This window comes from Nerophis ophidion, linkage group LG19, assembly GCF_033978795.1.
Source record: "Nerophis ophidion isolate RoL-2023_Sa linkage group LG19, RoL_Noph_v1.0, whole genome shotgun sequence".
Taxonomy (NCBI): Eukaryota; Metazoa; Chordata; class Actinopteri; order Syngnathiformes; family Syngnathidae; genus Nerophis; species Nerophis ophidion.
This window is the reverse complement of record NC_084629.1, coordinates 20,315,317-20,387,405: the sequence shown is the minus strand read 5'-3', so window position 1 is coordinate 20,387,405 and position 72,089 is coordinate 20,315,317. Positions and strand designations below refer to the sequence as shown.

Here is a 72,089-nt window from a genome sequence, read left to right as displayed (position 1 = left end):
GCAAATGCACCAAATCATTGAGTTTCAATCTTTTTTACATCAATAAATAAAGGGGTTGAGCATTCCCAAATTCAACAGAATGTATTGTTTTGATTAGTAAGTAGTTAAATACATTTGATTTGTAAAACACTTTTCACGGATAAAATTCACAGAATACTGTACAAAACATAGGTGAGTTAATCAAATAATTACAAATCCCAAAACCAGCGAAGTTGGGACGTTGTGTAAATGGTAAATAAAAATGGAATACAATGATTTGCAAATCCTTTTCAACTTATATTCAAATGAATAGACTGCAAAGACAAGATACTTAATGTTCAAACTGGTAAACTTTGTTTTGTTTTGGGTTTTTTTAGCAAATATTAGCTCATTTGAAATTTGATGCCTGCAACACATTTCAAAAAAGCTGGCACAAGTGGCAAAAAGACTGAAAAAGTGGAAAAATGCTCATCAAAGACTTATTTGGAAAATCCCACAAGTGAACAGCCTAATTGGGAACAGGTGGGTGCCATGATTGGGTATAAAAGCAGCTTCCATGAAATTCTGTCATTCACAAACAAGGATGGGGCGAGGGTCACCACTTTGTGAACAAATTTGTGAGCAAATTGTCAAAACAGTTTAAGAACAACGTTTCTCAACCAGCTCTTGCAAGGAATTTAGGGATTTCACCATCTACGGTCCGTAATATTATCAAAAGGTTTGGAGAATCTGGAGAAATCATTGCACGTAAGCGGGAAGGCCCTTGACCTTAGATCCCTCAGGCGATACTGCATCAAAAAGCGACATCAGTGTGTAAAGGATATCACCACATGGGCTCAGGAACACATCAGAAAACCACTGTCAGTCGGTCGCTACTTCTGTAAATGCAAGTTAAAACTCTACGATGCAAAGCCAAAGCCATTTACCTACAACACCCAGAAACGCCGCCAGCTTGGCTGGCCCCGAGCTCATCTAAGATGGACTGATGCAAAGTGGAAAAGTGTTCTGTGGTCTGACGAGTCCATATTTCAATTTGTTTTTGGAAACAGTGGAGGTCGTGTCCTCCAAAACAAAGAGGAAAGGAACAATTTGGACTGTTGTAGGTGAAACGTTCAAAAGCCAGCATCTGTGATGGTATGGGGGTGTATTTGTGCCCAAGGCATGGGTAACTTACACATTTGTGAAGGCACCATTAATGCTTAGAGGTACACACAGGTTTTGGAACAACATATTTTGCCATCCAAGCATCGTCTTATTCATGGACGCCCCGGCTTATTTCAGCAAGACAATGCCAAGCCACGTGTTACAACAGCGTGGCTTCATACTAAAAGAGTGCAGGTACCACATTGGCCTGCATGTAGTCAAGACCTGTCTTCCATTGAAAATGTGTGGCGCATTATGAAGCGTAAAACACCACAACGGAAACCCCAGACTGTTGAACAACTTAAACTGCACATCAAGCAAAAATGGGAAATAATTCCACCTGAAAAGCTTAAAAAATAGGTCTCCTCAGTTCCCAAACGTTTACTGAGTGTTGTTAAAGGGAAAGGCCATGTAACGCAGTGTTAAAAAATGCCCCTCTGCCAACTTTTTTGCAATTTGTTGCTGCCATTAAATTCTAAGTTAATGATTATTTTAAAAAAAAAGTTTAGTTTCTCAGTTTGAACATTTAATATCTTGTCTTTGCATTCTATTCAATTGAATATAAGTTTAAAGGGATTTGCAAATCATTCAATTCTGTATTTATTTATGATTTACACAACGTTTCAACTTCACTGGTTTGGGATTTTTTATAACCATTTTGAAGAGCCCCCACTTCTAGAGTCCCCTCCAAGGTTTCTCATTGTCATCCCGTTGGGTTGAGTTTTTTCTTGCCCTGATGTGGGATTTGAGTCGAGGATGTTGTTGTGGCTTGTGCCACTACAGCCCTTTGAGACACTCATGATTTAGGGCTATATAAGTAAACTTTGATTGATTGATTGATTGATTGATTGATTGATGTTGCAACAAGTTGTATATGAATTTTATTTTTTACACACACACGCTCACATCAACTACAATTGTAGTCCAAACCATTACAAAAAAGCTACTATGTCAGAAGTTAGTCAAAACTTACTCAATACCTTAGTATTTTTTTCGCTGAATACTCACTGTGGAGAGACGGAGCCGACGAGCCGACAGCGGGACAGGGCAAATGGTTGTCCTGACCAAGATGGCGGCCAGGAGGCGGGGCATGCAGCAGAGCGGAGAGGCGGGGCATGCAGCAGAGCGGAGAGGCGGGGCACGCCTGGAGCGACCTTGCAGCCATCAGCGTCAGGTGCGTACCCAACACACCTGCGCTAAATCATTACATCTTCTGCTGCAGCATAAAAGGGGTGAAGGAGGAACACTTGTGGCAGAAGTAGGAGAAGAAACACACGACACCAACGACCACGAGCACAACGAGCGAGACACAGATCCAGATGAGCCCCTGCAACAGATGCAGGCCCCGGACACCGAAAGGTGTGCCGCGACAAGCAGGAAGAGCCAGCGATCCAGAAATTGGCGCGACAGACTGGCAAGGCATGATGATTATTGAAAGAATAAACATGAGTCAAACCTGCTTTGATGCGTCGTATGTCGATCGGCACTGCAACCCACACGATCCGGGTAGGAAACCCGTCACACTCACTTTTACTCAAGTAATTATTTTGATGACTACTTTTTACTTTTGTCATGTTATTCTAAATTAACTGTACTCTTACTGGAGTACAATTTTGGGGTACACTGCCTGCCTCTGTACATTATGCATGTATAAATGCCACTAATCTACCTGTTGTTCTGAATTATTATGCTGATCCCCAGTAGCAAATATCTGTGTACTAGAAAATGTTTTTGGTATTTCAGCAATAGTCTTTGTATTTGTATCTTATCGTATTCCTGTACTACTGTACTTGTCCTTATGAGTATTTTAGTATTTTTAACAATAGCTTTATTTAATGTGTAATTATTCAGTATTTGTTGGCTTTTTCTGTTTTCATAATTCGTGTTTACAGCTCCAAAACGTCCATTTGCTTTTTGCTGTTTTATTTGCTGCTCTACGTGCCTCGAATTGCCCCATGGAGACAAATAAAATCCTTTGAATTGAACTGACTATCTGCATGATGACTATTGACATGATGGGGGGAACCGACAGAGAATGAAAAACAACAACAACAACAGAGGTCTTGTTGATCTGGGTTACGTTGTCACTTTAAGAACTAAGAGCAATGCATGTCAATGTGTCTTATGTGTTGACAAGTGAAGGGAGGAGAACTTTTTTTCTCCGACGTGTGTTCGTTCAATCTCTAATAAGTCGTTATCAATTTTTAAATTCACCATCTTAGATTTATTTTACAGTGTGATCGTTTGAAGCAAAGCAATACAATTCCCTCATGGCCACAAGCAGGTATAGAGAGACACGCTGCCACCAGGTGTAAGTGTATGTTAAAGACGGGCTGTCATAGAAAGTTTGAGTGACAGTAGGCCCTGAAGACTTGGAGGTGCTTGTTGACATGACAGCAACTCTTTGTGGATCACGTAATGAGATCCATGGAGGGCGAACAAGTCTTATAAAAGATGTGATCGTACTCCGACACGTCACTTTGTGCATTGTGGAGATGAAGAGGAAAACCAGCTCCCTGCACATGAATCAATGTCATTTTCATTTTAGGACTCTTGTTTGCTTTGTTTTGCTTGCATTTTTCTGGGACTAACTTCATGGCTGCTGAATTCAATGGAACATATATAACTTTTGGTGGCTATGTAAACGTGGACAAATATGGATATATTTATTTTGTCATCTTTTTGACACTTTATATTCTCATCCTCTGCGCTAACTGCACCATTATATGTCTAATCTGGATTCACAGGGATCTTCATGAGCCTATGTACATTTTCATTGCTGCTTTGTCACTCAACTCTGTTTTGTTTAGCAGTGGAATCTACCCTAAACTTTGCATTGACGTCTTATCTCAAAAACAGACCATTTCTCTTTCTGCTTGTATGTTTCAATATTTTGTTGTTCATTCATTAGGTGCATCAGACTTCTTACTGTTGTCAGCCATGTCTTATGACAGGTATGTGTCTATCTGCCAACCTCTGCAGTATCCAACTATCATGAGAAAAAGAACTGTCATTGTCCTCTTGACTTTGGCCTGGTTTCTACCTGTAAGCCAGCTCACAGTTGGAGTTGTAATGAATTCTAAACAAAAAATGTGCACTTTTACTACAGGTGGAGTCTGGTGTAACACTTCCGTCCACAAACTTCACTGTGTAAAATCAACATTTCATAATGTGTTTGTTTTGTTTGTCATAATAACTACTGGTATTGCTCCTGTGATGTTCATTATTTTTACGTACATAAAAATATTTATGGTAGCTTATCACAGTTGTAGGGACGTTCGAAAAAAAGCTACAGAGACATGTTTACCCCACCTAATAGTTTTATTCTGCTCCACTTGTTTAATTGTTTTTGATGTTATCAACGATCGAATCCAGTCAGACCTTCCAAAAACAGTAAGTTTAGCATTGACTTTACAAGTGGTTGTGTATGGTCCTCTGTTAAATCCAATCATATATGGAGTGAAAATGAAAGAAATATCAAAACACATAAAGAAATTGTTTTTTCAGGACAAACAAAGGAAATAATATTTGTAAAATAGTTTTTGAATAGTAATGTTTTATTACTGATGGTAATACATGTTTAAAAAGAATAAGAAACCAAGCATTTATAAAAAAAAAAAATGTTTCATGTCTGATTGTTGTGTCATGTTAAAAATAAACAAGGTAATCTGGATAATGTTTATGGTTTTTTCTTCTGAAAATATCTCACCTCATGAGGTTTTTAAAGGGTCGTGTATTTCTTTCAGGCTAAAATGGAAACAATGAGTTCTCTCTGCTGTGTTAAAAGAGATGCAGCTGTGTTTTGGACCAGCTCTACACGAGCGGGAGAAGACTGGTTGACCGCAAAATAAGAAGATTTGCAATAATCCAGCCGAGACGTGTGTATGGTTATTGTGTTAGTATCTTTAAAACATGCATACAATTATATTTCCTATTCCTCATCAAAGCATGTCCGAAAAGGACTAGAAAAAAGCAGTGATTATACAATCATTACCTTGTGTTTGTACTTCATCTGTAACACAAGAAGGGATGAATACATGAGTTGTTACATCGACAAATGTTTAAGTAAATACATATTAAATACATAAAGTTATCTTTAATACATACTTAAGTAAGTTTTGATTCACATAATGAGATACATTAAATTATCTCATTATTAAACAAGGTTCAAGATGTTTATCAAGATTCTTCTTTTTTGTACGTTGTAAACAATTTGAGTGAGTTTCTCGACGAGATCATATTAGTACATTGTTTATTAATCCAATCCCTAATTGAATTCCATATACTGATTTGCTAAAGGTCATGAGTGTTGTACATGCATTTAAATGATTTCATTTAAAATATTCCCTAAGATTATAATGGTCCTGTTTTGTTGAGAAGAGATGTTGTACATTCTTTGGGATCAAGTTCAAGTTTGCTTTCTGCATTATTTTAGCTGTTTGCAAATGCACCAAATCATTGAGTTTCAATCTTTTTTACATCAATAAATAAAGGGGTCGAGCATTCCCAAATTCAACAGAATGTATTGTTTTGATTAGTAAGTAGGTAAATACATTTGATTTGTAAAACACTTTTCACGGATAAAATTCACAGAATACTGTACAAAACATAGGTGAGTTAATCAAATAATTACAAATCCCAAAACCAGCGAAGTTGAGACGTTGTGTAAATGGTAAATAAAAATGGAATACAATAATTTGCAAATCCTTTTCAACTTATATTCAAATGAATAGACTGCAAAGACAAGATACTTAATGTTCAAACTGGTAAACTTTGTTTTTTTTTGGGTTTTTTTAGCAAATATTAGCTCATTTGAAATTTGATGCCTGCAACACATTTCAAAAAAGCTGGCACAAGTGGCAAAAAGACTGAAAAAGTGGAAGAATGCTCATCAAAGACTTATTTGGAAAATCCCACAAGTGAACAGCCTAATTGGGAACAGGTGGGTGCCATGATTGGGTATAAAAGCAGCTTCCATGAAATTCTCAGTCATTCACAAACAAGGATGGGGCGAGGGTCACCACTTTGTGAACAAATTTGTGAGCAAATTTTCAAAACAGTTTAAGAACAACGTTTCTCAACCAGCTCTTGCAAGGAATTTAGGGATTTCACCATCTACGGTCCGTAATATTATCAAAAGGTTTGGAGAATCTGGAGAAATCATTGCACGTAAGCGGGAAGGCCCTTGACCTTAGATCCCTCAGGCGATACTGCATCAAAAAGCGACATCAGTGTGTAAAGGATATCACCACATGGGCTCAGGAACACATCAGAAAACCACTGTCAGTCGGTCGCTACTTCTGTAAATGCAAGTTAAAACTCTACGATGCAAAGCCAAAGCCATTTACCTACAACACCCAGAAACGCCGCCAGCTTGGCTGGCCCCGAGCTCATCTAAGATGGACTGATGCAAAGTGGAAAAGTGTTCTGTGGTCTGACGAGTCCATATTTCAATTTGTTTTTGGAAACAGTGGAGGTCGTGTCCTCCAAAACAAAGAGGAAAGGAACAATTTGGACTGTTGTAGGTGAAACGTTCAAAAGCCAGCATCTGTGATGGTATGGGGGTGTATTTGTGCCCAAGGCATGGGTAACTTACACATTTGTGAAGGCACCATTAATGCTTAGAGGTACACACAGGTTTTGGAACAACATATTTTGCCATCCAAGCATCGTCTTATTCATGGACGCCCCGGCTTATTTCAGCAAGACAATGCCAAGCCACGTGTTACAACAGCGTGGCTTCATACTAAAAGAGTGCAGGTACCACATTGGCCTGCATGTAGTCAAGACCTGTTTCCCATTGAAAATGTGTGGCGCATTATGAAGCGTAAAACACCACAACGGAAACCCCAGACTGTTGAACAACTTAAACTGCACATCAAGCAAAAATGGGAAATAATTCCACCTGAAAAGATTAAAAAATAGGTCTCCTCAGTTCCCAAACGTTTACTGAGTGTTGTTAAAAGGAAAGGCCATGTAACGCAGTGTTAAAAAATGCCCCTCTGCCAACTTTTTTGCAATTTGTTGCTGCCATTAAATTCTAAGTTAATGATTATTTAAAAAAAAAAGTTTAGTTTCTCAGTTTGAACATTTAATATCTTGTCTTTGCATTCTATTCAATTGAATATAAGTTTAAAGGGATTTGCAAATCATTCAATTCTGTATTTATTTATGATTTACACAACGTTTCAACTTCACTGGTTTGGGGTTTTTTATAACCATTTTGAAGAGCCCCCACATCTAGAGTCCCCTCCAAGGTTTCTCATTGTCATCCCGTTGGGTTGAGTTTTTTCTTGCCCTGATGTGGGATTTGAGTCGAGGATGTTGTTGTGGCTTGTGCCACTACAGCCCTTTGAGACACTCATGATTTAGGGCTATATAAGTAAACTTTGATTGATTGATTGATTGATTGATTGATGTTGCAACAAGTTGTATATGAATTTTATTTTTTACACACACACGCTCACATCAACTACAATTGTAGTCCAAACCATTACAAAAAAGCTACTATGTCAGAAGTTAGTCAAAACTTACTCAATACCTTAGTATTTTTTTCGCTGAATACTCACTGTGGAGAGACGGAGCCGACGAGCCGACAGCGGGACAGGGCAAATGGTTGTCCTGACCAAGATGGCGGCCAGGAGGCGGGGCATGCAGCAGAGCGGAGAGGCGGGGCACGCCTGGAGCGACCTTGCAGCCATCAGCGTCAGGTGCGTACCCAACACACCTGCGCTAAATCATTACATCTTCTGCTGCAGCATAAAAGGGGTGAAGGAGGAACACTTGTGGCAGAAGTAGGAGAAGAAACACACGACACCAACGACCACGAGCACAACGAGCGAGACACAGATCCAGATGAGCCCCTGCAACAGATGCAGGCCCCGGACACCGAAAAGTGTGCCGCGACAAGCAGGAAGAGCCAGCGATCCAGAAATTGGCGCGACAGACTGGCAAGGCATGATGATTATTGAAAGAATAAACATGAGTCAAACCTGCTTTGATGCGTCGTATGTCGATCGGCACTGCAACCCACACGATCCGGGTAGGAAACCCGTCACACTCACTTTTACTCAAGTAATTATTTTGATGACTACTTTTTACTTTTGTCATGTTATTCTAAATTAACTGTACTCTTACTGGAGTACAATTTTGGGGTACACTGCCTGCCTCTGTACATTATGCATGTATAAATGCCACTAATCTACCTGTTGTTCTGAATTATTATGCTGATCCCCAGTAGCAAATATCTGTGTACTAGAAAATGTTTTTGGTATTTCAGCAATAGTCTTTGTATTTGTATCTTATCGTATTCCTGTACTACTGCACTTGTCCTTATGAGTATTTTAGTATTTTTAACAATAGCTTTATTTAATGTGTAATTATTCAGTATTTGTTGGCTTTTTCTGTTTTCATAATTCGTGTTTACAGCTCCAAAACGTCCATTTGCTTTTTGCTGTTTTATTTGCTGCTCTACGTGCCTCGAATTGCCCCATGGAGACAAATAAAATCCTTTGAATTGAACTGACTATCTGCATGATGACTATTGACATGATGGGGGGAACCGACAGAGAATGAAAAACAACAACAACAACAGAGGTCTTGTTGATCTGGGTTACGTTGTCACTTTAAGAACTAAGAGCAATGCATGTCAATGTGTCTTATGTGTTGACAAGTGAAGGGAGGAGAACTTTTTTTCTCCGACGTGTGTTCGTTCAATCTCTAATAAGTCGTTATCAATTTTTAAATTCACCATCTTAGATTTATTTTACAGTGTGATCGTTTGAAGCAAAGCAATACAATTCCCTCATGGCCACAAGCAGGTATAGAGAGACACGCTGCCACCAGGTGTAAGTGTATGTTAAAGACGGGCTGTCATAGAAAGTTTGAGTGACAGTAGGCCCTGAAGACTTGGAGGTGCTTGTTGACATGACAGCAACTCTTTGTGGATCACGTAATGAGATCCATGGAGGGCGAACAAGTCTTATAAAAGATGTGATCGTACTCCGACACTTCACTTTGTGCATTGTGGAGATGAAGAGGAAAACCAGCTCCCTGCACATGAATCAATGTCATTTTCATTTTAGGACTCTTGTTTGCTTTGTTTTGCTTGCATTTTTCTGGGACTAACTTCATGGCTGCTGAATTCAATGGAACATATATAACTTTTGGTGGCTATGTAGACAAAGACAAATATGGATATATTTATTTTGTCATCTTTTTGACACTTTATATTCTCATCCTCTGCGCTAACTGCACCATTATATGTCTAATCTGGATTCACAGGGATCTTCATGAGCCTATGTACATTTTCATTGCTGCTTTGTCACTCAACTCTGTTTTGTTTAGCAGTGGAATCTACCCTAAACTTTGCATTGACGTCTTATCTCAAAAACAGACCATTTCTCTTTCTGCTTGTATGTTTCAATATTTTGTTGTTCATTCATTAGGTGGATCAGACTTCTTACTGTTGTCAGCCATGTCTTATGACAGGTATGTGTCTATCTGCCAACCTCTGCAGTATCCAACTATCATGACAAAAAGAACTGTCATTGTCCTCTTGACTTTGGCCTGGTTTCTACCTGCAAGCCAGCTCACAGTTGGAGTTGTAATGAATTTTAAACAAAAAATGTGCACTTTTACTACAGGTGGAGTCTGGTGTAACACTTCCGTCCACAAACTTCACTGTGTAAAATCCGCATTTCATAATGTTTATGTTTTGTTTGTCATAATAACTTCTGGTATTGCTCCTGTGATGTTCATTCTTTTTACTTATATAAAGATATTTATAATAACTGTTCACAGATCTGGGGAAGTTAGGAAAAAAGCTACAGAGACATGTTTACCCCACCTGATAGTTTTATTCTGCTTCACTTGTTTACTTGTTTTTGATGTTCTGACAGAACGACTGCAGTCAGACCTTCCAAAAAGAGTAAGTTTAGCAATGACTTTACAAGTGGTTGTGTATAGTCCTCTGTTAAATCCAATCATCTATGGAGTGAAAATGAAAGAAATATCCAAACACATAAAGAAATTGTTTTTTCAGGTCAAACACCGGAAATAATATTTGTAAAATATTTTTTCAATAGTAATGTTTTATTACTGATGGTAATACATGTTTAAAAAAAAAAAAAGAAACCAAGCATTTATAAAAAAAGTTTCATGTCTGATTGTTGTGTCATGTCAAAAATAAACAAGGTGATCTGGATAATATTTATGGTTGATTCTTCTGAAAATATCTCACCTCATGCGGTTTTTAAAGGGCCGTGTATTTCTTTCAGGCTGAAATGGAAACAATGAGTTCTCTCTGCTAGATGCAGCTGTGTTTTGGACCAGCTCTACACGAGCGGGAGAAGAATCAGAATCAGAATCAGACATAGTTTATTAATCCCCGACGGGAAATTAAAATTTTCAGCACAATCCCATTCAATATCAGACAAACATTACAAGGAGACAGAACAGAATGGCTGACGGGTCTGCCAACTTCCGGCGCCCCATACAAAAAAGGTGAGATACAAGTAGACAAGTGGGGGGGAATCGGAGAAAAAATAAAAGATAAAAATGAAAAAATAAAAAATATAAAATTTAAAAAATCGGTCTAAGCCAGGGCCCCTGGAGAGGGGGTCCAGACTGAGGCCAAGGGAAAAAAACAACTCATAGCCGTAGTACACATCCCTCTTACATTTGTGTAAGAGGGAAACATCAAAGATTGTTTGACTGCAAAATAAGAAGCTTTGTAATAATCCAGCCGAGACGTAAATATGGTTATTGTAATAGTATCTTTAAAACATGCATACAATTATATTTCCTATTCCTCATCAAAGCATGTTCAAAAAGGACTCGAAAAAAGCAGTGATAATACAATCATATCCTTGTGTTTGTACTTCATCTGTAACACAAGAAGGGATGAATGAATGAGTTGATACATCGACAAATGTTTAAGTAAATACATATTAAATACATAAAGTTATCTTTAATACATACTTAAGTAAGTTTTGATTCACATAATGAGATATATAAGATTATCTCATTTTTAAACAAGGTTCAAGATGTTTATCAAGATTCTTCTTTTTTGTACGTTTTTAACACTTTGAGTGAGTTTCTCGACTAGATCATATTAGTACATTAATTATTAATCCAGTAATGTCATCAAAAGTTTTAGAGAATCTTAAGAAATCACTGCATGTAAGCGGCAAGGCCCGAAACCTTCGATCCCTCAGGCGATACTGCATCAAAAAGCGACATCAGTGTGTAGATGATATCACCACATGGGCTCAGGAACACTTCAGAAAACCACTGTCAGTCGGTCGCTACTTCTGTAAATGCAAGTTAAAACTCTACAATGCAAAGCGAAAGCCATATATCAAAATCACCCAGAAACGCCGCCTGCTTTGCTGGCCCCGAGCTCATCTAAGATAGACTGATGCAAAGTGGAAAAGTGTTCTGGGGTCTGACGAGTCCATATTTCAATTTGTTTTTGGAAACAGTGGAGGTCGTGTCCTCCGAAACAAAGAGGAAAGGAACTATTTGGACTGTTGTAAGTGAAAAGTTCAAAAGCCAGCATCTGTGATGGAATGGGGGTGTATTTGTGCCCAAGGCATGGGTAACTTACACATCTGTGAAGGCACCATTAATGCTTAAAGGTACTTACAGGTTTTGGAACAACATATTTTGCCATCCAAGCATCGTCTTATTCATGGACGCCCCGGTTTATTTCAGCAAGACAATGCCTAGCCACGTATTACAACAGCGTGGCTTCATACTAAAAGAGTGCAGGTATTACAGTACACTGGCCTGCATGTAGTTAAGACCTGTCTCCCATTGAAAATGTGTGGTGCATTATGAAGCGTAAAATACCACAACGGAGACCCCGGACTGTTGAACAACTTAAGCTGCACATCAAGCAAAAATGGGAAAGAATTCCACCTGAAAAGTTTCAAAAAATGGTCTCTTCTGTTCCCAAACGTTTACCAAGAGTTGTAAAAGGAAAGGCCATATAACACAGTAGTAAAAATGCTCCTCTGCCAACTTTTTTGCAATATGTTGCTGCCATTGAATTCTAAGTTAATGATTATTCACAAAAAAAAAAATTAAGTTTCTCAGTTTGAACATTTAATATCTTGTCCTTGCAGTCTATTCAATTGAATATAAGTTGAAAAGGATTTGCAAATCATTGGATTCTGTTCTTATTCATGATTTACACAACGTGCCAACTTCACTGGTTTTGGGTTTTGTATAACCAACTTTGAGAGCCCCCACATCTGCAGTCCCCTCCAAGGTTTCTCTTTGTCATCCCATTGGGTCGTGTTTTTTCTTGCCCTGATGTTGCCGAGGATGTTGTTGTAGCTTGTGCCACTAGAGCCCTTTGAGACACTCATGATTTAGGGCTATATAAGTAAACTTTGATTGATTGATTGATTGATTGATTGACTGATTTATTGATGTTGCAACAAGTTGTACAAACCACGTTTCCATACGAGGTGGGAAATTGTGCTGGATGTAAATATAAACGGAATACAATGATTCAATTCAATACACTACAAAGACAAGATATTTGGTGTTCAAACTCATAAACTTAGTTTTTTTTTTGCAAATAATAATTAACTTAGAAATTCATGGCTGCAACACATGCCAAGGTAGTTAGGAAAGGGCATGTTCACCACCGTGTTACATCACCTTTTCTTTTAACAACACTCAATAAACGTTTAGGTTCTGAGGAAACTAATTGTTGAAGCTTTGAAAGTGGAATTCTTTCCCATTCTTGTTTTATGTAGAGCTTCAATCGTTCAACAGTCCGGGGTTTCCGCTGTCATATTTTACGCTTCATAATGCGCCACACATTTTCGATGGGAGACAGGTCTGGACTGCAGGCGGGCCAGGAAAGTTCCTGCACTCTTTTTTTAACGAAGCCACGCTGTTGTAAAACGTGCTGAATGTGGCTTGGCATTGTCTTGCTGAAATAAGCAGGGGCATCCATGAAAAAGACGGTGCTTATATGGCAGCATATATTGTTCAAAAACCTGTATGTACCTTTAAGCATTAATGGTGCCTTTACATATGTGTAAGTTACCCATGCCTTGGGCACTAATGCACCCCCACACCATCACGGATGCTGGCTTTTGAACTTTGCATCGATAACAGTCTGGATGGTCCGCTTCCCCTTTGGTCCGGATGACACGATGTGGAGTATTTCCAAAAACAATTTGAAATGTTGACTCGTCAGACCACAGAACACTTTTCCACTTTGTATCGGTCCATCTTAGATGATTTCGGGCCCAGAGAAGCCGGCGGCATTTCTGGATGTTTCTGATAAATGGCTTTCGCTTTGCATAGTAGAGATTTAACTTGCACTTACAGATGTAGCGACAAATTGTATTTAATGACAGTGGTTTTCTGAAGTGTTCCTGAGCTCATGTGGTGATATCCTTTAGAGATTGATGTCAGGTTTTGATACAGTGCCGTCCGAGGGATCGAATGTCACGATCATTCAATGTTGGTTTCCGGCCATGCCGCTTACGTGGAGTGATTTCTCCAGATTCTCTGAACCTTTTGATGATATTATGGACCGTAGATGTTGAAATCCCTAAATTTCTTGCAATTGAACTTTGAGAAACCTTGTTCTTAAACTATTAGACTATTTGCTCACGCAGTTGTGGACAAACGGGTGTACCTCGCCCCATCCTTTCTTGTGAAAGACTGAGCATTTTTTGGGAAGCTGTTTTTATACCCAATCATGGCACCCACCTGTTTCTAATTGTGAACATGTGGGTGCCATGATTGGGTATATTAGCAGCTTCCATGAAATTCTCAGTCATTCACAAACAAGGATGGGGCGTGGGTCAACACTTTGTGAACAAATTTGTGAGCAAATTTTCAAAACAGTTTAAGAACAACGTTTCTCAACCAGCTCTTGCAAGGAATTTAGAGATTTCACCATCTACGGTCCGTAATATTATCAAAAGGTTTGGAGAATCTAGAGAAATCATTGCACGTAAGCGGCAAGGTCCGTGACCTTAGATCCCTCAGGCGATACTGCATCAAAAAGCGACATCAGTGTGTAAAGGATATCACCACACGGGCTCAGGAACACACCAGAAAACCACTGTCAGTCGGTCACTACTTCTGTAAATGCAAGTTAAAACTCTACGATGCAAAGCCAAAGCCATTTACCAACAACACCCAGAAACGCCGCCAGCTTGGCTGGCCCCGAGCTCATCTAAGATGGACTGATGCAAAGTGGAAAAGTGTTCTGTGGTCTGACGAGTCCATATTTCAATTTGTTTTTGGAAACAGTGGAGGTCGTGTCCTCCAAAACAAAGAGGAAAGGAACAATTTGGACTGTTGTAGGTGAAAAGTTCAAAAGCCAGCATCTGTTATGGTATGGGGGTGTATTTGTGCCTAAGGCATGGGTAACTTACACATTTGTGAAGGCACCATTAATGCTTAGAGGTACACACAGGTTTTGGAACAACATATTTTGCCATCCAAGCATCGTCTTATTCATGGACGCCCCGGCTTATTTCAGCAAGACAATTCCAAGCCACGTGTTACAACAGCGTGGCTTCATTCTAAAAGAGTGCAGGTACCACATTGGCCTGCATGTAGTCAATACCTGTCTCCCATTGAAAATGTGTGGCGCATTATGAAGCGTAAAACACCACAACGGAAACCCCAGACTGTTGAACAACTTAAACTGCACATCAAGCAAAAATGGGAAATAATTCCACCTGAAAAGCTTAAAAAATAAGTCTCCTCAGTTCCCAAACGTTTACTGAGTGTTGTTAAAAGGAAAGGCCATGTAACGCAGTGTTAAAAAATGCCCCTCTGCCAACTTTTTTGCAATGTGTTGCTGCCATTAAATTCTAAGTTAATGATTATTTTAAAAAAAAAGTTAAGTTTCTCAGTTTGAACATTTAATATCTTGTCTTTGCATTCTATTCAATTGAATATAAGTTTAAAGGGATTTGCAAATCATTCAATTCTGTATTTATTTATGATTTACACAACGTTTCAACTTCACTGGTTTGGGGTTTTGTATAACCATTTTGAAGAGCCCCCACATCGAGAGTCCCCTCCAAGGTTTCTCATTGTCATCCCGTTGGGTTGAGTTTTTTCTTGCCCTGATGTGGGATTTGAGTCGAGGATGTTGTTGTGGCTTGTGCCACTACAGCCCTTTGAGACACTCATGATTTAGGGCTATATAAGTAAACTTTGATTGATTGATTGATTGATTGATGTTGCAACAAGTTGTATATGAATTTTATGTTTTACACACACACGCTCACATCAACTACAATTGTAGTCCAAACCATTACAAAAAAGCTACTATGTCAGAAGTTAGTCAAAACTTACTCAATACCTTAGTATTTTTTTCGCTGAATACTCACTGTGGAGAGACGGAGCCGACGAGCCGACAGCGGGACAGGGCAAATGGTTGTCCTGACCAAGATGGCGGCCAGGAGGCGGGGCATGCAGCAGAGCGGAGAGGCGGGGCACGCCTGGAGCGACCTTGCAGCCATCAGCGTCAGGTGCGTACCCAACTCACCTGCGCTAAATCATTACATCTTCTGCTGCAGCATAAAAGGGGTGAAGGAGCAACACTTGTGGCAGAAGTAGGAGAAGAAACACACGACACCAACGCCTAGGAGCACAACGAGCGAGACACAGATCCAGATGATCCCAACATATGCAGGCCCCGGACACTGAAAGGTGTGCCGCGATAAGCAGGAAGAGCCAGCGATCCAGAAATTGGCGCGACAGACTGGCAAGGCATGATGATTACTGAAAGAATAAACATGAGTCAAACCTGCTTTGATGCGTCGTCACACTCACTTTTACTCAAGTAATTATTTTGATGACTACTTTTTACTTTTGTCATGTTATTCTAAATTAACTGTACTCTTACTGGAGTACAATCTAGGGGTACACTGCCTGCCTCTGTACATTATGCATGTATAAATGCCACTAATGTACCTGTTGTTCTGAATTATTATGCTGATCCCCAATAGCAAATATCTGTGTACTAGAAATGTTTTTGGTATTTCAGCAATTGGCTTTGTATTTGTATCTTATCGTATTCCTGTACTACTGTACTTGTCCTTATGAGTATTTTAGCATTTTTAACAATAGCTTTAGTTAATGTGTAATTATTCAGTATTTGTTGGCTTTTTCTGTTTTCATAATTCACGTTTACAGCTCCAAAATGTCCATTTGCTTTTTGCTGTTTTATTTGCTGCTCTACGTGCCTCGAATTGCCCCATGGAGACAAATAAAATCCTTTGGATTGAACTATCTGCATGATGACTATTGACATGATGGGGGGAACCGACAGAGAATGAAAAACAACAACAACAACAGAGGTCTTGTTGATCTGGGTTACGTTGTCACTTTAAGAACTAAGAGCAATGCATGTCAATCTGTCTTATGTGTTGACAAGTGAAGGGAGGAGAACATTTTTTCTCCGACGTGTTTTCGTTCAATCTCTAATAAGTCGTTATCAATTTTTAAATTCACCATCTTAGATTTATTTTACAGTGTGATCGTTTGAAGCAAAGCAATACAATTCCCTCATGGCCACAAGCAGGTATAGAGAGACACGCTGCCACCAGGTGTAAGTGTATGTTAAAGACGGGCTGTCATAGAAAGTTTGAGTGACAGTAGGCCCTGAAGACTTGGAGGTGCTTGTTGACATGACAGCAACTCCTTGTGGATCACGAAATGAGATCCATGGAGGGCGAACAAGTCTTATAAAAGATGTGATCGTACTCCGACACTTCACTTTGTGCATTGTGGAGATGAAGAGGAAAACCAGCTCCCTGCACATGAATCAATGTGATTTTCATTTTAGGACTCTTGTTTGCTTTGTTTTGCTTGCATTTTTCTGGGACTAACTTCATGGCTGCTGAATTCAATGGAACATATATAACTTTTGGTGGCTATGTAGACATGGACAAATATGGATATATTTATTTTGTCATATTTTTGACACTATATATTCTCATCCTCTGCTCTAACTGCACCATTATATGTCTAATCTGGATCCACAGGGACCTTCATGAGCCTATGTACATTTTCATTGCTGCTTTGTCACTCAACTCTGTTTTGTTTAGCAGTGGAATCTACCCTAAACTTTGCATTGACGTCTTATCTCAAAAACAGACCATTTCTCTTTCTGCTTGTATGTTTCAATATTTTGTTGTTCATTCATTAGGTGCATCAGACTTCTTACTGTTGTCAGCCATGTCTTATGACAGGTATGTGTCTATCTGCCAACCTCTGCAGTATCCAACTATCATGACAAAAAGAACTGTCATTGTCCTCTTGACTTTGGCCTGGTTTCTACCTGCAAGCCAGCTCACAGTTGGAGTTGTAATGAATTTTAAACAAAAAATGTGCACTTTTACTACAGGTGGAGTCTGGTGTAACACTTCCGTCCACAAACTTCACTGTGTAAAATCCACATTTCATAATGTTTTTGTTTTGTTTGTCATAATAACTTCTGTTATTGCTCCTGTGATGTTCATTCTTTTTACTTATATAAAGATATTTACAATAACTGTTCACAGTTCTGGGGAAGTTAGGAAAAAAGCTACAGAGACATGTTTACCCCACCTGATAGTTTTATTCTGCTTCACTTGTTTCACTGTTTTTGATGTTCTGACAGAACGACTGCAGTCAGACCTTCCAAAAAGAGTAAGTTTAGCAATGACTTTACAAGTGGTTGTGTATAGTCCTCTGTTAAATCCAATCATATATGGAGTGAAAATGAAAGAAATATCCAAACACATAAAGAAATTGTTTTGTCAGGTCAAACACCGGAAATAATATTTCTAAAATATGTTTTCAATAGTAATGATTTATTACTGATGGTAATACATGTTTAAAAAAAAAAAAAGAAACCAAGCATTTATAAAAAAAAAATATGTTTCATGTCTGATTGTTGTGTCATGTCAAAAATAAACAAGGTGATCTGGATAATATTTATGGTTGTTTCTTCTGAAAATATCTCACCTCATGAGGTTTTTAAAGGGCCATGTATTTCTTTCAGGCTAAAATGGAAACAATGAGTTCTCAATGAGGACCAGCTCTACACGAGCGGGAGAAGAATCAGAATCAGAATCAGACATAGTTTATTAATCCCCGACGGGAAATTAAAATGTTCAGCACAATCCCATTCAATATCAGACAAACATTACAAGGAGACAGAACAGAATGGCTGACGGGTCTGCCAACTTCCGGCACAGTTGGAGTTGTAATGAATACTAAACAAAAAATGTGCACTTTTACTACAGGTGGAGTCTGGTGTAACAGTTCCGTCCACAAACTTCACTGTGTAAAATCCGCATTTCATAATGTTTTTGTTTTGTTGGTCATAATAACTTCTGTTATTGCGCCTGTGATGTTCATTATTTTTACATACATAAAAATATTTATAGTAGCTTATCACAGTTGTGGGGAAATTCGAAAAAAAGCTACAGAGACATGTTTACCCCACCTGATAGTTTTATTCTGCTCCACATGTTTAATTGTTTTTGATGTTCTGACCTATCGACTGCAGTCAGACCTTCCAAATACAGTAAGTTTAGTTTTGACTTTACAAGTGGTTGTGTATAGTCCTCTGTTAAATCCAATCATATATGGAGTTAAAATGAAAGAAATATCAAAACACATAAAGAAATTGTTTTTTCAGGTCAAACACAGGAAATAAAATTTGTAGAATAGTTATGTAATAGAAATGTTTTATTACTGATTTTAATACATGTTTAAAAAAAAAAAAGAAACCAAGCATCTATAAAAAAAAAAAAAAATTCATGTCTGACTGTTGTGTCATGTCAAAAATAAACAAGGTAATCTGGATAATAATTATGGTTGTTTCTTCTGAAAATATCTCACCTCATGAAGTTTTTAAAGGGCCGTGTATTTCTTTCATGCTAAAATGGAAACAATGAGTTCTCTCTGCTGTGTTCAAAGAGATGCAGCTGTGTTTTGGACCAGCTCTACACGAGCGGGAGAAGAATCAGAATTAGAATCAGACATACATTATTAATCCCCGACGGGAATTTAAAATTTTCAGCACAATCCCATTCAATATCAGACAAACATTACAGGGAGACAGAACAGGATGGCTGACGGGTCTGCCAACTTCCGGTGCCCCTTACAAAAAAGGTGAGATACAAGTAGACAAGTAGGGGGGAATGGGAGAAAAAAATAAAAGTAAAACATTTTTTTTAAATAAAATACAATTTTAAAATCGGTCTAAGCCTGGGCACCTGGAGAGGGGGTCCAGACTGAGGCCAAAGGAAAAAAACAACTCAGTCATAGTACTGTTCTGCAGAACTGGGTGAACCACTTCAAAGGATCTTCAACCTCAGCCTGCAGCTGGGAAGAGTGCCCACCCTCTGGAAGACGTCATGCATCGTTCCAGTTCCCAAAAAGATCTGCCACAGTGAGCTGAACGACTACAGACCAGTGGCGCTCACCTCTCATCTAATTAAGACATTGGAGCGGCTCTTTCTCAGCCTCCTCAGACCACAGGTGCAACATGCCCAGGACAGCCTGCAGTTTGCGTACCAGGCAGGCGTTGGTGTGGAGGATGCTATCCTTTACCTGCTGCATCGAGCCCATTCACATCTGGATAAGGGAAATGGCACTGTGAGGATCCTGTTCCTGGACTTCTCGAGTGCCTTTAATACCATCCAGCCCCGCCTCCTTCAGGACAAGCTCTACAAAATGCGAGTGGACTCCTGCCTGGTTGCCTGGATTTTGAACTACCTCACCGACAGGCCACAGTACGTCAGACTGAAGGACATCACGTCTGACACTGTGATCAGCAGCACCGGAGCACCGCAGGGAACGGTGCTAGCTCCTCTTCTCTTCACCCTGTACACCGCTGACTTCTGCTACAACTCAGCTGTGTCACATCCAGAAGTACGCGGATGACACAGCCATCGTCGGGTGCATCAGGGACGGCAGAGAGGAGGAGTTTTGGAATCTGGTGAGGGACTTTGTTGTCTGGTGCCACACAAACCTCTTGCAGCTCAATCCATCAAAGACCAAGGAACTGGTCATTGACTTTGGGAGGTCGAGTCCACGGTCACAACCTATTGTGATCGAGGGAGTTGAGGTACAGACCGTGGACTCATTCAAGTACCTCGGGGTTTGGGTGGACAATAAGCTGGACTGGACTGTCAACACGGACCATCAGTACAAGAAAGGACAGAGCAGGCTGTACTTCCTCAGGAGACTGCACTCCTTCAACATCTGCAAAAAACTCCTGTGGATGTACTACCAGTCTGTGGTTGCCAGTGTTCTGTTCTACATGGTAGTGTGCTGGGGGGGGCAGTACATCTAAGGACAGCTCCAGACTTGATAAACTGATCAGGCGGGCCGGATCTACAATGGGAATGAAACTGGACTCACTGGTGACGGTGGCAGAGAAGAGGACTGTTGACAAACTAGTGAGCATCCTTGGATGATGCCAGTCACCCTCTGCATAGTGTTATCAGTAGCCAGAGGAGCCTGTTCAGTGCTAGACTGCTTCATCCCAAGTGCAGGACTAATAGACTCCAAAACTCCTTTGTCCCACACGCCATTAGACTGTACAACTCCTCTCTGGGGCGGGGTACTAGGATGACAGAGGATGCAAAACAATAACAGTGCAATACGTTTTCATAACATGGTCACTACTGCCTACTTTGTCTTGTTATATTCTTATTTTACTGTTATATTGTTATTCCCATTGTTGCTTTTTAGTTTTTATTCTTATTGTAATATTTCTCTATTTTGTTTCCATTTAAACCCCCATTATTTACTTTTTACTTTTATTTAAATTGATCTCAACTCTGTACACTGCTGCTGGAATTTAAATTTTCCTAAAGGAACTCTCCTGAAGGAATCAATAAAGTACTATCTATCTATCTAGTACACATCGCTCTTACATGTGTGTAAGAGGGAAACATCAAAGACTGTTTGACCGCAAAATAAGAAGCTTTGCAAAAATCCAGCCAAGACGTGTATATGGTTATTGTAATAGTATCTTTAAAATATACATCCAATTTTTTTTTTTATTCCTCATCAAAGCATGTTCAAAAAGGACTCGAAAAAAGCAGTGATAATACAATCATATCCTTGTGTTTGTACTTCATCTGTAACACAAGAAGGGATGAATGAATGAGTTGATACATCGACAAATGTTTAAGTAAATACATATTAAATACATAAAGTTATCTTTAATACATACATAAGTAAGTTTTGATTCACATAATGAGATACATAAGATTATCTCATTTTTAAACAAGTTTCAAGATTTTTATCAAGATTCTTCTTTTTTGTACGTTGTAAACACTTTGAGTGAGTTTCTCGACGAGATCATATTAGTACATTGTTTATTAATCCAATCCATAATTGAATTCCATATACTGATATGCTAAAGGCCATTTCATTTTGTTGCGTTCCAGATGGCTCGAAGTCTAGGGATCATAGGGGAACGCAACATAAAAGTGTATAAATCAAATGAGTTGTAAATTAAAGACACTGAAGCCAAGAATTGAACACAAAAACTAGTGTATTGAAAAGTGACCAGGTGGTGGGGCGGGTACAACAAGGACACAATTCTAGCCTAGCTTGGGACTACTGGTGCTGTCAAAGAAATGAACAAAACATACCAAAATACACCTCTAGAAAAGAATGGTATGCTGACTAACTAAAAAGCGTCGCCAAAGACAAAGTAGGGTCTCTCAGAACTCCAGACAGCATGTCAGAAAAAGAATTCCCCTGGCCAGTGGTGAGCAGGTGATTTAAAGCAGCACAGGAGGATGAATGGTGGACCGGGATTGGCTGGTTGATCACCAGGTGAAATGAGGAACAGCTGGGAACAGAAACCGGTTGATTGGCAGCAGAGGTCGTGGTTGAGTGTGACCTGTTCAAACGAAAGAAGAAGAAACACAAACAACAAACCACCACTACGTGGAACGTAACACGCCCACCAACAAGAATGAACAGAATTGTTCATTCAAACAAGTTGCTATATCCAAGGTTAAAAAGAAAAAAAAAAATCACCTAATTCACCCACGCTCGGGACAAGGTGTCAGCCATTACATTTTCTGACCCTTTTTTGTGTTTAATTTCTAAATTAAAGTTTTGCACAATGAGTGCCCAGCGCATCAGCCTTTGGTTTTGATTATACATCCGGTGCAGAAATGTTAACGGATTGTGATCCGTGTAAACGATCACAGGAACAGAACTAGATTCTACATATACTTCAAAGTATTGCAAGGCTAATAATAATGCTAATGCTTCCTTTTCGATGGTGGAGTAGTTTATTTGGGGTTTCGTGAACTTCCTTGAAAAGAAACAAATGGGGTGATCAATCCCATCTGCACTTTCCTGCAGCAACACCGCACCGGCCCCTAACGCACTCGCGTCAACCTCTATTTTGAAAGGCTGGGCAAAGTTAGGAGCAGCCAAAACTGGAGCACTGCAGAGCAAAGCTTTACAGCTGTTAAAACCCTTCTGACACTCCAAAGACCAATTAAACACGCGGGAGGAACTTAAGAAGTTCGTCAGAGGGGCCACAACAGTGGAGAAATTCTTACAGAAACTACGGTAGTAGCCAGCCATACCGAGAAATCTGCAGATTTCCCGCTTGGACGTACGGGCAGGAAATTCAGAGATGGCCGATATTTTGGCCTCAACGGGACGCACCGTACCGTGACCAACCTGTTTACCCAGGTAAGTTACCGTTGCTTTTCCAAATTCACATTTTGCCAAATTCACCGTTAACGTAGCCGAGCGTAACTTGTCAAAAAACATTTTCAAGATGTGCATGTGTTCAGACCATGTGTGGGTATACAACACTAAGTCATCGAGATAGGCTTTACAATTTGGAACGCCTGACAGAACAATGTTAATCAGCCTTTGAAAGGTGGCAGGTGCGTTTTGCATTCCGAACGCTAAAACGTCATACTGTAAAAAGTTGTCAGGAGTCACAAACGCAGAAATATCAGAAGCACGAGAGGTTAATGGCACTTGCCAATAACCCTTCAGCAAGTCTAACTTGCTGACAAACTGAGCTGAACCTATGTTATCGACACAGTCCTCCATTCGGGGAAGGGGATAAGAGTCAGGCACTAACTGCATTTACTTTTCTAAAATCAGTACAAAACCGGTAAGTACCATCTGGCTTTGGTACTAGTAAGCAGGGCGAACTCCAGGGGCTGGAACTGGGCCGCGCTAGCTCATGTTCCAACAAATACTGCACCTCCTTTTGCATTGCCGCTCGTTTGGTTGCGTTAACCCTATAGGGATGTTGATGGATCGGAGTAGAGTTGGACAAAACAATGTCATGCGTCAATATCGATGTTCTGCTAGGCGTATCTCCAAAGAGTGTGGAATAGGCCTTAATGAGTGCAACCAGTTCGCCTCTCTGCCCCTCAAGCAAGTGAGTTAAATGAGCATCTAAATCTAACAAGAAGGTCGAATTTGATAACCTCCCACTTTGTTGTGGAGTAAGTGGTAAATGAAGACCATCTTCATCCATTGATTGATTAGAGTCAACCACAGAAGTGAGTGCCACTGGCGAAGCGGAAAGACCACTGGACTCAAACGGAGGATCTCTGGCATGGTAGACTTTCAGCATGTTAACGTGACATACCCGTGAGTGACGTCTGCAGTCAGGAGTTTTAAGAAGATAATTTGTGTCACTTAGTTTTTTTCTCCACAAGATATGGGCCAGAAAAACGAGCTGACAGCGCAGCGCCCTCCACAGGCAACAGCACTAATACTTGATCACCGACTGCAAATGATCTGGCCACTGCCTTACAATCATATTTTCTTTTCTCTGCTGCCTGAGAAGAAGCCAGCCCTTCTTGGGCAAGAGTGCAGGCTGCCTGTATACGCTTGCGAAACTGAGTTACATAAGCCAACACAGTAGGGCATTTTATCGTTGAATCACACAACTGTTCCTTAAGAACCTTGAGTGGACCACGTACAGTGTGACCAAATACCAATTGGGCTGGACTGAAACCAAGAGACTCTTGCACTGTCTCTTTTAACGCAAACAAAGCAAAAGGCAACCCCTCCTCCCAACTTCTTCCAGTTTCTAAACAGAACTTTCGTAACACTGATTTCAGGGTTTGGTGCCATCGTTCCAGCGCCCCTTGGGACTCAGGGTGATATGCAGAGGAAATCCTGTGCTGAATTCCTAGCGAAGCCACAATTTGCTTAAACAATTTTGAAAGAAAATTTGATCCTTGATCAGTTTGAATAGACTTGGGAAACCCAAAAGTGGAAAAGAACCTTACCAATGCCCTCACCACTGCCTTACTATTAATTGCACGCAAAGGAATAGCTTCTGGGAAACGTGTAGTTGCACACATAAGGGTTAGCAGATACTGAAGCCCTGTCTTGCTTTTTGGTAATGGTCCCACAAAATCAACAATTACATGAGTAAATGTCTCCTCCATTACTGGTATTGGATGAAGTGGGGCAGGGGGAACGACTTGGTTGGGTTTGCCTGTTACTTGACGCACATGACAAGACTTACAATACTTAGTCACAGATGACTTTAACTGAGGCCAGAAGAAATGCTGCAACAACCTTCTATAGGTTTTAGTTATTCCCAAGTGACCAGACCAAGGGTTTTCATGGGCTAATGCCAACACCTGCTGGTGGAAGGGGGTAGGTATAACTACCTGGACAACCTCATCACAGCCATTTTTATCAGCAACAGGTGAAAACCACTTCCTCATTAATAAATCATTGTCCAGAAAGAACACAACACCATTGTTCTTTACTTGTTCAGTTGGTCCCACCAGCTTAAAACACTGTTTAAGCGAGGGGTCAATTTTCTGAGCAGCAATAAGCTGTGCTCGTGTAATTGGCAGTTTTACTGAAGGAATTTCCAATAATCGTTCCTTTTCGTTTTTTTGCCATGCTCTCAGGCACAGTAATGTCTTTTGTCAAGGGCATGACGAGAAAGGAATCGGACAAATCTACGTCATTCGTCTTACGGGCTTGTGCTCTGGTAAGCACACAGGCAGGGAAAATATCAGGGGGAGACAATGGCAACGCTTCAGGTTTATCCAAAACCTAAAATATCATTTCCTAGAATGAGGTCTACACCAGGAACTGGAAGCACAGTACGTACTGCTAGCTTGTAACAACCCGCTGCTAAATCGGAGCGTAACTGCACTTCATGCAATGGAGCTCTAACAATTCCCATTTCAATTCCTTGCACTAAAATATCAGCGCCACAAGCTGATGTATCAGTTAAGGGAAGGACCCCTGCCCGTAAGAATGACTGTGATGCACCAGTGTCACGCAATATCCGCACCCGCTTTTGGGTTTCAGGTTCCCCGCCCATTGACACAACGCCCTCCAACAGGAACGGCTCATAACCAGTCGAGCTGCTCCCCGACCACCCAACTGCTGGGTCCAGAGTTTGAACAAGTGCTGTAGGCTTAGCATGTTTATTTGCAGCATAACAGTTTGCAACCAAGTGACCTTTTCTATGGCAATAAAAACACTCTCGTTCTTCTTTAGCACGAGTCGGAGACACATATCCAGATTTGGCTTGTGATGGGTAAAAGGATTGAGCGACATGAGGCTTCTCAAGAAATGGTACAAACAGTTTTATGTGTCAGAACATATTCATCAGCAAAAACTGATGCATCTCTCACTGTGGTAACCTTTTGCTCATTTAAGTACACCACACATCGTTCTGGAGTGCACTTTTTAAAAGCCTCCAGTAGGACAAGTTCTCGAAGAGAGTTAAAATCAGTGACTTTGCTCGCGTTGCACCACCTGTCAAAACGAACGCTTAACTCTCTCGCAAAGTCCACACATGTTTGTTCTTGTTTTTTTCGATAGTCCCTGAATTTCTGTCGGTAAGCTTCAGGCACCAATTTATAAACTCTTAGGATTGAGGCCTTAACCACTTCATAGTCAATACTTTGATCCAAAGACAAAGCCGCTATCGCCTCCTGAGCCTTACCGGTCACTTTACTCTGTAGTAAAGTTGCCCAAATATCCTTCGGCCACCGCAGAGCAGTTGCAAGCCGTTCAAAGGTCTGAAAGTACGCAACCACCTCGGTTTCCCTGAATTGTGGAATACAAACTTGTCTCCTGATGTCATATGTATCTGACATTGGTGGGGGACTACTCTGAGCGGTAGACTGCGCAGCAGCCATTTCCAGCTCCAGCTTTCCCAGCCTTATCCTAGTCTCAGCCTCAATCTTAGCAATTGTCAACTGATGTTCAAATGCCCGTACCTCTCGTCTGTCATTTGCCTCATGTTCGAGACGAGCCAACCGGACCTTCCGCCGAGCCGCCCCTACCGAACCACTAGTCTGGGAACTGACCGGTAAAAATCCTTGTAACTTGGGGAGGTTAAGTGGTACTCTACCTACAACCTCGTCATCTGAAACAGGACTACAGACAGAAGCTCCCACTGCTGCATCAGACTTAGGAGCAACTGAGGACAGAGAAAAGACACCAAGTGTTACTAACTGGTCCCACACCTTGGACTTTAGGTCCCTTTTCAGAGAGACGTTACTAATGTCAATGTCATAGTGTGCCGCGTTCAAAATTAAATCTGCCTTACGGCAGCTATCAAATGCTTTTTCTGACGGTTTGCAAATAAATTCATCTAATTCAAATACTCGTGCCAATGTGGTCTACTGCACACACTAGTACGCCAAACAAACTAAAGAAAATTCACATTCAAGGAAATAGAAAATCCCGGACGAGCCCCCAATTTATTTTACGTTCCAGATGGCTCGAAGTCTAGGGGAACGCAACATAAAAGTGTATAAATCAAATGAGTTGTAAATTAAAGACACTGAAGCCAAGAATTGAAAACAAAAAATAGTGTATTGAAAAGTGACCAGGTGGTGGGGCGGGTACAACAAGGACACAATGCTAGCCTAGCTTGGGACTACTGGTGATGTCAAAGAAATGAACAAAACATACCAAAATACACCTCTAGAAAAGAAAGGTAAGCTGACTAACTAAAGCTATTTAATTAGCATAAACCAAAAACCTACCTAACTACTCTAACCAAAGAGGGGGTCCAAAACATACATGGGTGACAGTCACCACTAAGCCTGGTGTCTCTATACACAAACATTTATCCTACGTGTGTAATGTATAGAGGCCTCTGTCTAACCTTTCCCAAGACTAGGGTGCAGATACTCACAAAGGTGGGGTCCAAAAAAAACTGAAGAGAAAAAAAGCGTCGCCAAAGACAAAGTAGGGTCTCTCAGAACTCCAGACAGCATGTCAGAAAAAGAATTCCCCTGGCCAGTGGTGAGCAGGTGATTTAAAGCAGCACAGGAGGATGAATGGTGGACCGGGATTGGCTGGTTGATCACCAGGTGAAATGAGGAACAGCTGGGAACAGAAACCAGTTGATTGGCAGCAGAGGTCGTGGTTGAGTGTGACCTGTTCAAACGAAAGAAGAAGAAACACAAACAACAAACCACCACTACGTGGAACGTAACACATTTAAAATGTTCCCTAAGATTATAATTATCCTCTTTTGTTGAGAAGAGATGTTGTACACTCTTTGGGATCAGGTTCAAGTTTGCTTTCTACATAATTTTAGCTGTTTGCAAATGCACCAAATCATTGAGTTTCAATCTTGTTTTACATCAATAAATAAAGGGTTTGAGTGTTCCCAAATTCAACATAATGTATGGTTACATTAGTAAATAGGTAAATAAATTTTAATTGTAAAGCACTTGTCACTGATAAAAATCAGTGTTGTACAAAAGGTGAATTAATCAAACAATTACAAATCCCAAAACCAGTGAAGTTGAGACGTTGTGTAAATGGTAAATACAAATGGATTACAATGATTTGGAAATCCTTTTCAACTTATATTCGATTGAATGGACTGCAAAGACAAGATACTTAATGTTCAAACTGGTAAACTTTGTTATTTTTTGCAAGTATTAGCACATTTGGAATTTGATGCCTGCAACATGTTTCAAAAAAGCTGGCACGAGTGGCAAAAAAGGGAGAGAAAGTTGAGGAATGCTCATCAAACACTTATTTGAACACCCTAATTGTGAACATGTGGGTGCCATTATTGGGTATAAAAGCAGCTTCCATAAAATTTTCAGTCATTCACAAACAAGGATGGGGCGAGGGTCACCACTTTGTGAACAGATTTGTGAGCAAATTGTCCAACAGTTTAAGAAGAACATTTCTCAACCAGCTCTTGCAATGAATTTAGGGGTTTCACCATCTACGGTCAGTAATGTAATCAAAAGTTTTAGAGGATCTGGAGAAATCACTGCATGTAAGCGGCAAGGCCTGTGACCTTCGATCCCTCAGGCGATACTGCATCAAAAAGCGACATCCGTGTGTAAAGGATATCACCACATGGGCTCGGGAACACTTCAGAAAACCACTGTCAGTCGGTCACTACTTCTGTAAATGCAAGTTAAAACTCTACGATGCAAAGCGAAAGCCATTTATCAACATCACCCAGAAACGCCGCCGGCTTGGCTGGGCCCGAGCTCATCTAAGATAGACTGATGCAAAGTGGAAGTGTTCTGTGGTCTGACGAATCCATATTTCAAATTGTTTTTGGAAACAGTGGAGTTTGTGTCCTCCGAAACAAAGAGGAAAGGAACAATTTGGACTGTTGTAGGTGAAAAGTTCAAAAGCCAGCATCTGTGATGGTATGGGGGTGTATTTGTGCCCAAGGCATGGGTAACTTACACATCTGTGAAGGCACCATTAATGCTTAAAGGTACACACAGGTTTTGGAACAATATATTTTGCCATCCAAGCATCGTCTTATTCATGGACGCCCCTGCTTATTTCAGCAAGACAATGCCAAGCCACATGTTACAACAGTGTGGCTTCATACTAAAAGAGTGCAGGTACTAGACTGGCCAGCATGGAGTCCAGACCTGTCTCCCATTGAAAATGTGTGGTGCATTATGAAGTGTAAAATACCACAACAAGGACTGTTGAACAACTTAAGCTGCACATCAAGCAAAAATGGGAAAGAATTCCACCTGAACATTTTTAAAAAATGGTCTCCTTAGTTCCCAAACGTTTACTGAGTGTTGTTAAAAGGAAAATCCATGTAAAACAGTGGTACAAATGCTCCTGTGCCAACTTTTTTGCAATGTGTTGCTGCCATTGAATTCTAAGTTAATGATTATTCGCAAAAAAAAATTAAGTTTCTCAGTTTGAACATTAAAAATCTCTTCTTTGCAGTCTATTCAATTGAATATAAGTTGAAAACTATTTGCAAATCATTGGATTCTGTTTTTAATTATGATTTACACAACGTGCCAACTTCACTGGTTTTGGGTTTTGTATAACCAATGTGAAGGGCCCCCACATCTGCAGTCCCCTCCAAGGTTTTTCTTTGTCATCCCGTTGGGTCGAGTTTTTTCTTGCCCTGATGTGGGATCTGAGCCGAGGATGTTGTTGTGGCTTGTGCCACTACAGCCCTTTGAGACACTCATGATTTAGGGCTATATAAGTAAACTTTGATTGATTGATTGATCGATTGATTGATCGATTGATTGATCAATTGATTGATTGATTGATTGATTGATTGATTGATTGATTGATGTTGCAACAAGTTGTACAAACCCCGTTTCCATATGAGTTGGGAATTTGCGTTAGATGTAAATATAAACGGAACACAATGCTTTGCAAATCCTTTTCAACCCATATTCAATTGAATGCACTATAATGACAAGATATTTAATGTTCAAACTCATAAACTTTGCTTTTTTTTTGCAAATAATAATTCACTTAGAATTTCATGGCTAAAACACGTGCCAAAGTAGTTGGGAAAGGGCATGTTCACCACTGTGTTACATCACCTTTTCTTTTACCAACACTCAATAAACATTTGGGAACTGAGGAAACTAATTGTTCAAGTTTATTCTGCTCTTCTTGTTTAATTGTTTTTGATTCTATGACTGATCGACTGCAGTCAGAATTTCCAAAAAGAGTAAGTTTAGCAATGACTTTACAAGTTGTTGTGTATAGTCCTCTGATAAATCCGATCGTATATGGAGTGAAAATGAAAGAAATATCAAAACACATAAAGACATTTTTTTTTCACATCAAACCCAGGAAATAAAGTTAGTAAAATATATATATATATATATTATTTTTTTTTATCTTTGAGGGCTTGATTTTTATTTTATTTTATTTTTTAATTGACATCCAGCATCAGACATTTCCATCCACTAAATCATATTCACATACATCACATAGCCGTAGTCTGCCCTAAATGTCAGAAGTATTTTTTGTTTATATACCCATCTTACCCCCCCCCCCAAAAGAAAAAGAAACAAACATAGAAAAAACTAAACCAAGGTAGTATCTACAGATACAGCAAAAAATATATAATACATTGATAATAATAATAAACAAAAATAAAATAAATATATACAGGTACATATAGGTATATATACACATACACACACGGAGTAATCTTTTTTTTGTTTTTTTTTAAACAGTACACTAATTCGAGAGATTTAAGTCAGGCTTATGGGGCGTGACATAATTGACCCAGTTTTCCCAGTATAAAGTAAATTTTTCCAATTTATAATAATAAAGGCAGTTATCTTCTCCATGTTATATATGTCCATTGTGGTTTCCATCCATTGCTTCAAAGTTGGGCTCTCCTGGGATATCCATTTCCTAGTGATGGTCTTTTTACAAGCCACCAGTAGGATATTCATTAAGTATTTATCTTTCTTCAGCCAATCCCGAGGTGCAAGTCCAAAAAACAAAGTTTTACTTTCAAGGGGTACTTCTCGTTTAAAAATATCCTGTATAGCTTGGTGTATCTCTTTCCAATAGTCCTTTATGGTGGAGCAGTCAGACCTTCCAAAAAGAGTAAGTTTAGCAATGACATTACAACTGGTTGTGTATAGTCCTCTGTTAAATCCAATCATATATGGAGTGAAAATGAAAGAAATATCCAAACACATAAAGAAATTGTTTTTTCAGGTCAAACACCGGAAGTAATATTTGTAAAATATTTTTTCAATAGTAATGTTTTATTACTGATGGTAACACATGTTTAAAGAAAAAACGAAACCACGCATTTATAATGGTTCTATGAGTAAAAACAATGTCTCATGTCTGATTGTTGTGTCATGTCAAAAATAAAAAAGGTAATCTGCAGAATGTTTATGGTTGTTTCATCTGAAAATATCTCACCTCATGAGGTTTTTAAAGGGCCGTGTATTTCTTCCAGGCTAAAATGGAAACAATGCAGCTGTGTTTTGGACCAGCTCTACACGAGCGGGAGAAGATTGGTTGACCGCAAAATAAGAAGAATTGCAATAATCCAGCCGAGATGTGTAAATGGTTACTGTGTTAGTATCTTTAAAACATGCATACAATTACTATATTATACTTCACATATTCCAGTTGCTTATTACAGCATGTCTAAAAAGGATTAGAAAACAATCAGAGATTTTTAAGTCTTACCCTTTTTTGTTTCACAGCAATCTCTAACACATTTGTTTGTATTCAATTTGTAACACGACATTGAATAAATGAGTATGTAAATAAACAGACAAATGTTTAAGTAAACAAATATTAAATACATAATAAATAAGCCCTGTGATGAGGTGGCGACTTGTCCAGGGTGTACCCTGCCATCTGACAAAAACGCAGATGGCAGGGTACACCCCACACACACACACACACACACACAAATACACACACACCCCGAAAGGCACAAGCGGTAGAAAATGGATGGATGGATGGATGGATGGACATAAACAATAAATAAAATAATCATAAATAGATATTTAAAGGAGATCTGCACTTTAGGGGGGGAATTTTGCCTATCGTTCACACTTATTATGAGAGACATTCAAACATGTAAAAATTGTCTCATTCTAGTTAGCTAGCAATGCAGCTAATGGAAGCAATCAATTCTACCTCTAAATCACTTTAAAAATGTAGTCAAAAACCCTCAACTATACTTAATTTATGTTCCGTAACCTGTATACTAACCAAGCTAAAGCCACATTGTTATTGTAAGAGCTCCTTTTTTTAGGGTAGTAACACATCGGCGTGTTTCGGTGTTAGCCGTAGCAGCTAACTAAGGCGAAAGATAAGCTAGCTTCTACAATAACCTGAAATGCACTTGATTGTTTTGCACAACACTGTGATAGGACACCAATCTGTACTGAGTGAAAAACATGAACAATCATATTATATTAACTTTAAAATATTATTTAATTTTTTTTTGTACACAACTAGCCAGAGAGCGTATGCTGTCTGTCAAGATAAACGCATGACGTGCTGCGTGTCTCATTATTAATATAAAGTATGACTCACCCGTTTGTTTGGTCCAGCTGGCCGGGGACATTTTTTCTGGTTAGTTCGAGGTAAGCACTCTATTTCTATTAAAATAGCTTGTCTCCAAACGCCACATTTTGCAACTTACAGTTGATTTCACCCCAGTCTCTCGGCTTCACTCTGCTCCAACCTCTCACACTCTTCTTCGTGCTTCCTTCTAGAAGCAGAAGTTAATCCTTCGTTTGGTTAGCTTCAAGAGTTGAAGGTTGTGAATACTTATTTGTCCAAAAATAGTCGTCTTCATTATCTGGTACCAAGTCCACCATGATTTGAACATACACAAGTGTTTTGTATCCGGAAGAAGGAACACACTGGAAGTCGGATGTGCACTGCTATGGATACAGAAATCAATGCGCGGAACAAGTCCATCATGGAAATTATTAAAATGACCCAAATTGTCACGTCAGGGGATCGCAGCTTACTGAAGGGTTTGATCCCCCGGGATGCAAACGGACAACTCCGGACGAAGCGTGCAGGTAGGATATGATGTATTCCTCATAAATCATCCAACTTACAAAATACAGGCAAACAAAAAAAGGCAAGTGTGCCTAACACACGGGAAGCTAAGGCGAGACTAAGCACAGGAATCAAAGCGTAGAAAACAAGGAATACCCAACGTAAATGTTGCATCCGCAAACAATGAAGCCAAACCGAGTGTGGTGAGCAACATGAATAAATAGCTCTCTGATTAGTGCTCGTCAGCAGGTGAACGTGCTGAACACTAATTAGAGGCAGGTGAAACCTATTAGTACTCATGGTAACCAAAACTAACCCAGAAGTGCACAAAACAGGAACTAAGGTTGTCCAAAACTAACAGAACATAACTAAAAAAAACATGGGGGGTTGCCTGAGCTACTGCAAGAGGGGGGGAAGTTCTGGCTGGATCACCTCGACGCACAAAAAGGACTCTGGAACCAGTTCTCTCGAGATGGCTGGACTCTTTTCCACTCTGGCATTGCAAGCAGTGAGAGACGACGGGCTAGGGCAGACCTAGGAAAATGAAGGCCACATGCTGCCTGTTAAGCTTTTCAATCTGGCTCGCTGGACATTCCCAAATATATTTTTTTAGATTTTTAAATGGTTTTCTAATGACCGTGATTCTTGAACTATACAAAGTATATCAATGGTTGGAGTCTGCGCTTTTGGATGGTATACCAGTTACTATGGTAATCTAATTAGTTATTATGGTAATATAATTAGTTATTACGGTCATCTAATTTGTTACTGTGGTAATCTATGTAACAGCAGCTCAGATGAGGCACCAAGCAGTGTGAGTGGGAAGCGTTTCCACAGACGCAGAAGGAAATTTTCACAACAAAGTTCTAAAGCTTAGTAATAGATCAGATGTATCAGACTGTAGATGGGTTTATTTTGTACCCTTCGTGTTCTTATTCCATTGTTTGTTGCATATCGGTCGCGTTTCACTTGATTGTAAAATATGTCGATAGGAAGGGGGTGTGACATTCATATGTTGTCAATATTCAGTGTTTTATCCTTCATAGAAAAATGTAAAATTCCATTGTATTTTTAAGGCAGTCTGTCATAACGTTTTTAGCATTCAATCAGATATTGTGAGGTTCTGTATTAATGTTCCTAAAAATAGATATACCGGCCCCCACACACATTTTTTTCTCTAAATGTGGCCCCCAAGTCAAAAATAATTGCCCAGGCCTACCTTAGGGTGAAAACAATCTAAATATTGTAATGGTTTTAATGTATAAAAACAATCAAATTGGCCCCTGCATCCTCATCCATCAATCCAATTTTCTACCGCTTGTCCCTTTAGTCTCTATATATAATCTACAAACAATGAGCCAGCCAGCCTTGTTCAACAGACGCGGAGGGAGATTTTCACAACAAAGTTCTAAAACTTAGTGATATATCAGATATATTTTTAATTACAGCAAGGTGGTCTTGCCGCTGAGCCTTAGGCCTGTCGCACCCCCACCGGTGCCTGTGGTGGACTGTGCATGGCAGGGACGTCCTCTTCCCTGAGGCAGGCCTAAACCTGACCGCATACCAGAAAAGGTTTTGCTGCAGGGTCTTCAGCTGGGGACCACCTCTCATTGATGTCTCGCCCCTTAGCCCAGAACATCTCCCGGTGGCGGGGCAGTGAACAGGAATGTCTCCCTGACACCCCCTGCAACAAAACCTACTTGGATGTTGCTCCCCAAGCCTTGTTGCGTCGTTTTAGCCAGAGCAGTGGCTAGCTTTCTCTGCTGCTTCTGAAAGCTCCTTGGTGGATCTGCTCAGGGTGGCTGCGCGTAGTCTCAAGTCCTTGAGCAGGCGTGGTGTTGTTCTGCCCACAAAGCCTCTGGCTCCCACCTCCACCGGATACAACCTCCATCCACTTTCTCTACATTCCGTGACCAGGTCTGCGTACTTTACCGTCTTTCTCTCGTAGGCAGGTTTCAGTCCCTCCTCCCATGGCACTGTCAGCTCAATCAGTACTACTGACTTCACGGCTGCCGACCACAGCACCACATCTGGTCTTAAGGTGGTGCTGCATATCTCCTGTGGGAAATGGAGCTGCCTACCCAGGTCCACTTCCATCTTCTACGGCGCCCCTGGTGTTCAGATTGTAGGTGGGTTTATTTTGTACCCCTTGTGTTCATATTTCACTGTTTGTTCCATTTTTGCCGCGTTTCACTCGATTGTAAAATATGTCGTTCATATGTTTTCAATATTCAGTGTTTTATCATTCATAGAAAAATTAAAAATTATATTGTTTTTTAAGGCGTTCTGTCATTACATCTTTAGCATTCAATCAGATATTATTGTGAGGTGTTTGTATTAGTGTTCCTAAAAATAGATATACAGGCTCCCAGACACATTTTTTTCTCAAAATGTGGCCCCCCGAGTCAAAATAATAGCCCAGGCCTGGGCTAGGGTGTCAATTCTTGTTGCCCCCCTCCCCTCTCAAAGCCTGCAGTTGGTGTTCAACCCAGTAGATGGGACGGTAGCTTCCCTCCCTTTAAAGAAGCCCTGCAGTAAACCATTAGTGACTAAGCAGGAGTCCATTCAAAGAGGACTTCCAAAAAGGAAAAGTTAATCTCCGGTATGTTTTTTCTCATGCGTGTTTGCATTTCACATTTGTCACTGTATCTTTTATTACACACTGAACAACTGAATGTTTTTTCTCCTGAATGTTTTCATGTGATACCATTGTCCCTTTTTTGGAGAATACCACAAACTGAACACCTAAAGTTTTTTTTTTCCTGTGTGTGTTCTCAAATGTGTCAGCATCGTTGCCCTTTGAGAACACCTTTTGCCGCAGTTGGAGGAACCCAAAGGTTTTTCTCCCAAAGCTTTTTGAACAATTGAAAGGTTTTTCCTCCTGTGTGTGTTCTCGTGTATCTTACCATATTACATCCCTGTAAGAATATTTTACCGCAAACTGAACTGGAAAGCTTTTTTCCTGTGTGTGTGCTCATATGTGACCGCATCATTTCCTTTGGAGAAAACCCATTGCCTCTGTTTGAGCAAATGAAAGGTTTTTCTCCGGTATGTGTTTTCATGTGTGATTGCATACTACTTTTTTGAGAGAGACTTTTACCGCAAACTTAACAACAATAAGGTTTTTCACCTGTATGTGTTCTCATGTGTCTTTGCACACAAGTGTCCAGGAGAATATTTTACTACAAACTGAACAACTGAAAGGTCTCCCCCCCACCACCCAGTGTGTGTTTTCATGTGTGATTCCATATTTACATTAACGTGTGACGTAACTCGTCACCATTTGATTGTGGAGCCAAGAGGTTGTCTGCTTGTGATCCTCCACTGTGGTCTCCATCACCTTCTGTTGTCATGGGTTGTGGTGAGCTACTAATTGGAGGTACCACCTCTCTCTTCTCCTCACTTGGACTGTGATGAAGCTGTGAGGACTCAGGTGGTTTATCTTCATGGTCTTCAGTCTTTACAGAGACAACAGTCAGCGGAAATGTGGTGAGATCAGCCTTCCCCTGCTTCAGAAGACACTCCCTACTGAGTGATTCAGAGTTTCACCTCTTCCTCTTTAAAGTGTGTGTGCGGGGGTGTTACGTTCCCAGATGGCTCAAAATCTAGGGATCGTAGGGGAACGCAACATTAAAGTGTAGGTTACAACAAAGACACATCACTAGCCTAGCTTGGGAATACAGGTGCTGTCAACTAAATTAACAAAACATACCAAAATACACCTCTAGAAAAGAAAGGTAAGATGGCTAACTAAAGCTATTTTACTAGCATCAACCAAAAACCTACCTAACTACTCTAGCCAAAGAGGGGATCCAAAACATACAAGGGTGACAGCCACCACTAAGCCTGGTATCTCTACACACAAACAAATCTTACGTGTGTAGTGTATAGAGGCCTCTGTCTAACCTTTCCCAAGACTAGACCGCAGATACGTACAAAGGTTGAAAGGTCAAACAAAAAGGAAGACAAAAAAAAACAGGTGGCACAAGTTCAGCAAAGAGCTTAAAAAAAATTATTACATAACAAAGTAGTGCCAAAGACAAAATAGCATCCCTCAAAGCTCCACGCAGCATGTCAGAAAAATAATCCTTCTATCCAGTGGTGAGCAGGTGGTTTTTAAGCAGCACAGGAGGATGAATGGCTGGCTGATCAAAAGGTGAAACGAGGAATAGCTGGTAACACGAACCGGTTGATTGGCAGCAGGGGTTATGATTGAGTGTGACCTGTTCAAACAAAAGAAGAAGAAAAAACAAACCACAAAAACAAACCACCACTACGTGGAACGTAACACACCCACCAACAAGAATGAACATAATTGTTCATTCAAACAACACACTATGTCTGGGTTACATTGAAAAATGTCCATATTTACACACAATTCACCCACACCTGACCAACCCCTATTTTGAAAGGCTGGACACAATTAGTAGCAGCAAAAACTGGAACACCGCAGAGCAAAACTTTACAGCTGTCAAAAACCTTTCGCTTGAGCTCTGCCATCTCTTGATCCCTCTGGTGGATCTGGCCTTGCGCTATCTCCATCTGCTTCTTGGCATCTCCCAGGGCAGACAACAGATCCAGCTTGATCCTGGTCTCTGCATTCAGGCTGTTCTCCAGGTGCAGAGTCTTCTCCATCATGGCGGACAGCGCCGACATCAGCACCTCTGTGTCTTTCCCGTTCTTCTTGTACTTTGGCAACTCCTGACACTTGCCCTCCAGATCCAGAAGCTTCTACTTGAATGTTATGTCCATCCTGAGCTTCTTGCACTCAGTCTCCAGCTCTCTAACCCTACCACGTGGCGAATCGTTGGACTCCACTCTTTTAGCTGCAGCTAAAGCCACCGCCCTGGCAGACATGGCCTCCTCCATCTTCTTTCGCTCGTCAGCCAGATGTTTTTCAGCCAGGATGCGACCTTCCTGCTCGGCATTTAGCCTCTTCTCCAGCTGGGAGATGGTCTGCTTGTCTCTCAGTTTGGCCCCTGCAGCATAACAGTTTGCTATCAAGTAACCTTTTCTATGACATTAAAAGCACTCTCCTTTTTCTTTGGCACGAGCCCTGGCTTGTAATGGGGAAAAGGATGGAGTGACAGGAGGCATCTCAGAAGATGGCCAAAACACAGTTTTCTGTGTCAGAACATACTCATCAGAAAAAACTGATGCATCTCTCAATATGATAATTTTTTGCTCATTTAAGTACACCACACATCAATCTGGAGCGCACTTTTTAAAAGCCTCCAGTAAGACAAGTTCTCTAAGAGAGTTAAAATCGCTGGCCTTGCTCGCTTTGCACCACCTGTCAAAACGAACAGTTAAAGGCCTACTGAAATGAGAGTTTCTTATTTAAACAGGGATAGCAGGTCCATTCTATGTGTCATACTTGATCATTTTGCGATATTGCCATATTTTGCAGAAAGGATTTAGTAGAGAACATCAACGATAAAGTTCGCAACTTTTGGTCGCTAATAAAAAAGCCTTGCCTGTATCGGAAGTAGCAATGTGCGCGTGACGTCACAGGTTGTGGAGCTCCTCACATTCTCACATTGTTTACAATCATGGCCACCAGCAGCGAGAGCGATTCGGACCAAGAAAGCGACAATTTCCCCATTAATTTGAGCGAGGATGAAAGATTTGTGATGAGGATAGTGAGAGTAAAGGAATTGAAGAAAGAAAAAAGAGAAGGCAGTGGGAGCGATTCAGATGTTATTAGACACATTTACTAGGATAATTCTGGAAAATCCCTTATCTCCTTATTGTGTTACTAGTGTTTTAGTGAGATTATATAGTCGTACCTGAAAGTCGGAGGGGTGTGGTGACCGCCAGTGTCTCTGAGGGAAGCCACGGAGGAGGCAAGAGAGTCGCAGCTGCCTCTTTGAGGAACGACACGAGCTCCGCTCATGTCTACGTTAAGAGCCGACCTATTACCACAATTTTCTCACCGAAACCTGCCGGTTGACATGTGGTAGAGAACCATGTTCGCTTGACCGCTCTGTTCCATAGTAAAGCTTCACCTTCGGGAATGTAGACAAGGAAACAACGGCTGTGTTTGTGTTGCTAAAGGCAGCTGCAATACACCGCTTCCCACCTACATCTTTCTTATTTGACGTCTCCATTATTAATTGAACAAATTGCAAAAGATGTCCAGAATACTGTATAATTATGCGATTAAAGCAGACGATTTATAGCCGTGTTCTGTACTGGAAGAAAATGTCCGCTACAACCCGTGACGTCACGTGCTCGCGTCATTATTCCACAACGTTTTCAACAGGATACTTGTTTCAAAAGCAATGTATGGATCTACTGTATATTCGTAAGATATATGTCTTGGCTGTTGTGATTTAAGGACACCAAGCTTTGTAAGTTGTCGTGCTGAACAGCAGGTTGCTTCTAATGCGGGACACAACCTTTTATTACAAGCAGGCAAGATGCTTATCTCCAGGGGCGTTAGGAACGAGTTCAACATTGGGGAGAACACACCCATACACATATACAATTTTCCATGCATTAGGGTCATCAGTCTCCCTCCTTCACACAGCAGCAATCACTCAAAGGGTTTCTCTGAGGTGAAGGGATGTTGACCACGGTGATCCTGTCGGCCGACATCACCCGCAAATTGTTGGCGATGTCCTGCATGGAGGGGATGGAGCAGGGGGTCCGCTTCAGGTATTTCTTCCGGACCCTGGAGCAATCCATCAGCTCCAGTCGCTCCAGGTACCGCAGATGGTGGAGGCTCAACAGGTCCAACCCCCGACCCTGCAAGTGGAACCTGGAAGGCGAGAGAGCGGCGCTCAGAATTCAAGAAAAAAGTCGGATCCCCACCAAGGAGGGTCTCACCTTATTCGCAGCGTCTTGAGCTGAGGGAACAACTTGGCAATGCAACAACACAGGCTTCCCTGCTGGCTCTCGTTTTTATTGTTGATGTCCAGGTGCTCCAGAGACGGGATTTTGGCAGCGATGGATTCCAAGTCATTGAGAATGATGTTCACACGCAGCGTCAGCCTGGTCACGCTGGCGGGGATGTTGGTCCAGTACTTGGCCAGGATGTTGATGCCTGTCTTGGGAACGGCAAAACATTGTGGGAACGTTCAACATAGAGGGCTAAAATCTGGTTTCTGGTGATCCTACAAATGAAGGTGTCGCTTTGATACCAAGTAGTTACATTGGCAGTGTCGGTCATACCAAATCTGATACTTCTAATTTTCAAGATCATTGAATGAGTACATTTTTGTCACAATTATAAACAGACAAACAACGTAGGATGGCTGTGAGACAAAAGCCATAAATTATTTACATTAGTTCCTTATTCATTTGTAATACATGTGCTTACATTTACATCCAAATTACATTTTTAAAACAATTAATCTTTTTTTTTAAAGAATACATTTTGAAGATGAAAAACAATAATCAAATTGTTAGAAATGCTATTACTACCAATACTGTTGCTTAAACAAATGTTTGGGTTTCTTTTTTTTTGTCAGTACTGTTTTTTCCGGACTTTGGAGCACACCGCAAGACATTTTTTCCTCATATATTAGCCGCACCGGACTATACACGACAGATATATACGTTGTGAAATGAGTTATTTACGCATAAATATTTGTACATTTTCATTAACATACCATAATTGTTTCCAAACAGTGTCTGCAAAACGGCAGTAAAACGGTTAATCAAAAAAAACTGAAGTCATCATCGTGGACCCACTAGCTGAGGAAGCGCGTTCTCCAATCAGCTAAACAGACTCAATAACTCCACGGTCACGTTTTGGTGAATTTACTGAGGAATTTGTTAAACTGAAACAATACAAAAAGCATGCCATTGCAGGTTAATAATTCTAAGACACTTGTGAACGTGTCAGCATATTAGCTAATGCTAATGATGCTGATTACATTATGATAGCACGTTCTATAGCAAGTTTAAATAGTTTTAGTTATATCTTAAAACTTACAAACGTTGCATGGAGTAATGAATGAAAAAGACATTCGAGGAGAAACACATCACACGACGGAACGGCATTTGCGCTTTCGGTTCAAGACGCTAAACAAATGTAAAACACAATCAAAAGTTGTAGGCTTCTTCACGCGACGAAGCCGGCCTACGTCACCACAGTCTGTAGTCTATTGCCCCCCCCCAGGCTGTGATGGCAGCGACGAGGTGGGGACGTGATGGTGACAGGCCGAGATACACTGATCCTTACACCCACCCCCATCCCCGGTCCCCTCCCCCTGGAGAGTCACCACCTTAACTAACAAACTTTCTGGGGGAAACACTGACATATAAATACGTTATTATGCATTGTTTTTAAAAATATTTTTTACTTTTTATATTACTATACTATTGTGTATGCACCTTAGAGGATTTGCTCCAATTTTGTTGTTCTTTGAACCTGTTCACTGTAATAATGACTATAAAACTCTATATCTTCCTGTAAAAAGCAGATCGGGAAATAATAATAATAATTACAATAATAATGGATTAGATTTCATGTTGCGCTTTTCTAATATTAGATACTCAAAGCGCTCACAGAGAAGTGGGAATCCATCATTCATTCACACCTAGTAGTGGTAAGCTACATTTGTAGCCCCAGGGCAGCTGGGGTAGACTGACGGAAGCCCCTCCGGCCACCACCTATCAATCATTCATCATTCATTCACCAGTGTGAGCGGCACTGGGGGCAAGAGTGAAGTGCCTTGCCCAAGGACACAATGGCAGCGATTTGGATGTCAAGAGGCGGGGAGCGAACCTGCAAACCTCAGGTTTCTGGCACGGCCGCTCTCCCCACTATGCCATACCGCCCCAAAATGATATCACTTCAATACCAACACGCAAAAAATACACACAGAATTCGGTATAACACTTATTTTTCACATCAACTCTGTTTCACAACACACCTCAAATGCACCTTCTTTGCATAAATGATTCGTGTAGCTATATTCAGAGTGTACAGTGACATAGTAAAAGTGAAAGAGAGGTGTATCCTTCATCAGGCACTTATTACATAATGAAACTAAGTGTGGTCACCGAAGAGCGTACATCCGCCACTACAAGCCTAGGGAGTGTACATTACCACCATGTGTTTAGATAGCATCTTCATCAAGTTACCTCCTAGCATCAACTCACCGTAGATGCTGAAAGACTCCAGGTGCTTGATGGGACTTAGCCAGGAGTTCAGGCGACAATTCACGTCATCTGGAAAGGACCTGTAGCGCACCGTCAGCGATCTGAGCGAGGTCAGGCTCCACAAGGCCACCTCGGGCAGGATGGTATTATGGTAGACCTCCAGCTCCAAGGTGGTGAGAGCTGGGCCGTCGTACTGGGATCCTGAGGAAGGCAACTCAATAACAAGCTTCTCTCGGCCTGGCCCATGGAACTACTGTTCACATGAGGATGGGTTTACCTGGATGCCGAGGGTCCGGGACGCTCAGGCAGTCGCCGGGCACAGGTTGCTGCGGCCGCCCCCTCAATCCCCATGAGAGGTGTTTGAGCTTCTTCAGCTGCACCATCATGTGGGTCAAGTATTGGCAGGGCACAGGACTCACTTCTCCCGGGTGGTGGAAGAGCAGGTACTGCAGGTTGCTCAGGCGCGACACAGCTTTAAAGAAGGCGATGATGCACTTCAGGCTGACGTTGCATATGCTCAGGTGTGTCAGACGACCTGTCAGCCGGGCGATGAGGCTGGGGCCCAGCATGGGCTTAGACAAGGCAGTGTTCCGTACGCCTAAGTCCTTGAGGTCTGAGAACAGCATGAGGTAGTCCAGGTCCAGGTTATTCCTCTTGTGAAACCCTACATACTTGAACACGACGGCGGTGAGCGTTGGGAGGAACTTGGCGAGCATCCACCAATCCTTATGCTTAAATTTCCACACAACCAACCGGGTCACCTTGCGGTGGCGCAGGGTGTCCCAGAAGCCAGGGGTGTAGCGGCTGAGATCCTTCAGCACCACAATGTGCCTCCTCCACAGGTAAGGGTGGTCGATGAGCTTCCTGAGGGCCCTGCAGCAGCAGCGGACGGCATGCTTTTCCTCCGTGCTCAGGTAACTGAACACGGACACCCAGAGCTCCGGCGGCAGATCCAACATCTGTTCGCCTGTCAATCACAAGTCAGTCAGTTACAGGAATTAGGCTCCCTCATGGAAGCTAAACATCTAACGCGGGGGTCAGCAACCCGCACCTCTTTAGCGAAGCCTTATTGGCTCCCTGGAGCATTTTTAAAAAAGCATTGAAAATGGAAAAAGACGTGGGAAAAATACAATTTTTGTTTTTTGTTTGAGGACAAACATGACACAAACCTTCCCACTTGTCATATTAAGAAGACATAGAAATTGGAGGCATGTAAAAGAGACAAAATGGCACATCCTCAAGAGCCGGTCAGAAAGTGGCTTGAAGATGATCTGTAAAACATAATCTATGCAATATTTTGACCAAAAAGCACCACTACATGTTATGTAGACCACAAGGAAGTGTTTTATATACAGAAAAAAACATTTCAAAAGGTCTCCTTTAAAGAATATTAAAGATTATATTAGGGCTGGGCGATATGGCCTTTTATAAATAAATATCTCCATATTTTTAGGACATGTCATGATATATAACTCCATATTTTGGCTTAGCCTTGAATACACATTTTTTCATATAATCACAACGGTATGATGATTCAATGTGTCTACATTATAACATTCTTGTTCATACTGCCTTAATATATGCTACTTTTAAACTATCATGCAGAGCGGGAAATCACAACTGAGTCAATTTACCAAAACTGTATTTATTAAACAGTTATTAAGCAGTGGCACAAACTTTTTTGTCATTTCAAAACAGAAAGTGCAAGATTGTCAGAGACAATTTAAAACAAGCTACAAGTGCACTTTTGTGCATGATGACAATCAATCAATCAATCAATCAATGTTTACTTATATAGCCCTAAATCACTAGTGTCTCAAAGGGCTGCACAAACCACAACACAAACCACTACGACATCCTCGGTAGGCCCAAATAAGGGCAAGGAAAACTCACACCCAGTGGGACGTCGGTGACAATGATGATTATGAGAACCTTGAAGAGGAGGAAAGCAATGGATGTCGAGCGGGTCTAACATGATACTGTGAAAGTTCAATCCATAAGGGATCCAACACAGTCGCGAGAGTCCAGTCTAAAGTGGATCCAACACAGCAGTGAGGGTCCCGTTCACAGCGTAGCCAGCAGGAAAACATCCCAAGTGGAGGCGGATCAGCAGCGCAGAGATGTCCCCAGCCGATACACAGGCAAGCAGTACATGGCCACCGGATCGGTCCGGACCCCCTCCACAAGGGAGGGTGGGACATAGGAGAAAAAGAAAAGAAACGGCAGATCAACTGGTCTAAAAAGGGAGTCTATATAAAGGCTAGAGTATACAAATGAGTTTTAAGGTGAGACTTAAATGCGTCTACTGAGGTGGCACCTCGAACTTTTACAGGGAGGGCATTCCAGAGTACTGGAGCCCGAAATGAAAACGCTCTATAGCCCGCAGACTTTTTTTGGGCTTTGGGAATCACCAATAAGCCGGAGTCCTTCGAACGCAGATTTCTTGCCGGGACATATGGTACAATACAATCGGCAAGATAGGATGGAGCTAGACCGTGTAGTATTTTATACGTAAGTAGTAAAACCTTAAAGTCACATCTTAAGTGCACAGGAAGCCAGTGCAGGTGAGCCAGTACAGGCGTAATGTGATCAAACTTTCTTGTTCTTGTCAAAAGTCTAGCAGCCGCATTTTGTACCAACTGTAATCTTTTAATGCTAGACATGGGGGGACAATAAGATGACATATCAAAACAACACTACATTAAAGTGCACTTTTTGTAAAGAACGCCACTATAATAGTTTAAAACAAATAAAGTGCACTTTTGTGCATGATGTCACACAAGATATTTCAATAACAGTCAAAAAAAAATTAACTGCTTAAAAGGAAATCCAATTCTGTATATCCTTCGGTGTGTGGTAGGTTCCTGCGGACTTGATCTCCTTCTGTTTTTTTCGTACGGTGTTGATGTGGAATATTGGAAGACTCCAGGCTCAGTTGGGTTAAGTGCTTTTTGGTTTGGCCTTTTGTGGTTGTGGCACCGGCTGGAGATGATGACATGCGGAGTTTCTAGCACTCTTCATTCTCTAGCGGGTGACTTTTCAAATGATGCTACAAATTAGCAGTGCCACTACTTTGTTGACATATTACGGTTGTCTGTTCATCATCTTCCCGCTTGAAGCCAAACCCCCGCCGGACAATGGACTGCTGTTTTTCTTGGGAATCAATTATTCTTCCTTCATTTTTTGCCAGATTTGCACCTTCTCTCTCTCGTATTACAAATCACACCGCTCCGCTTGCACCACCTGCCACAGCAAACCTTACCCATTCCGCTACTTCTCTGCTCAGCGAGGGTGTATAAGTAGCATGCGCGACAGTATGTGACGTATATAAGAAGGTGCGCTTGTTTTATGTCTCTGTGAGAAGGAGAGACAAGAAAGAGTGAGAAAAGCCTGTAGTGTAAGGCCCGCAGCTAAAAGCAACTGCATGAGAATGTATACTCGAATACTCATGACATAGTAATTTTTTACATCGCACAGACACACCCGCGATATATCGAGTGTATTCGATATATCGCCCAGCCCTAGATTATATTTGACTTTTCCTATAAATATTTCCAAAACAGACTTTATTTTTAAGATTTTTATTTGTTTATTATTGTTTAATGTGATCAATCATGCTACTTTAAAAACAATAATTTAAGTTGCTTCTGTTAAGTATTTGTTTCAATAAAACATCTTGACAAATATTTGGTTTTGTCGAAACTCACTTTCTGGTAAAGATATTATGGTGTGCGGACATTATGTCATAGATCAATATTAGGCCGAAATGTAACAGGATACTAGTTTCGGTGCTTAAAAGGTGCTCTGTGCACATCATGCAACATAATCTCATGTTTTAAAAAATTATTCAACAACATAACATGAAGTTATTTACTTACGAGTGTTGCTTTCATTTCGTTCAGTGGCAAAAGACATTGTCCTCCATGTAGGTGGGCTCTAAATTTTAAATACAAAGCACACAATTGTGTATATATATATATATATATATATATATATATATATATATATATATATATATATATATATATATATATATATATATATATATATATGTCTATTTTGACTTTCAATATAAAGGACATGATTGTACTAGTTATCACGATATCTTAAATATAACTTACACATAATTGTAGATGTAATATATCAATATATTGATTTTAAATATAACATACACATGTATAACCCCCCCCCCCAAAACCAGTGAAGTTGGCACATTCTGTAAATGGTAAAAAAACACAATATACAATGATTTTCAAATCCTTTTCAACTTCTATTCAATTGAATTGACTGCAAAGACAAGATATTTATTGTTTGAACTGAGAAACTTTTTTTTTTTTTTAATTAATGGCAGCAACACATTGCTAAAAACATTGTCACAGGGGCATTTTTACCATTGTGTTACATTGCCTTTCCTTTCAACAACAGTCAGTAAACGTTTGGGAACTGGGAAGTCCAATTTTTGAAGCTTTTCGGATGGAATTCTTTCCCACTCTTGTTTGATGTACAGCTTAAGTTGTTCTACAGTCCGGGGTCTACATTGTGGTATTTTACTCTTCATATTGTGTCACACATTTTTAAAGGGAGACAGGTCTGGACTACAGGCGGGCCAGTCTAGTACCCACACTCTTCTACTATGAAGCCACGCTGTTGTAACACATGGCTTGGCATTGTCTTGCTGAAATAAACAGGGGCGTCCATGATAACGTTGCTTGGATGGCAACATATGTTGCTCCAAAACCTGTATGTACCAAAACCTGTATGTACATCATTATTAGTGCCTTCACAGATGTGTAAGTTACCCATGCCTTGGGCACTAATACACCCCTATACCATATTTTGCGCCTATAACAATCCGGATGGTTCTTTTCCTCTTTGTTCCGGAGGACTCAACGTCCACAGTTTCCAAAAACAATTTGAAACGTGGGCTTGTTAGACCACAGAACACTTTTCTACCTTGCATCAGTCCATCTTAGATGAGCTCGGTCCCCAGCGAAGCTAGCGGCGTTTCTGGGTGCTGTTGATAAATGGTTTTGGCTTTGCATAGTACAGTTTTAACCTGCACTTACAGATGTAGTGACTGAAAGGGGTTTTCTGAAGTGTTCCTGTACCTATGTGGTGATATCATTTACACACTGATGTTGCTTTTTCATGCAGTATGAGGGATCCAAAGTCAGGGGCATTCAATGTTACGTGCAGTGATTTCTCCAGATTCTCTGAACCTTTCGACAATATTACATACCTTAGATGGTGAAATCCCTAAATTCTTTGCAATAGGTCGTTGAGAAATATTGTTCTTAAACGTTTGGACAATTTGCTCACGCATTAGTTCACAAAGTGGTGACTTTTGCCCCATCCTTGTTTGTGAATGACTGAGCATTTCATAGAAGCTGCTTTCATACCCAAGCATGGCCCCTACATGTTCCCAATTAGCCTGTTCACCTGTGGGATTTTCCAAATAAGTATTTGATGAGCATTCCTCAACTTTCTCAGTCTTTTTGCCACTTGTGCAAGCTTTTTTAAAATAGGTTGCAGGCATCAAATTTCAAATGAGACAACATTTGCTAAAAATAAAAGTTTTCCAGTTCGAAGGTTACATTTCTTGTCTTTGCAGTCTATTCAACTGAATATAAGTTGAAAAGGATTTGCAAATCATTGTATTCTGTTTTCATTTACCATTTACACAATGTGCCAACTTGACTCGTTTTGGGGTTTGTAGATGTAATATATCACTATAGTGATTTTAAATAAAGCGTACACATGATTTTACATGTAATATATCGCTATATTGGTTTTGAATATCAAGTACACAAGATTGTACATGTAATACAGCGATCTATTGATTTTAAATACAACGTACACATAAATGTACATGAAATGTATCACAATATTGATTTGAAATGTAAAGTATACAAGATTATAATAGTTATACCGCTATATTTTAAACATAACGTACACATGATTGTAGATGTAATATACCACTATATTTATTTTAAATAAAACACACATGATTTTACATGCAATATGTCACTATATTGTTTTTAAATAAAATGTACACATGATTGTACAGGTAATGTCACTATATTAGTTTTGAATATTACGTACACAAGGTTGTACATGTAATATATCACTTCATTGTTTTAAAATATACTGTACACATGATTGTACATGTAATACATGACTCTATTGATTTTGAATGTTAACTACACAAGATTGTGCTCGTAATATATCACTATATTGATTTTAAATACAACGTACACGTAAATGTACATGTAATATCTAACTATACTGATTTTAAATATAACGTACACGTAATTGTACATGTAATATCTAACTATATTGATTTTAAATATAAAGTTCACAAGATTGTACAGATATTATATCGCCATCCAGTCAGCTTTTGTGGGCATGAATTGATTAACGTGGACCCCGACTTAAACAAGTTAAAAAACGTATTCGGGTGTTACCATTTAGTGGTCAACTGTATGGAATGTGTATTGTACTGTACAATCTACTAATAAACGTTTCAATCAATCAATCAAATGTGAATGACAGTTGGGGAATGTTTATTTTAATGTGGACATGGATTGTTTTTGAACTACACTCGTGTGAAAGGAGATTGTTTAAAGGCCTACTGAAATGAGATTTCATTATTTAAACGGGGCTAGCAGGTCCGTTCAATTTGTGTTTTACTTGATCATTTCGCGATATTGCCATATTTTTGCTGAAAGGATTTAGTAGAAAACATCCATGATAAAGTTCCCAACTTTCGGTGTTAAGAGAAATGCCCTGCCTCTACCGGAAGTTGCAGACGATGACGTCACACGTGTGGGGGCTCCTCACATATTCACATTATTTTTAATGGGTGCCTCCAACAAAAAGTGCTATTCGGACCGAGAAAATGACAATTTCCCCATTAATTTGAGCGAGGATGAAAGATTTGTGTTTGAGGATATTGATAGCGACAGACTGCGATGAAGTCGCGACTTCTCCAGGGTGTACCCCGCCTTCCGCCCGATTGTAGCTGAGATAGGCAATAGCGCCCCCCGCAACCCCAAAAGGGAATAAGCGGTAGAAAATGGATGGATGGATAGCGACGGACTAGAAAAAAAAAATAAAATAAACAAGTAAAAAAAAAAAAAACGCGATTGTATTGGGACGGATTCCAATGTTTTTAGAGACATTTACGAGGATAATTCTGGGAAATCTCTTATCTTTCTATTGTGTTGCTAGTCTTTTAGTGAGTTAAATAGTACCTGATAGTCAGAAGGGTGTCTCCACGGGTGACTTGACGCGCAGTGTCTCAGGGAGTCAACGGCAGCTATGGACGGCACAAGCTCAGCTTTTCTCCGGTAAGAAGCGACTTTTAACCACAATTTTCTCACCAAAACCTGGTGGTTGACAATCCGTCGTGTTTAATGTTCGCTTGACTGCGCGCTGATCCATAGTAAATTTTCACCTCCAGGAATTTTAAACAAGGAATCACCGTGTGTTTGTGTGGCTAAAGGCTAAAGCTTCCAACTCCATCTTTCTACTGTGACTTCTCCAATATTAATTGAACAAATTGCAAAATATTCAGCAACACAGATCTCGAAAATACTGTGTAATTATGGCGTTAAAGCAGACGACTTTTAGCTATGTGTGTGTGCAGCGCTCATATTTCCTTAAAACCTGTGACGTCTTGCGTAAACGTCATCATTACACAACGTTTTCAAGACGAAACTCCCGGGAAATTTAAAATTGCAATTTAGTAAACTAAAAAAGCCGTATTGGCATGTGTTGCAATGTTAATATTTCATCATTGATATATAAACTTTCAGACTGCGTGGTGGGTAGTAGTAGGCCTTTAATCCGTGTTACCTCCCTGGAGAGGCTGGAAAAGGCGCTGGGGAGATTTAAGACCCAAAGCATGGAGCTCCTCCAAAGCCAGCCTACTTTTAGGTCCATCCACTTCCTATCGCTTGTCCCTACTTGGAAGTGTGTGTGCAATTCAAAAAAACATCCATAGCCATAGGAAGACCCAGGACACGTTGGGAAGACTGTTTCTCCCGGCTGGCTTGGGAACGCCTCAGGATACCCCGGGAAGAGCTACACGAAGTGGCTGGGGAGAGGGAAGTCTGGGCTTCCCTTCTTAGGTTGCTGCCCCCGCGACCCGACCTCGGATAAGCGGAAGATGAAGGATGGATGGATCCATAGCCATCAATTTTACTTTCACTTCTTGACAAAGCTCGCCCACTCGGTAATGTAGTTCCAAGTGTTTTTGATGTTAATGATGAAATATAAAGTTAGTAAACAAACCTGTTCTGTGTCAACACAACTTGAGGCTTCTTGAAAACAGCGTCCAGTCGTTGACGTCGTCGCTCGTTCCCCTCTTTTTTTCTATAAAGTTATTCCTCGTACTTTGCTACTTTCCACACAATCGCAACACTTTACACTCACACGTGATTTCTGCTGACAATGTTCACAACTCCCGCCTCTCTTTGTTAGCAGCAAGCAAGCAAAATTACGCTAGCCCGAGAAGAATCAAAGTTCATGGAGATGAGTCAAGTTTATCTTGACACGAGAAATTAATAAATAGTAGTTTGCCACACGACGGACCAAACAGCACACACGAGGAAATGAAGGAATAACGTAGACTTGAAGAGCACACTGTGGCGTTATGTCCGTCTCAGTAGCCAATCATGTTCCTCTTCTCTTAGTTTTCTGGCGTGTTAAAGCCGTAACTTATAAGGCGCATACCGCCACCTACTGTACCGGAGTATGTATCCATCCCATCCATCTATCCATCCATTTCGCTGGAGCCTATCTCAGCTACAATCGGGCCAAAAATCCAAGCGCATAAAAACTGTTATCGCGAAACGGATTCTTCACTTCGCGCGCGACACCCTTTTGCGCACGGTGCCATTTTGCGCACGCGATTCGCCTTTTTGCGCGCGTGCGGTGCCTATATCTGTGCGCTCCGTCTTGGTCTGGCACCTCTCCTCGCGCTCTCATGTTTGTTTTGGCACTTTGGGGGCGGGAATGGTTGGACGCCCCCTTCTTTCTGATTGGCTCTGAGCGCTGTCAGTCAATGGTGACGTGGCGGCCATCTTACCTCAGATAGACAGACAACATTCACACTCACATTCACACACTAGGGCCAATTTAGTGTTGCCAATCAACCTATCCCCAGGTGCATGTCTTTGGAAGTGGGAGGAAGCCGGAGTACCCGGAGGTAACCCACGCATTCACGGGGAGAACATGCAAACTCCACACAGAAAGATCCCGGGCCTGGATTTGAAGCCAGGACTGCAGGACCTTCGTATTGTGAGACAGACGCACTAACCCCTCTGCCACCGTGAAGCCCCGTCAAGAAATGTACTATTTAAATAACCATAACTTGCTCAATTTTCAACCCATTTCCAAACGGGTTGAATTGTTATAAATGTCAGGTTTTCATGGGGCTATCATGGCTGAACAAGTAAGTCTTACACTATTATCTCTCAGATTTAATTTGCCTAATGTATGGAGCTAGCTTTTTTTTTTGTTTTTTTAAATACATATTTTTAACTCTGCCATCTGTACTGGTTTGGGCTGATATCTAATTTTCCATAGTTTGAGTTGTTTGCAGAAACATAAATACTTTTCATAGTAATATTAAAACCATAATCATTAATTGTAGCGATAACCTGTCATTCAATATTCTACTAAAATAGTAATTGCAATCATAACATCAATAATTAGGCCCATATGCTAATCATGTGGTACGCACAGATAAGTGGGTTCAGGTAGACTCTGGTGTAAACTTAAAGTAGATAGAGGAAAGAAAATTAATAGTCCCCCATTGTGGCATACATTCAATATTTACATATGCAAATATTAGATAAATAAAAATATATTTTTTAAAACAGACAAGTGAGGAAAGAAAACATATTTGAAAATATAATTTCCATCATTGACTGACATCTGTGGACTGGGTGTATGTGTATGAAAATAGAGATATCTTAAAACTTCATTAACTATGTGATGTTCTCTCAACAGATGAGACATTACCTTCTTCAAAGACTTTTAGATAAAATTCAATTGGCGTTTTCCACAACTCCACTAAATTTGGACTTTTTAGAATTTGTTTGTCGACAAGAGCTGTATTATTTTGATACATATTGACGATGACCCGCCCTGCTATACTTCTGATTGGCCCTGAGCAATTCTTGCTTGACCAATCAGAAAGGAGGGGCCGTGTAAGAATAACCGCCCACAAAGTGCCAAAACATTGGCACCGCGCGCACGCAAAAAGACGCCGCGCGCACGCTCAAAGACACATCGCGCACGAGAAAAGGCGCCGCACGCGCGCAAAAGAGTGTCGCGCAGGCGCACGAAGTGGAGAATCAGCGCGCGATAACAGTTTTTATGCGCTTGGATTTTTGGCACTAATGTGACGCCATAGCTTAAACCCTGGACAAATCGCAGGGCGAACACGGATAGACAGACAGAATTAACACTCATATATATATATATATATATATATATATATATATATATATATATATATATATATATATATATATATATATATATATATATATATACATACATACATTTCTACCGCTTATTCCCTTTGATATTAAGCTATATATATATATATATATATATATATATATATATCCATTTCTACTGATTATTCCCTTTGATATATATATATATATATATATATATATATATATATATTATATACATATATACAGTATATATGTATGTATATATATATATACATATATACAGTATATATGTATATATATATATATACAAACATATATATACAGTATATATGTATATATATACATATATACACTATATATTTATATATATATATATATACATACATATATATATATATACATTTCTACTGCTTATTCCCTTTGATATTAAGATATATATATATATATATATATATATATATATATATATATATATATATATATATATATATTTATATATATACATATTTAAAAATATATATATTTAATGAGCCATTGGCAGTTTCACTGTCAAACTCGTTTGCACTTGCACTTGCATGGCTTAATCTTTGAGACAAGCATATGCTACTGGCAGGATCAACCAAGGGGAGGATCCCAAGCAGTTTCAGAGCCGTTGTTGGATGCTCTATCTGCATCGTTGGGGTCCAGGCCGGTGGGGTGGGTGGTTCCCGTGGCCTTGTGCTGTGCGGTCCTCCAGCGGCTGACTTGGGTGGGACGGGCTCCGCCGTGCTCTCCCGAGGGGGGGTGGGCTGTTGGGGCTCCAGTTGCCCGCGTGCAGTGTGGTCTCTCGCTGGCTTGGGGGCTGGCTGTCCCCTGCTTCACCCGTGCCTTGTCTTTTGTTGGGCACGTCTTTTTATGGCGCGCCGCTGGTCCTGCTGGGCAGCACAGTAATCCTGTCTGGTGTCCCCGTCCCTGGCTGGCCTGGCTGCATGGGGCCGGTTGTCCCTTGTTTTCCTGGGCACCACACCTCCTGTTTTGGGTTGGGCTGTCTGGGTGGCCTTTTTTCTATGTTTTAGCTTTCTCAGTTCTCAGTCTGCTTTCTTCTTCTTCAACGTTTCTGGCGGGTTGCAGCCATAATTTAAATAGTCCATATCGCCACCTACTGCACCGGAGTATGCAGCATGTAAGTTATATCTAGCTGCCTAGTCTAGTGAATTTCAATGTGTTTGGAAACAAGAAGACAATGTCATCAAATACATAAGAAAACAATTCAGAGGGGTCCCCGTTAAATGTATAACACATTTAATATTCTAATTTCTGTTTTTACACTTAGTTTTCACACTATTACACTTTACTGAGACACGCACACACTAAACAGGACATTGTTGATAAAAAAAAAAAAAAAGTAATTTAGCCCAATGAACCTCCCCACACATCCCATAGAGTTATTACTTAGTAAATTCACTCATTCAAAAAAGTCAAACAAGAAGGAATGAAAAAATATATGTATTTGCTGAAAGTGAAAATATTATGACAGTTATCTTTAAAGGGAAACTGCACTTATTTGGAATTTTACCGAGCATTCACAATCCTTATGTAGGACAAGAACACTTAGTTTTTCTTTATTTATGCATTATAATTTGCAATATGCAGCAAGTACGAGGTGGATTACACTGCAGCTGTATTGCAGGCATATAGCACTCCCAAAAACATTCAAAAACTGCCAACAATACTCCCAGCTATATGTCATGACCGAATATTAAACAAGTATTTGCGATATTGTTGTTAGCGCTGACGCCAAAGAGCTACTTTTAGTGGTGCCTTGATCACATTTAGCTAACTAGCTTATGCAGCTATTGACGTACTGAGGTGCTGCATCGCCTCTGAGTTGGTGAAAGTTAATTGTAGATTATAAATCATGCCTACAGTAAAATGTTGTTGCCATCAACCAAGAAGTTGGTCAACTTAGACAAGGAGATCACAAGAAAGATACAAATAGAGGATCCCCCCCCCCCCACACTTTTTTTAAACTGTTCTACCTGCATGAGGACTATGATTAATTCTTCATCTAAACATGAAGATATAAACATACCATCAGTCGGTATCCCACTGAGAGCAGACATTGTACAGTGAGTGATTGTTTTATTATGTTCGTAGTTGGTACTTCATGCTTAACACTTAGCAATGCTGCTACTTACTTATACAACTTGTATTTCATTATTTGTGTACTCATGCTCCAAAAAATAAGGTTTTGGTTCATAATTCGTCCCAAAAGAGTCATTGTTGGTGCTCATGAAGTCTGCCATGATCAGTAGTCTTGTTATTGTTGAAGGAAATAGCAAACGTTGTGGTGCGTTCTGTTAAACACACCGCCGTATGCTTAAAAGGAGCAAAATACCTCAAATGTACATGTTATTATGAATGTGTCTGTCACTACATTACGTGTATACTTACAGCGAGAATATAACATGCTGAAATAGGTTTTTAGAGCACTTTTTAGGCAGAACAGAGCGAATCCTATTGGTTCCATTGTCAGCTGACTCTTGCTCGTGTTTATTCACAAACTGGAGTGCATAAAAGAAGAGAAAAACAGGTGTGCTTCTCACACAGAGATTGCAAATTATATGCACAATTCCCCCAAAAACTGCAGTTCCCTTTTAAAGTAGCTTGTGAATCATATTAAAAAAAATTGAATTCAACATTAGAAACAATTTATTGATTTATCTTTTAACCAGAACCTGCAATAAACTTGATAGTGCTTTAATATTATTTACATAAGGTGAGGTGGCTGGGACCCCACTGGGTCCAGACTGACTTGTAATTTGGATCTGGAACACAGTCCAGACTTTAGAGAAGCCCTGCAGTAGACCATTAATGACTCAGCAGGAGTCCAATCAAAGAAGACTTCCAAAAAGGAAAGTCATTTTCCTGTATGTGCTCTCATGTGTATTTGCATGTTGCGTTTGTTAGTGTAGCTTTTATCGCACACTGAACAACTGAAAGGTTTTTCTCCTGTGTGTGTACTCATGTGCACTTTCATGTAACGTTTTTCGGAGAATTTTTTTTCGCAAACTGAACAGCTGAAAGGTTTTTCTTCTGTGTGCGTTCTAATGTGTCTTTGCATTTTACATTTATCCGTGTATCTTTTACCACACACTAGACAACTGAGAGGTTTTTCTACTATGTGCGTTCTCATGTGTATTTTAAGATAACGTTTTTCGGAGAATATTTTACCGCAATCTGAACAACTGAAAGGTTTGTCTCCTGTGTGTGTTCTCATGTGTGACAGCATCGTTCCCCTTTGAGCAAACCTTTTGCTGCAGTTTGAGCAAATGAAAGGTTTTTCTCCTGTGTGTGTTCGCATGTGTCGAGTCAAATCAGCGTTTTTAACAAAGCATTTCGCACAAACTGAACAACTAAAGGGTTTTTCTCCTGTATGTGTTAACATGTGTATTTGCATATAACGTTTTTGGGAGAATATTTTATCGCAAACTGAACAACTGAAATGCATTTCTAATGTATGGGTTCTAATGTGTCTTTTCATGTAACGTTTTTGGGAGAATATTTTACCGCAAACAGAACAACTGAAATGTTTTTCTAATTTATGGGTTCTAATGTGTCTTTCCAAATAAAGTTTTTGGGAGAATATTGTATTGCAATTCGAACAACTGAAAGTTTTTTCCTCGGTGTGTGATTCCATATTTACATTAACCTGTGATGTTGAGTCCTCACTATCTGATAGTGCAGCTAAGAGGTTATCTGCTTGTGATCCTCCACAGTGGTCTCCATCACCTTCTGTTGTCACGTGTTGTGGTGAGCTGCTGCTTGGAGGCTCCACCTTTCTCTTCTCCTCACTTGGACTGTGTTGAAGCTGTGAGGACTCAGGTGGTTTGTCTTCATGGTTTTCACTCTTCACAGAGTCAACAGTCAGTGGAAAATTGGTGAGATCAACCTCCTTCTGATTGATACAGACTTTCTCCTTTTCCTCTTTAATGTTGGGGGATTTTGGATCCTCCTGCTTAAAAGGGCAGCACACCTCCAGCAACAGAGAGAGAGGTTTTTCTTGATGACCAATCAGCTGCTGGACGTCTGGAGGACAAATACAAATTTTTGTGGATGATGATGGTTTAAAAAATGTTTTTTTACAAGGTATTGTTTTAAAAGCAACGTATAAATCTAATTTAATAAATTATATGTTGGTTATTGTGATTTAAGGACAATTTGTCCTTGCTAAGGTTGGCTGCTTAGATGGGACACAAACTAGCTTTTAATTACAATCAGGTAAGATGCTTCTCTCATTTACAAACCCCGTTTCCATATGAGTTGGGACATTGTGTTAGATGTAAATATAAAAGGAATACAATGATTCGCAAATCCTTTTCAACCCATAATCCATTGAATGCACTACAAAGACAAGACATTTGATGTTCAAACTCATAAACTTTATTTTTTTTGCAAATAATAATTAACTTCGAATTTTTTGGCTGCAACAGGTGCTAAAGTGGTTGGGAAAGGGCATGTTCACCACTGTGTTACATCACATTTTCTTTTAACAACACTCAATAAACGTTTGGGAACTGAGAAAACTAATCGTTGAAGCTTTGAAAGTGGAATTATTTACCATTCTTGCTTAATGTAAAGCTTAAATTGTTCAACAGTCCGGGGTTTTGTTGTCATATTTCATGCTTCATAATGCGCCACACATTTTCGATGGGAGACATGTCTGGACTGCAGGTGGGCCAGGAAAGTACCCGCACTCTTTTACTACGAAACCACGCTGTTGTAACATGTGGCTTGGCATTGTTTTGCAGAAATAAGCAGGGGCGTCCATGATAATGTTGCTTGGATGACAACATATGTTGCTCCAAAACCTGTATGGTCCATGCCTTGGGCACTAATACAGCCCTATACTTTCACAGATGCTGGCTTTTGAACTTTGCGCCTATAACAATCCGGATGGTTATTTTCCTCTTTGTTCCGGAAGACACCACGTCCACAGTTTCCAAATATAATTTGAAATGTGGACTCGTCAGACCACAGAACACTTTTCCACTTTGCATCAGTCCATCTTAGATGAGCTCGGGCCCAGCGAAGCCCGCGGCATTCCTGGGTGTTGTTGATAAATGGCTTTCGCTTTGCATAGTAGAGTTTTAACTTGCACTTATAGATGTAGCGAACAACTGTAGTTACTGACAGTGGTTTTATGAAGTATTCCTGAGCCCATGCGGTGATATCCTTTACACACCGATGTCGGTTTTTGATGCAGTACTACCTGAGGGATCAAAGGTCCGTAATATCATCGCTAACGTGCAGTGATTACTCCAGATTCTCTAAACCTTTTGATGATTTTACGCACCGTAGATGATAAAATCCCTAAATTTCTTGCAATAGCTCGTTGAGAAATATTGTTCTAAAACTGTTCGACAATTTGCTTACAAATTGGTGGCCCTCGCCTCATCCTTGTTTGTGAATTCCTTAACATTTCATGGAAGCTGCTTTTATACCCAATCATGGCACCCACCTGTTCCCAATTAGCCTGCACACCTGTGGGATGTTCCAAATAAGTGTTTGATGAGCATTCCTCAACTTAATCAGTATTTATTGCCACCTTTCCCAACTTCTTTGTCACGTGTTGCTGGCATGAAATTCTAAAGTTAATGATTATTTGCAACAAGAAAAACATGTTTATCAGTTTTAACATCAAATATGTTGTCTTTGTAGCATATTCAACCGAATATGGGTTGAAAATGATTTGCAAATCATTGTATTCCGTTTATATTTACATCTAACACAATTTCCCAACTCATATGGAAACAGGGTTTGTACATACTTGGACTGTGATGAAGCTGTGAGGACTCAGGTGGTTTGTCTTCATGGTCTTCAGTCTTCACATAGACAACAGTCAGTGGAAACTTGGTGAGATCAGCCTCATCCTGCCCTAGAAGACACTCTCCCTCCTCTTTAATGTAGGGAGAGTGTGGCTCCTCTTCCTCTTTAACATGAGGGGCCTGGAGATCCTCAATTTCCTCTTTAATGTGGGGGGGCTGAGGAGCCTCCTCTTCCTTTTTAAGATTGGGGGAATGTTGATCTTCCTCTTTGAAATGATGGGGCTTTTGATCTTCCTCTTTCATGTAAGGGGGCTGTTGATCTTCCTCTTCCTCTTTGATATATGGGTGCTGTAGATCTTCCTCCAAAGTGTAGTTCCCCCCCTGCGACTCAGGGAGACTTTCTTTCTGACGTCCAATTAGCTGCTGAACATCTACATGACCCAAAACCAACACATTTTAACTCAGACTTTTCACATTTTAAATATTACATGAGTTATGAAAATATTACATGTGAAGTTAAAAACTCAGAAGTGTCACTCAAGTGTCAATACATGCCCTACTAGGTGGGAAACTAAATGGTCAAAACCATTGAGAACTTCAATTCCCAGAATGCCAAGGGAAAATGGCCGCCAAATTACCGATTGAAGGCGCCTGAAAAGGAATGGAGGTTCAGTCACTCATTCACAAAAACAAGCTGCTTGCAAGGGAGGACAGCAACAGACAGATATGCGTAACTTGTACCTGCAAGCTTCTTAATTTGCTTACTCAACTATCCTTATTTGTTTGTTTGATCTGCTGGGTTCAAATTGAACCACTGCATTACTGAATTTTACTTTGAGCATTGATTGTATACTGTGTTTGACCAGTTAAAAGCAAGTTGTTTTTTAAAGTTTAAAGCACATGTAAAAGTTTAAAGCTTAAGTTAAAATGTTAAACCGTTAAAGTTAAAGTTAAAATGACAAATGGTTAAAGTTAAAAGGTTTAAAGTCAAAGCTTATGGTGTAATGTTTAAACTTAAAAGTACAAAATTATAATGCAAAGTTAAAGGATGATTTCATGTTTCAGTCTTGCTAAAAGTTAAAACAATATATAGAAAGTTTAAAACATTATTGAGAAGTTTAAAAGCATTTGTAAAACATTGTTTGAAAATACCTGTGTAATCACATTGTTAACATCCCTGTTTCTGTGGTTCGAAGGTTTACAACCTGATGATTAATTGGCTATCAGATTTATTATAAGAACATGAAAGAGTTTGGGAACAACAGCAACTCACCCACAAAGTGGTAGGCCACGTAAACTAACAGAGAGGGGTCAGCGGATGCTGAAGCATATAGTGCAAAGAGGTCGTCGACTTTCTGCACAGTCAGTTGCTACAGAGCTCCAAACTTTATGTGAACTTCCAATTAGCCCACGTACAGTAGGCAGAGAGCTTCATGAAATGGGTTTCCACGGCCGAACAGCTGTATCTAAGCCATATAGTTCAATTTTAGGACTAGATAGTACAATCCCATGATACAAAATAACCTGAGTAGAGTGGAAATAATAGGTTACCTCCTTCAGAGCTGCTTCAGAACCGCTGTGGTGTTGGACCTGGTTGGGTGGGATTCCAAGATGGGGGACAGAGAGGAGGAAAGGGAATGGTTGTCAGCTTCATTGGGGTCATCAGGTGGGCACCCTCCTTCACCGGCGTTTCACCTCCAGAGAGCTCATCAGCAACACCTGGCGTCCCAGGTGAGCCCCCCTCTGCTTTTAACCATTATGTGATGTAGGTCTTACTAGATCTCCAGATGGTGTCTCTCCTGTTCACCCATAGCCACTGTCTGGCTGTCTCTGCTAATACTGAGAGGGCTTTGATGGTGTTTCACAGGGTTTGGCCTCGAACTCCAATGTCCTTAAGCAACCTGATTGTTGTCCGGCCCACAAAACCTCTGTAGCCAACTTCCACTGGGCAGACCTTGGCTTTCCATCCATTCTGCTCAGCATCAGCTGCCAGTTCGGTGTACTTAAGGCTTTTGCGTTCGAAGGCCTCCTCCACAGCAGCCTCCCAGGGAACCGTGAGTTCTATTATATACACAATATGCAGTGAGGAGGACCAGAGCACAAGGTCTGGTCTGAGGTTTGATCTGGCTATCTCTGAAGGAAAGCAGAGCTTTTGATCAAGATCCACCGGCATTTTCCAGTCACGAGCCCTTCCGAGCTGGCCTATGTCTGATATATGGCCGAACAGCTGTATCTAAGCCATATATAACCAAGTCCAATGCAAAGCGCCGGATACAGTGGTGTAAAGCATGTCGCCACTGGACTCTAGAGCAGTGGTGATGCATTCTCTGGACTGATGAATCACGCTTTTCCATCTGGCAATGTGATGGACGAGTCTGGGTTTGGAGGTTGCCAGGAGAATGGTACATTTCGGACTGCATTGTGCCAAGTGTGAAATTTGGTGTAGGAGGAATTATGTTGTGGGGTTGTTTTCTGGGAGTTGGGCTTGGCCCCTTAGTTGCAGTGAAAGAAACATATTATTATTAAAGAGTCTTGACCTAAACCCGATAGAACAACTTTGGGATGAATTGGAACAGGGACTGACAGCCAGGCCTTCTCGACCAACATCAGTGTGTGACCTCACACTTATGCGCTTTTGGAAGACTGGTCGAAAATTCCTATAAACACACACTGCAACCTTGTGGACAAAATTCCCAGAAGAGCTGAAGCTATAACAGCTGCAAAAGGTGGACCGATATCATATTGAACCCTTTAGGTTGGGAATGGGATGGCACTTCAATTTCATATGTGAGTCAAGGCAGGTGGGCAAATACTTTGGGCAATATAGTGTACTTTAGCCATTACCTATAAAAGTACCTAATTCTGTACCCATCCCTACAAACATAGCCGTCCTCCAACCACACCACACCACATGTTCCACAACCACATCTGGTGAAAAGTCCAGACCCAGATTAAGGAGTGTCACTTCGTGGCCCAATGATGCAGCTTCTGTGCTCCAGGACTGCGTTTAGTGCACAGACTGGCAGTTGTTCAAAGCGACAAGTTGACACAGAGGAATACAAAACATCTGTCTTTGCTTCCATCTTAAAGTGTGCTGTGATGTCTCCACCACCAAGACAAAACTGCATTCCGGTGGCCTGTAGTATTTTCAATTGTATGTTAGCATTAAGATAGCGAAATAAGTTCCAACCGTTATCCTGTATAATTGTATTTTTCCTTCTAGATTATACCAAACTGTATTGTTGATTTAACACAATTCTTACATATACAGTCGCGATCAAAAGTTAAAATACACTTGTAAAGAACATAATATCATGGCTGTCTTGAGTTTCAAATAATTTCTACATGTCTTATATTTTTGTGATAGAGTGATTGGAGCACATACTTGTTGGTCATTAAAAAACATTCATGAGGTGTGGTTCTTTTATGAATTCATTATGGGTCGACTGGAAATGTGACCAAATCTGCTGGGTCAAAAGTATACATACAGCAATGTTAATATTGGGTTACATGTCCCTTGGCAAGTTTCACTGCAATAAGGCGCTTTTGGTAGCCATCCACAAGCTTCTGGTTGAATTTTTGACCACTCCATCCATCCATCCATCCATCATCTTCCGCTTATCCGAGGTCGGGTCGCGGGGGCAGCAGCCTAAGCAGGGAAGCCCAGACTTCCCTATCTCCAGCCACTTCGTCTAGCTCTTCCCGGGGGATCCCGAGGCGTTCCCAGGCCAGCCGGGAGACATAGTCTTTCCAACGTGTCCTGGGTCTTCCCCGTGGCCTCCTACCAGCTGGACGTGCCCTAAACACATCCCTAGGGAGGCGTTCGGGTGGCATCCTGACCAGATGCCCGAACCACCTCATCTGGCTCCTCTCGATGTGGAGGAGCAGCGGCTTTACGTTGAGCTCCTCCCGGATGGCAGAGCTTCTCACCCTATCTCTAAGGGAGAGCCCCGCCACCCGGCGGAGGAAACTCATTTCGGCCGCTTGTACCCGTGATCTTATCCTTTCGGTCATGACCCAAAGCTCATGACCATAGGTGAGGATGGGAACGTAGATCGACCGGTAAATTGAGAGCTTTGCCTTCCGGCTCAGCTCCTTCTTCACCACAACGGATCGATACAACGTCCGCATTACTGAAGACGCCGCACCGATCCGCCTGTCGATCTCACGATCCACTCTTCCCCCACTCGTGAACAAGACTCCTAGGTACTTGAACTCCTCCACTTGGGGCAGGGTCTCCTCCCCAACCCGGAGATGGCACTCCACCCTTTTCCGGGCGAGAACCATGGACTCGGACTTGGAGGTGCTGATTCTCATTCCGGTCGCTTCACACTCGGCTGCGAACCGATCCAGTGAGAGCTGAAGATCCCGGCCAGATGAAGCCATCAGGACTACATCATCTGCAAAAAGCAGAGACCTAATCCCGTGGCCACCAAACCGGAACCCCTCAACGCCTTGACTGCGCCTAGAAAATCTGTCCATAAAAGTTATGAACAGAATCGGTGACAAAGGACAGCCTTGGCGGAGTCCAACCTTCACTGGAAACGTGTCCGACTTACTGCCAGCAATGCGGACCAAGCTCTGACACTGATCATACAGGGAGCGGACCGCCACAATAAGACATTCCGATACCCCATACTCTCTGAGCACTCCCCACAGGACTTCCCGAGGGACACGGTCGAATGCCTTCTCCAAGTCCACAAAGCACATGTAGACTGGTTGGGCAAACTCCCATGCACCCTCAAGAACCCTGCCGAGAGTATAGAGCTGGTCCACAGTTCCACGACCAGGACGAAAACCACACTGTTCCTCCTGAATCCGAGGTTCGACTATCCGGCGAAGCCTCCTCTCCAGTACACCTGAATAAACCTTACCGGGAAGGCTGAGGAGTGTGATCCCACGATAGTTGGAACACACCCTCCGGTCCCCCTTCTTAAAGAGAGGGACCACCACCCCGGTCTGCCAATCCAGAGGTACCGCCCCCGATGTCCACGCGATGCTGCAGAGTCTTGTCAACCAAGACAGCCCCACAGCATCCAGAGCCTTAAGGAACTCCGGGCGGATCTCATCCACCCCCGGGGCCTTGCCGCCGAGGAGCTTTTTAACTACCTCAGCGACCTCAGCCCCAGAAATAGGAGAGTCCACTACAGATTCCCCAGGCACCGCTTCCTCAAAGAAAGACGTGTTGGTGGGATTGAGGAGGTCTTCGAAGTATTCCCTCCACCGATCCGCAACATCCGCAGTCGAAGTCAGCAGAACACCATCCGCACCATACACGGTGTTGATAGTGCACTGCTTCCCCTTCCTGAGGCGCCGTATGGTGGTCCAGAATCGCTTCGAAGCCGTCCGGAAGTCGTTTTCCATGGCTTCCCCGAAATCTTCCCATGTCCGAGTTTTTGCCTCCGCGACCGCTAAAGCTGCACACCGCTTGGCCCGTCGGTACCCGTCCACTGCCTCCGGAGTCCTATGAGCCAAAAGAACCCGATAGGACTCCTTCTTCAGCTTGACGGCATCCCTCACTGCTGGTGTCCACCAACGGGTTCTGGGATTACCGCCACGACAGGCACCAACAACCTTGCGGCCACAGCTCCAATCAGCCGCCTCGACAATAGAGGTTCGGAACATGGTCCACTCGGACTCAATTTTTGACCACTCCTCTTGGCAAAATTGGTGCTGTTCAGCTAATTTTGTCGGTTTTCTGGCATGGACTTGTTTCTTCAGCATTGTCCACAGGTTTAAGTCAGGACTTTGGGAAGGCCATTCTAAAACCTTAATTTTAGCCTGATTTAGCCATTCCTTTACCACTTTTGACGTATGTTTGGGGTCATTGTCCTGTTGGAACACCCAACTGTGCCCAAGACCCAACCTCCAGGCTGATGATTTTAGGTTTTTTTTAAAGAATTTGGAGGTAATCCTCCTTTTTCATTGTCCTATTTAAAGCACCAGATCCATTGGCAGTTGGTGTTCCTGGTATTAAAGGCCTCACCTATTCTCCTCCAAACATATTACTGGGTATTGTGGCCAAACAACTAAATTTTTGTTTCATTTGACCACAGAATTTTCCTCCAAAAGGTCTTATCATTGTCAATATGATATCACAATAAACAAAAATGGAGCTGTTTGGCCACAATACCCAGCAGTATGTTTGGAGGAGTAAAAGTGAGGCCTTTAATCCCAGGAACACCAATCCCAGCGTCAAGCATGGTGGTGGTAGTATTATGCTCTGAGCTTGTTTTGCTGCCAATGGAACTGGCGCTTTAAATGGGAAAATGAAAAAGGAGGATTACCTCCAAATTCTTCAGGACAACCTAAAATCATCAGCCCAGAGGTTGGGTCTTGGGCGCAGGTGGGTGTTCCAAAAGGACAATGTCAAACAAACTTCAAAAGGAATGGCTTCACGGTGGCAGAGGGGTTAGTGCGTCTGCCTCACAATACAAAGTTCCTGCAGTCCTGGGTTCAAATCCAGGCTCGGGATCTTTCTGTGTGGAGTTTGCATGTTCTCCCCGTGAATGCGTGGGTTCCCTCCGGGTACTCCGGCTTCCTCCCACTTCCAAAGACATGCACCTGGGGATAGGTTAATTGGCAACACTAAATTGGCCCTAGTGTGTGAATGTACGTGTGAATGTTGTCTGTCTATCTGTGTTGGCCCTGCGATGAGGTGGCGACTTGTCCAGGGTGTACCCCGCCTTCCGCCTGATTGTAGCTGAGATAGGCGCCAGCGCCCCCCGCGACCCCAAAAGGGAATAAGCGGTAGAAAATGGATGGATGGATGGCTACATCAGGTTAAAATTAAGGTTTTAGTCCTTACTTAAACCTGTGGACAATGCTAAAGAAACAAGTCCATATCGGAAAACCAACACATTTAGCTGAAATGCACCAATTTTGCCAAGAGGAGTGGTCAAAAATTCAACCATAAAACTTGTGGATGGCTACCAAAAGCGCCATAGGCGCAGCACCGCTGCTGCCCATTGCTCCCCTCACCTCCCAGGGGGTGAAAAAGGGGATGGGTCAAATGCAGAGGACACATTTCGCCACACCTTAGGTGTGTGACAATCATTGGTACTTTATTGCAGTAAAACTTGCCAAGGGACATCCATCAATCCATTTTCTACCGCTTATTCCCTTAGGGGTCGTGGGGGGCGCTGGAGCTTATCTCAGCCAAAATCGGGCGGAAGGCAGTGTACACCCTGGACAAGTCGCCACCTCATCGCATGGCCAACACAGATAGACAGACAACATTCACACTCACATTCACACAATAGGGCCAATTTAGTGTTGCCAATCAACCTATCCCCAGGTGGATGTCTTTGGGGTGGAGGAAGTCGGAGTACCCGGAGGGAACCCACGCAGTCACAGGGAGAACATGCAAACTCCACACCGAAAGATCTTGAGCCCAGGATTGAACTCAGGAATACTCAGGACCTTCGTATTGTGAGGCAGACGCACTAACCCCTCTGCCAGCCAAGGGATATGTAACCAAATATTAAAGGCCTACTGAAACCCACTACTACTGACCACCCAGTCTGATAGTTTAAATATAAATGATAAAATATTAACATTGCAACACATGCCAATACAGCCTTTTTAGTTTACTAAATTGCAATTTAAAATTTCCCGCGAAGTGTCGTGTATGATGACGCGTGCGTTTGACGTCTCGGGTTGTAGCGGACATTATTTTCCAACCCAATCCAAGCTATAAGTAGTCTACTTTAATTGCATAATTAAACAGTATTCTGGACATCTGTGTTGCTGAATCTTATGCAATTTGTTCAATTAATAATGGAGAAGACAAAGTAGAAAGTTGGAGGTAGGAAACTTTTAGCCTTTAGCCACACAAACACACGGTGTTTCCTTGTTTAAAATTCCCAAATGTGAAGCTCTACTATGGATCAGAGCGGTCAAGCGAACATGGATCCCAACCACATGACAACCGGCAAGTGTCGGGGAGAATTGTGGTCTTACCAAAGACGCCAGCGGAGCTTCGTCCTGCTGCAGCGCGTGACTTAATTCCCTCAGAGACTCTGGCGTCTACACACCTGTGGCCACACCCTTCCGACTTTAGGTACTGTATAATCTCTCTAAAACAATAGACAGATAAGGGAATTATCCTAGGAAATGTGTCTAATAACATCTGAATCGCTCTCACTGCAATCGCCTTTTTTTTTTCTAGTACTTCACTCTAAATTCCCTCATCCACGAATCTTTCATCCTCGCTCAAATTAATGGGGGAATTGTCGCTTTCTCGGTCCGAATAGCTCTTTCTGCTGGAGGCTCACATTATAAACAATGTGAGGTGAGGAGCCCTACAACCAGTGACGTCACGCGCACATCGTCTGCTACTTTCGGTAAAGGCAAGGCTTTTTTATTAGCGACCAAAAGTTGCAAACTTTATCGCCGATGTTCTCTACTAAATCCTTTCAGCAAAAATATGGCAACATCGCAAAATAATCAAGTATGACACATAGAATGGACCTGCTATCCCCGTTTAAATAAGAAAATCTCATTTCAGTAGGCCTTTAACTCTGCTTTATGTACAGAATAATTTTGACCCGGCAGATTTGGTTACATTTTCAGTAGACCCATGATAAATTCATAAAAGAACCAAACTTTATGAATGTTTTTTGTGACCAACAAGTATGTGCTCCAATCACTCTATCACAAAAAATAAGACTTGTAGAAATTATTGGAACTCAAGACAGTCGTGACATTATTTTCTTTACAAGTGTATGTAAACTTTTGATCGCGACTGTCCATCAATCCATCCATTTTCTACCGCTTATGCCCTTTGGGGTCGCGGGGGGCGCTGGTGCCTATCTCAGCTACAATCAGGCGGAAGGCAGCGTACACCCTTGACAAGTCGCCACCTCTTCGCAGTTGATCGCGACTGTATGCCATGAATTGATTAACGTGGACCCCGACTTAAACAAGTTGAAAAACTTATTCGGGTGTTACCATTTAGTGGACAATTGTACGGAATATGTACTGAACTGTGCAATCTACTAATAAAAGTATCAATCAATCAATCAATATGTACTTCATGTGTATATCAATGTCCTCCCCATTGTGTGCTTAGTTTCACCGTAACTTACTTGTGGAGATGAGCAATACACAACTTCAAGACGGTTATTTTTTCATTTCTAAATTGAAAGACTGTTTTGTGTGTGCAAATAAATGTGGAATTAAATCACAGACCTATCTTTCTTTCACATGACAAAGCTCCACCACTTCGAAGTTGTTGAAAGCTTTCTTTCATGATGAAATATAAAGTTAGTAAACACGTGGGAGTATGAAGTAAACAAACCTGTTCTGTGCAACACAGCTGGAAGCTTCTGGAAAACTGCGTCCAGTAGTAGACGTTGTCGCTCCTTCTCCGCTTTTGTTCGAGATACTTCCTCCTCGTACTCTGCTATACCTTTTTCACACATTTTGACACAATCAGAACACTTTACACTCACACTAGGACTCTGCTATGAGTGTCTTTTTAGCAGCGAGCAAGCTGTGCTAACTAGCTAGCAAGCTAAGCTAAGCTAGCCTGAGAAGCTTTAAAATTCAATTAGACGAGTCGGGTTCATCCTGACACGAAGAATTAATAAATTCTAGTTTGTCACACAATAGACGAAGTAGTACACACGTAAACATGAGAGATTAACGTAGTCTTAAAGACCACACTGCTATGGTACGTCCGGGGTCTTGTCCAATACATGAGTTCTTCTTCTTTTTTCTGTGTGGGCGTAGCAAGTCTTTCTTCTTCGTTTGCTTTCTGGCGGGTGGCAGCCATAATTTAAAAGGTGCATCACGCCTATCGGTTACTGGTGGCTTTACTGTCAACAGCAGTCATCAATGTCATCAAATGCCATCAAATGTCAAATGTGTAATACATGTATTACTCAAAGTTGTATTTAAATCTATATTTCACAGTATTACACTTCATTGACCCCAGAATAGTCTTTGGACCCCAGGAAGAATAGTCTTCACTGCGGTGTAGACTAAAGGGGATCCTTAATAAACTAATAATTGACACACATAACAGGACATTTTTGACAAGAAAAGTAATTTAGTCCCAAATAGTTATTTCTTTTTACGTGTATCACTCAATAGGTTTTCGAATAGTTCACTGATTTGAAACTGTAAAATAATCAGGGACGAATACCTACTCAGTGGCCTTGAGGTTAGTTAGTGTTCGCCCTGAGATGGGAAGGTTGTGAGTTCAAACCATGGCCGAAGTCAGACCAAAGACTATATAAAAGGGACCCATTACCTCCCTGCTTGGCACTCAGCATCAAGGGTTGGAATTGGGGGTTAAATCACCCAAAAATTATTCCTGGGTGTGGCTGCTCACTGCTCCCCTCACCTCCCAGGGGGTGCTCAAGGGTGATGGGTCAAATGTAGATAATAATTTCGCCACACATAGTGTGTGTGTGACAATCATTGGTACTTTTGATTTTTTTCAAAAGAGGTGGGAAAGTTTATTTTTAAACAGGGAGAGTAAATATTAATGACAAATATACAAAATAGGAAAATATATCTGATTCTAATCAAATTATAATTTCCACTTGTTGTCTCTGGAGAGGCTAACATTTAAAACAAAAACAATACAAACTCACTAAGCACCTTTTGGTCTAAAAATAATATTTCTCATGACATGAGCATTGATGATTGCTACCTGAATATCACGCATATAAGCCGGGTTAGGGTCAGTTAGACCCATATCTGTGGTCCCTTCCAAGATTTCTTACTGTTCCCTTATCCTGATGTGGGATCAGAGCTTAGGATGTCGTTGTGGTTTGTGCAGCCCTTTGAGACACTTGTGACTAAGGGCTATATAAATAAATTTTGATTGATTGATGAGTCATCTATTGTGCCTGACAAGCACCCTAAAACATCCAAAAGCCGCCAACAACACTTTATTTGCATGTTGTCACCTGACAATTAAACATCTATTAGCAATATTTCTTTTATAATTGCTAACAGAGGAACTACTTTTGGCAGCGCAGTGGTCACGGAGAGCTAATTAGCTAATGTGCTGCTGCATCACCTCTGAGTTGGTGAAAGTTAATTCTGTATTATAAACCATAACTCTCCCCTGTATAGTAAAAGGCTGTTGCCATAAACAAAGAAGTTGGTCAACTTTGACATCCAATTTAGACCCAAAGGCAGCAAGAAAGACAAAAAAATCGCTCGTTTGCTCCCAACTTTTTTTAGTCTGCTTAAGAATTGTAAATAATTCCTTATCTAAATGAGAAAATATAAACATCAGATTTGTATACATTGCAGTGCAAGCAGACATTGTACAGTAAGAGATTACTTTTTGCTGGATCAGTTTATCACTCAGCTTTCTAAAACCTGTAGATCATCCTCCGTATGTTCAGGGTCCAAAATATAAGGTTCTGGATCATCATTTGTCCCAAAGTAGTTTTTGTTGGCTCTCATTAAGTTTTCAGTGATTAGTTGTAGTAGTAGTTTTTGAAGGAAACAGCGAACGTTGTGATGAGTCTTTGAAATTAATACACCGCCAAAATGTTCTGGTAATGCTTAAAATGTCAATAAAGAGTAAATATTACACATTACTGTGGCTGTTACTACATTACATCCATACTTACGGCGTGTAAAAAAACATGTTGACAAATGTTTTTGGGAGCATTTCATAGGTGGTATAGCTGACAATTGCTAGCATTTATTTACAAGTTAAGATGCACAAAAAAAAAGGAAAACGTGTGCTCGTGTCACATAAAGTTTATGAATAACGGGCAAGGTAAAATAGGAAAATTAAAAGGGTGCTGTTCCCCTTTTAATGGATATTGTGACTCATTTAAAAACACTGTATTTAACACTACAAACCATTTACTAATTTATTTCCTTGCCTAATGATCCGGAACACAGTCCAGATTTTATAGAAGCCTCGCAGTAGACCATTAGTGAGTCTGCCAAAGTCCATTCTAAGACGACTTCCAAAAAGGAAACGTTATTTTCCTGTGTGTGTTCTCATGTGTCTTTGAATTTTTTTAGTGTCAGAGAATCTTTGACCACACACTGAACAACTATAAGGTTTTTCTCCTGTGTGCGTTCTCATGTGTCTATGCAATATAGGTTTATTCGAGTATCTTTTACCACAAACTGAACAACTGAAAGGTTTTTCTCCTGTGTGAGTTCTCATGTGTATTTGCATATTACATTTTTTGGAGAATATTTTACTGCAAACCGAACAACTAAATAACTTTTCTCCTGGGTGCGTTCTCATGTGTGACAGCATCGTTCCGCTCTGAGAAAATCTTTTGCCACAGTTTGAGCAAATGAAAGGTTTTTCTCCGGTGTGTGTCCGCATGTGTCTAGTCAAATCAGCGTTTTTAACAAATCCTTTTGAGCAAACTGAACAACTGAAAGGTTTTTCTCCCGTGTGTGTTCGCATGTGTTGAGTCAAATCAGCGTTTTTAACAAAGCCTTTTGAACAAACTGAACAACTGAAAGGTTTTTCTCCTGTATGCCTTTTCATGTGTATTTGAATATTACCTCTTTGGGAAAATCTTTTGCCACAAACTGAACAAATGAAAGGTTTTTCACCTGTATGAGTTCTCATGTGTATTTGCATATTATGTTTGTGAGATGATATTTTACCGCAAACTGAACAACTGTAAGTTTTTTCCCCTGTCTGTGTTTTCATGTGTGATTCCATATTTACATTAACATGTGACAATGAGTCGTCACTATCTGATAGTGGAGCTAAGAGGTTGTCTGCTTGTGATCCTCCACAGTGGTCTCCATCTTCTTCTGATGTCATATGTTGTGGTGAGCTGCTGCTTGGAGGCTCCACCTCCCTCTTCTCCTTACTTAGACTGTGATGAAGCTGTGAGGACTCGGGTGGTTTGTCTTCATGGTCTTCAATCTTCACAGAGACAACAGTCAATGGAAACTTGGTGAGATCAGCCTCCCCCTGCCCTAGAATACACTCTCCCTCCTGAGTGATCCAGACATTCTCCTCTTCTTCTTTAATGTTGGGGGGTTGTGGATCCTCCTGCTTCAAAGGGGAGCGCACTTCCAGCAACAGAGAGAGAGGTTCTTTTTGATGACCAATCAGCTGCTGGACATCTAGAGGAAAAATAGGAAGTATTGTGAAATACGATGATGGGTAAAACACGCTACTCGTAAAAGGCGTGTACCTTCTTCCCTATCTTACTTATCGATGCACAAATAGGGATGTGACAATTACCAGTATTAATGATAAACCACAGTAAAACTCCTGGTTTATATGTGTATATTCACCAATACTATAAAATAAAGTATGCTGACATCTGCGTGACAAAAGGTAAATAAACAGTAGCCATATTGAATGTTTGCCTTCATTTAAAGGGGAACATTATCACAATTTCAGAAGGGTTGAAACCAATAGAAATTAGTTCCGAGTGGCTTATTTTATTTTTCAAAGTTTTTTTCAAAATTTTACCCATCACGCAATATCCCGAAAAACTGCTACAAAGTGCCTGATTTTCACCATCGCTATATCCACCTGTCCGTTTTCCTGTGATGTCACTGCGTGATGCCAATACAAACAAACATGGCGGATAGAACAGAAAGATATAGCGACATTAGCTCGGATTCAGACTCGGATTTCAGCGGCTTAAGCGATTCAACAGGTTACGCATGTATTGAAACGGATTGTTGGAGTGTGGAGGCAGATAGCGAAAACAAAATTGAAGAAGAAACTGAAGCTATTGAGCCATATCACGACAGACAACCGCAACGAGGACAATTTTGGCGATCG

General features: G+C 41.0%; 5 protein-coding genes across 11 annotated transcripts in view; 3 read left to right on the top strand and 2 right to left on the bottom strand.

Moving 5' to 3' along the window:
* The first annotated feature begins 3,717 nt into the window (after positions 1–3,717).
* On the top strand, positions 3,718–4,647 carry LOC133537838 (olfactory receptor 6N2-like). The gene has a single exon (XM_061878911.1). The coding sequence runs from the start codon at positions 3,718–3,720 to the stop codon at positions 4,645–4,647; it is 930 nt and encodes a 309-aa protein (XP_061734895.1).
* Positions 4,648–9,253: 4,606 nt separating this feature from the next.
* On the top strand, positions 9,254–10,183 carry LOC133537837 (olfactory receptor 10J4-like). Its single transcript, XM_061878910.1, has one exon. It carries the CDS (start codon positions 9,254–9,256, stop codon positions 10,181–10,183), a length of 930 nt encoding a protein of 309 aa, XP_061734894.1.
* Positions 10,184–17,013: 6,830 nt separating this feature from the next.
* LOC133537836 (olfactory receptor 10J4-like) lies at positions 17,014–17,943 on the top strand. The gene has a single exon (XM_061878909.1). The coding sequence runs from the start codon at positions 17,014–17,016 to the stop codon at positions 17,941–17,943; it is 930 nt and encodes a 309-aa protein (XP_061734893.1).
* A 21,337-nt stretch (positions 17,944–39,280) lies between these two features.
* LOC133538154 (oocyte zinc finger protein XlCOF6.1-like) lies at positions 39,281–68,078 on the bottom strand. 6 transcript variants are annotated; one of them, XM_061879505.1, is made up of 6 exons: positions 50,347–51,012; positions 45,930–45,987; positions 42,329–43,018; positions 42,052–42,252; positions 39,769–39,985; positions 39,282–39,700 (listed from the first exon to the last, which is right to left on the bottom strand). In XM_061879505.1, the coding sequence occupies exons 2-6, from the start codon at positions 45,964–45,966 to the stop codon at positions 39,448–39,450; spliced, it is 1,398 nt and encodes a 465-aa protein (XP_061735489.1). In that variant the 5' UTR covers positions 45,967–45,987; positions 50,347–51,012; the 3' UTR covers positions 39,282–39,447. The 6 variants fall into 6 exon arrangements, with proteins under 6 accessions (XP_061735487.1, XP_061735489.1, XP_061735490.1 ...); XM_061879503.1 differs by lacking the exons at positions 45,930–45,987; positions 50,347–51,012 and adding an exon at positions 67,635–68,073 and having other exon boundaries at positions 39,281–39,700; XM_061879506.1 differs by lacking the exon at positions 45,930–45,987 and having other exon boundaries at positions 39,284–39,700; positions 50,347–51,006.
* Positions 68,079–69,973: 1,895 nt separating this feature from the next.
* The window catches only part of LOC133538152 (zinc finger protein OZF-like), a 10,923-nt gene continuing 8,807 nt past the window's right edge, over positions 69,974–72,089 (bottom strand). For both annotated transcript variants that reach the window (XM_061879498.1, XM_061879499.1), the window contains one exon: positions 69,974–71,416. In XM_061879498.1, the coding sequence (XP_061735482.1) occupies positions 70,296–71,416 (1,121 nt within the window). In that variant the 3' untranslated portion in view covers positions 69,974–70,295. The remainder of the gene's footprint in view (positions 71,417–72,089) is intronic.

What these genes read in the sequence shown, in the direction of transcription:
- LOC133537838 (XM_061878911.1), top strand. Translation starts at nt 3,718, where the DNA reads ATGGCTGCTGAATTCAATGGAACATATATAACTTTTGGTGGCTATGTA.
- LOC133537836 (XM_061878909.1), top strand. Translation starts at nt 17,014, where the DNA reads ATGGCTGCTGAATTCAATGGAACATATATAACTTTTGGTGGCTATGTA.
- LOC133537837 (XM_061878910.1), top strand. Translation starts at nt 9,254, where the DNA reads ATGGCTGCTGAATTCAATGGAACATATATAACTTTTGGTGGCTATGTA.
- LOC133538154 (XM_061879502.1), bottom strand. Translation starts at nt 67,758, where the DNA reads ATGTGTGAAAAAGGTATAGCAGAGTACGAGGAGGAAGTATCTCGAACA. An exon ending in AGCTGTGTTGCACAGAACAG is followed by an intron (nt 58,765 to 67,634) that starts GTTTGTTTACTT and finishes TGGGTCATGTAG; the next exon opens with ATGTTCAGCAGCTAATTGGA. An exon ending in ACAGCTTCATCACAGTCCAA is followed by an intron (nt 56,595 to 58,335) that starts GTATGTACAAAC and finishes TTTGTCCTCCAG; the next exon opens with ACGTCCAGCAGCTGATTGGT.